Source organism: Lactuca saligna, chromosome 1, assembly GCF_052625555.1.
Source record: "Lactuca saligna cultivar CGN05327 chromosome 1, ASM5262555v1, whole genome shotgun sequence".
NCBI lineage: Eukaryota > Viridiplantae > Streptophyta > Magnoliopsida > Asterales > Asteraceae > Lactuca > Lactuca saligna.
The window spans coordinates 46,766,500-46,838,588 of record NC_136417.1 but is presented as its reverse complement, the minus strand read 5'-3'; the positions used below and the strand labels follow the sequence as shown (position 1 = coordinate 46,838,588).

Below are 72,089 nucleotides of genomic sequence, written 5' to 3'. Positions count from 1 at the left end.
TATAAAATCCATGCATTATCTTAATAATTTATGTTGTTTTTGTCTCATTTAATGAACAAAAGGTGCTTAATTAGTTTAGAATTTCATTTTTCAGCAATGATGACATACTCGGATGGAAAAGGAAGCGGAACTAGCGATTGGACGCTTGGATCTTGGATTTTGAAGAAAGAAGGTTGTTGCTGGACAGCTTGACCCCTCGTCAGTGTTTTGGCCATATTTCATGAACCGTAACTCCGATAGACGAGATTTAAAACGATCTGAAAACTAGACACAATTTCGGACGACTTTCGTGTTTTGAGAAAATGCTGATTCCAAATGGACTCGGCGAGTTGGCCATCAACTCGACGAGTTGGTCAGAAGTTTCGCGATTCTGGATGCGCTGACTTGCCGTACACGGGTTTTAACTGACGGACTCGCTGAGTAGGTCACTGGAATCGCCGAGTAGCCCCTGTTTTGTGAAAATCTATATAAAGGGGCTTTCAGATCGATACCCTAGCATATAGATGAACCCTTGGAGGCCAATTGTCGACTAAAGGTGATGTTGGAGCGTGGGAAGCAAGGGAATCAACCCTACATTCAATTTTAAGGAGAATCAAGTCAAAATCAAGTTTACTCTTACCTAATCTCTTGTTTGAACTATGTTTTTACCAATTGATTTCGTTTTTGAGCTTGTTTTTGCTGTAATCATGAGCTAAAACTCATATCTTCTGTTTAGGTAGATGAATTTGTGAACATGGATTGATTATTTGATTAGGATTAATTTTAATTGGTGATTATGTTTTATTAAGCTTGTTAAAGAACCTTATGTGTTAACAATAACTATTCTTCTGTTAATAAATCAGTAATTAAGTTGTATGAACATCTCTTAGTTGCTAATTTCATATGATTTACGTGACCACATAGTTGTATGTCTAGGAATAACGAATGTGAAACTAGAATTAACTTGAAGATAGGTAAGTTAATGTGTGAGCTTGTGTGATACACCATCAAAAAGAGGTTGATTAAATCACCAATTTGATTAGCTAATTACAAGTATTTCTACACCCGAATCAACAAACTAGGAAATTCATTAATTTAGACAACTGGCCATTGCTTGAATTAATCTGTTTTCTAAGGATTAGCTATAGCGAATGTGAATCTAATCACTTTAGTCGGTAACCAATGAAGTATTAATCCGATATATTTACCATAAAATCATCCATGGGAACAAATGATTCGAACCTAAACAGAAGGCCTTTTTAATCATTGAATTTAGTTGATCTTTGTTTTCTTAGTTGTTAGTTGCTTAGTTTCCGTGTTAGTAAAATATTTAAGTTTCTAGTCTTGTAAAACTAGAGAAAACCCTTTTTTTTACTTGTTTTATTTAGATAATATTAGCATCTATTTTAATTGTTTACCGTTCCCTGTGTTCGATACCCTACTTACCTGAACTAAACCGCTAATCGATAGGTACACTGCCTTTCGTGTGTTTGTCTTTGTGTTTAAGTTAGTAGGATTAAAACTAGTTCGTTTCAGACACATCAAGTTTTTGGCGCCGTTGCCGGGGAACGGTTCTAAATAGTTAATTTTATTTGCTAATTGTTATTTTTTTTATTTGTTGATTAATTTTTTTTTATTTAGTTTATTTTTATTTTTATTTATTATGTATTTTCCAAAATCTCGATGCTTTTGATGCTTTTCTTGAGGAAGCAGTACGGGAAATTGAGCAAGAAGATGAGGAGTGTGGATGGGATGAAGATTTGAAGAAATTTGATAGATGGTTAGATAACATCTTGCCCAACACACAAGAACAATCTGAGTCACAAGAGCTAGAGTTAAAAGATGGAGAATTTAATCCAAAAAGAGATTCGGAGGAACTAGAAAGATTGCTAGCAGAGGGGTCAGATGAAGAACAAGAAAAACCTGAGTTGCAGGAACCAAGTTGTGGTTTGATCATTACCACGACGTGGTCCCCTGTTCTTCCGGTTTGTGTTTCGAAGCATGGGGTGACGATTCCAACTTTGGAGAAAGTTCTAAATCACGATCCATTATGATTAGTATCCAACCGGTTCCAACCCTTGTCAATATTCTTGGGTTTTATGAATTCAAGCTTGTTTGGCCAATTTTTGAAGCAAAGAGTCGAATTTTACAAATTGGTCCAAAGAAAATATTTAATGCAATGGATGGATGGGCATCGAATTTATTAGACGTTTATTAAGTTGGGAGTCCAGCTCAAGACTCGCACAAAAAGAAGCGCTTGCGGGAGGCACCCCGTCATTAGAGTTTGCTTTTCTTTTTCTTTTAAACTTCTAGTATTTAGGGATAATATAGGAATTTTTATTTTGATGTTTGTTTTCCCTTTTATTACGTGGTTTTGTATTTGATCTTTTTAGAAGCTAGGGTGATATTAGAGCGAATTCTTAATGCGTGAGGGTCTAGAGTCAAGGCAAACGAAGCGAGAAATCGAGTCTAGGCGAGAGAGGAAACGAAGTTTTGAGTCAAGCTATGAGTCCAATTTATAGAAGGGTTATAGAGTGTTTATTACCTAAAGAAAAATGAGGGAAATTATTAGTTTATATAACCCCCATACATCAGAAACGGACTTGGGCAGAATAAAATTTTTGTCACACAGCGGTCTACTCGCCGAGTGCATCTTATGGACTCGGCGAGTCCATGTGAAAATTCACGATTCTTCTGTCATTTACGCTTCAACTCCGCGAGTCTACATACTTACTCGACAAGTCGCTCATTCTTCTTACTTTTGAGCTGAAGATTTGATGACATTTGATGTGGGCATTGGTTCTATTCTTTGAAGATCATTTTCCGAGAATTTCCAAGAATTTTTCCCTTATGTTTGGAGCTTTTATAAAGACTGTACCACACGAGATTTTGACACCCAAGACATGGATGAGCTGTTCCCATGTCTAAAGTCAATTCAAGATGGAACTCAAGAGAATATATATCAACCTCGTCACTACTATCCCAGGGGAGTTTGTTTCAATTCTCTCCTTATTTTTATTGTTCTTTATCATGCATGATATGCAATGGGGACATTGCATAAATTAAATGTGGGGTAGGGGTTGGTTGGTTACACTAGTTAATTTTTAAAGTTTAGCATAAAATTTGCTAGGATTAATTTAGAAAATTTTGGTAAAGCAATTAGGGATCATGCTAGTATTATATTTGATGATTGCATGAAAACCCAAATGTTTAGTCGAGCCTATATACGTTCTAGTGCATTTGTGGCTTCCTTATTTCAGTGAAATCATGGGACAAAAACACGACCTCGCTTAGTTTGAAGGATGCAATATGTTTAGCATCGTGTACCAGAAATGTATCTAGGAAAATTATTATCGCTAACCAATAAAGGTTGAAGTTGAGTGCCCCTGCTTAAGCATGTAGAGTTTTGAGTGGAAAAAGTGAGTTACATGTTAAAAAAAGGAGAGAGAATGACAAGAAAAATTTTGAAGAATTTTTGGAGCATCAAAGTTAAAGTATGAAGTTCAAAGATCAAAGTTCTGGAAAAAAAAAGTTGAAGATACCAAAAATCAAACAACAAAGGTGGTGAATTCAAAGAAATCAAAGATCAAATGTCAAAGAAGTGAAGAATTCCAAAAGATCTCCATAGTGGTATCATAAATTGTAATTTTCTAGATTATGTATGCTTGGGTTGCTCAACCAAAAATACCTTGAGGTTAAGAGGTTTTCTGAGGATGGATTCGGAGGGATGCATAAAATGAGCGTTGTTCGGAAAAAGTGGGCGAATGTTTATGAGGATTGTGAGTATTTGGAATATGGGGGGTTATTAGGAAAATTTTAGACACAAATGCATGCATTGAGGTCTTGGCATAATGGTTGGGTTCAATTGGAGTTGTCTTATGTGATTCTAATGTGTTAAAATTCAGTTTTGCTTGGGGGCAAGCAAAAGTCAAGTGTAGGGTATTTTGATATGGGCATATTTAGCTATAAAATCCATGCATTATCTTAATAATTTATGTTGTTTTTGTCTCATTTAATGAATAAAAGATGATTAATTAGTTTAGAATTTCATTTTTCAGCAATGATGACATGCTCGGATGGAAAAGGAAGCGGAACTAGCGATTGGACGCTTGGATCTTGGATTTTGAAGAAAGAAGGTTGTTGCTGGACAGCTTGACCCCTCGTCAGTGTTTTGGCCATATTTCATGAACCGTAACTCCGATAGACGAGATTTAAAACGATCTGAAAACTAGACACAATTTCGGACGACTTTCGTGTTTTGAGAAAATGCTGATTCCAAATGGACTCGGCGAGTTGGCCATCAACTCGACGAGTTGGTCAGAAGTTTCGCGATTCTGGATGCGCTGACTTGCCGTACACGGGTTTTAACTGACGGACTCGCTGAGTAGGTCACTGGAATCGCCGAGTAGCCCCTGTTTTGTGAAAATCTATATAAAGGGGCTTTCAGATCGATACCCTAGCATATAGATGAACCCTTGGAGGCCAATTGTCGACTAAAGGTGATGTTGGAGCGTGGGAAGCAAGGGAATCAACCCTACATTCAATTTTAAGGAGAATCAAGTCAAAATCAAGTTTACTCTTACCTAATCTCTTGTTTGAACTATGTTTTTACCAATTGATTTCGTTTTTGAGCTTGTTTTTGCTGTAATCATGAGCTAAAACTCATATCTTCTGTTTAGGTAGATGAATTTGTGAACATGGATTGATTATTTGATTAGGATTAATTTTAATTGGTGATTATGTTTTATTAAGCTTGTTAAAGAACCTTATGTGTTAACAATAACTATTCTTCTGTTAATAAATCAGTAATTAAGTTGTATGAACATCTCTTAGTTGCTAATTTCATATGATTTACGTGACCACATAGTTGTATGTCTAGGAATAACGAATGTGAAACTAGAATTAACTTGAAGATAGGTAAGTTAATGTGTGAGCTTGTGTGATACACCATCAAAAAGAGGTTGATTAAATCACCAATTTGATTAGCTAATTACAAGTATTTCTACACCCGAATCAACAAACTAGGAAATTCATTAATTTAGACAACTGGCCATTGCTTGAATTAATCTGTTTTCTAAGGATTAGCTATAGCGAATGTGAATCTAATCACTTTAGTCGGTAACCAATGAAGTATTAATCCGATATATTTACCATAAAATCATCCATGGGAACAAATGATTCGAACCTAAACAGAAGGCCTTTTTAATCATTGAATTTAGTTGATCTTTGTTTTCTTAGTTGTTAGTTGCTTAGTTTCCGTGTTAGTAAAATATTTAAGTTTCTAGTCTTGTAAAACTAGAGAAAACCCTTTTTTTTACTTGTTTTATTTAGATAATATTAGCATCTATTTTAATTGTTTACCGTTCCCTGTGTTCGATACCCTACTTACCTGAACTAAACCGCTAATCGATAGGTACACTGCCTTTCGTGTGTTTGTCTTTGTGTTTAAGTTAGTAGGATTAAAACTAGTTCGTTTCAGACACATCAAGTTTTTGGCGCCGTTGCCGGGGAACGGTTCTAAATAGTTAATTTTATTTGCTAATTGTTATTTTTTTTATTTGTTGATTAATTTTTTTTTATTTAGTTTATTTTTATTTTTATTTATTATGTATTTTCCAAATCTCGATGCTTTTGATGCTTTTCTTGAGGAAGCAGTACGGGAAATTGAGCAAGAAGATGAGGAGTGTGGATGGGATGAAGATTTGAAGAAATTTGATAGATGGTTAGATAACATCTTGCCCAACACACAAGAACAATCTGAGTCACAAGAGCTAGAGTTAAAAGATGGAGAATTTAATCCAAAAAGAGATTCGGAGGAACTAGAAAGATTGCTAGCAGAGGGGTCAGATGAAGAACAAGAAAAACCTGAGTTGCAGGAACCAAGTTGTGGTTTGATCATTACCACGACGTGGTCCCCTGTTCTTCCGGTTTGTGTTTCGAAGCATGGGGTGACGATTCCAACTTTGGAGAAAGTTCTAAATCACGATCCATTATGATTAGTATCCAACCGGTTCCAACCCTTGTCAATATTCTTGGGTTTTATGAATTCAAGCTTGTTTGGCCAATTTTTGAAGCAAAGAGTCGAATTTTACAAATTGGTCCAAAGAAAATATTTAATGCAATGGATGGATGGGCATCGAATTTATTAGACGTTTATTAAGTTGGGAGTCCAGCTCAAGACTCGCACAAAAAGAAGCGCTTGCGGGAGGCACCCCGTCATTAGAGTTTGCTTTTCTTTTTCTTTTAAACTTCTAGTATTTAGGGATAATATAGGAATTTTTATTTTGATGTTTGTTTTCCCTTTTATTACATGGTTTTGTATTTGATCTTTTTAGAAGCTAGGGTGATATTAGAGCGAATTCTTAATGCGTGAGGGTCTAGAGTCAAGGCAAACGAAGCGAGAAATCGAGTCTAGGCGAGAGAGGAAACGAAGTTTTGAGTCAAGCTATGAGTCCAATTTATAGAAGGGTTATAGAGTGTTTATTACCTAAAGAAAAATGAGGGAAATTATTAGTTTATATAACCCCCATACATCAGAAACGGACTTGGGCAGAATAAAATTTTTGTCACACAGCGGTCTACTCGCCGAGTGCATCTTATGGACTCGGCGAGTCCATGTGAAAATTCACGATTCTTCTGTCATTTACGCTTCAACTCCGCGAGTCTACATACTTACTCGACAAGTCGCTCATTCTTCTTACTTTTGAGCTGAAGATTTGATGACATTTGATGTGGGCATTGGTTCTATTCTTTGAAGATCATTTTCCGAGAATTTCCAAGAATTTTTCCCTTATGTTTGGAGCTTTTATAAAGACTGTACCACACGAGATTTTGACACCCAAGACATGGATGAGCTGTTCCCATGTCTAAAGTCAATTCAAGATGGAACTCAAGAGAATATATATCAACCTCGTCACTACTATCCCAGGGGAGTTTGTTTCAATTCTCTCCTTATTTTTATTGTTCTTTATCATGCATGATATGCAATGGGGACATTGCATAAATTAAATGTGGGGTAGGGGTTGGTTGGTTACACTAGTTAATTTTTAAAGTTTAGCATAAAATTTGCTAGGATTAATTTAGAAAATTTTGGTAAAGCAATTAGGGATCATGCTAGTATTATATTTGATGATTGCATGAAAACCCAAATGTTTAGTCGAGCCTATATACGTTCTAGTGCATTTGTGGCTTCCTTATTTCAGTGAAATCATGGGACAAAAACACGACCTCGCTTAGTTTGAAGGATGCAATATGTTTAGCATCGTGTACCAGAAATGTATCTAGGAAAATTATTATCGCTAACCAATAAAGGTTGAAGTTGAGTGCCCCTGCTTAAGCATGTAGAGTTTTGAGTGGAAAAAGTGAGTTACATGTTAAAAAAAGGAGAGAGAATGACAAGAAAAATTTTGAAGAATTTTTGGAGCATCAAAGTTAAAGTATGAAGTTCAAAGATCAAAGTTCTGGAAAAAAAAAGTTGAAGATACCAAAAATCAAACAACAAAGGTGGTGAATTCAAAGAAATCAAAGATCAAATGTCAAAGAAGTGAAGAATTCCAAAAGATCTCCATAGTGGTATCATAAATTGTAATTTTCTAGATTATGTATGCTTGGGTTGCTCAACCAAAAATACCTTGAGGTTAAGAGGTTTTCTGAGGATGGATTCGGAGGGATGCATAAAATGAGCGTTGTTCGGAAAAAGTGGGCGAATGTTTATGAGGATTGTGAGTATTTGGAATATGGGGGGTTATTAGGAAAATTTTAGACACAAATGCATGCATTGAGGTCTTGGCATAATGGTTGGGTTCAATTGGAGTTGTCTTATGTGATTCTAATGTGTTAAAATTCAGTTTTGCTTGGGGGCAAGCAAAAGTCAAGTGTAGGGTATTTTGATATGGGCATATTTAGCTATAAAATCCATGCATTATCTTAATAATTTATGTTGTTTTTGTCTCATTTAATGAATAAAAGATGATTAATTAGTTTAGAATTTCATTTTTCAGCAATGATGACATGCTCGGATGGAAAAGGAAGCGGAACTAGCGATTGGACGCTTGGATCTTGGATTTTGAAGAAAGAAGGATGTTGCTGGACAGCTTGACCCCTCGTCAGTGTTTTGGCCATATCTCATGAACCGTAACTCCGATTGATGAAATTTAAAACGTTCTGAAAACTAGACACAATTTCGGACGACTTTCGTGTTTTGAGAAAATGCTGATTCCAAATGGACTCGGCGCGTTGGCCATCAACTCGACGAGTTGGTCAGAAGTTTCGCGATTCTGGATGCGCTGACTTGCCGTACACGGGTTTTAAGTGACGGACTCGCCGAGTAGGTCACCGGACTCGGCGAGTAGCCCCTGTTTTGTGAAAATCTATATAAAGGGACTTTCAGATCGATACCCTAGCATATAGATGAACCCTTGGAGGCTAATTGCCGACTAAAGGTGATGTTGGAGCGTGGGAAACAAGGGAATCAACCCTACATTCAATTTTAAGGAGAATCAAGTCAAAATCAAGTTTACTCTTACCTAATCTCTTGTTTGAACTATGTTTTTACCAATTGATTTCGTTTTTGAGCTTGTTTTTGCTGTAATCATGAGCTAAAACTCATATCTTCTGTTTAGGTAGATGAATTTGTGAACATGGATTGATTATTTGATTAGGATTAATTTTAACTGGTGATTATGTTTTATTAAGCTTGTTAAAGAACCTTATGTGTTAACAATAACTATTCTTCTGTTAATAAATAAGTAATTAAGTTGTATGAACATCTCTTAGTTGCTAATTTCATATGATTTACGTGACCACATAGTTGTATGTCTAGGAATAACGAATGTGAAACTAGAATTAACTTGAAGATAGGTAAGTTAATGTGTGAGCTTGTGTGATACACCATCAAAAAGAGGTTGATTAAATCACCAATTTGATTAGCTAATTACAAGTCTTTCTACACCCGAATCAACAAACTAGGAAATTCATTAATTTAGACAACTGGCCATTGCTTGAATTAATCTGTTTTCTAAGGATTAGCTATAGCGAATGTGAATCTAATCACTTTAGTCGGTAACCAATGAAGAATTAATCCGATATATTTACCATAAAATCATCCATGGGAACAAATGATTCGAACCTAAACAGAAGGCCTTTTTAATCATTGAATTTAGTTGATCTTTGTTTTCTTAGCTGTTAGTTGCTTAGTTTGCGTGTTAGTAAAATATTTAAGTTTCTAGTCTTGTAAAACTAGAGAAAACCCTTTTTTTACTTGTTTTATTTAGATAATATTAGCATCTATTTTAATTATTTACCGTTCCCTGTGTTCGATACCCTACTTACCTGAACTAAACTGCTAATCGATAGGTACACTGCCTTTCGTGTGTTTGTCTTTGTGTTTAAGTTAGTAGGATTAAAACTAGTTCGTTTCAAACACATCATATATACATATGCAAGCACGATATAAAGGATCAACAAATGCCTCTACATCTCTATTTACATAACTAATGACTGTCACTGAGTGTACACAACCATATCCGTTCATTTGCTAAATCCTACAAGTATATGTTTTCTTTTCAAAATCAACACCATAAGACTCTCCTAAGTTTCTTGTTTCAAATATATTCAGGTCACTAGGAAGCACGTGTCAGTACCTACAAATAATAACAGTTAGCAGGGATAAGAGAGTACCTTTGTTTGATATTCAATTAAGTTATGGTGAATAATAAAGTACCTTTGTTGGACCTTTAATTCATTTATGGCAAGCCGTATGTTTGGGCATACATCAAAATGTTCCCATTCACTTCCTTTTTGCCTCAAACTACACATCCTCTGCATCACATACAATCTAATATCCTTTAACATTTTAATAATTGGATTCTTCGTAGCATCCAATATAAGATTCTTAAAGCTTTCAGACAACCCATTCTCAACTGCATAACACCCCCTCATATTTGAAAAAATGCTCTTGACCATGAGTTTGGATTCCTTCCCATAAGATGCACATAAGCAGCAGGGCTAATCATTTGAATCTCTTTCATTGCAGAATTGAAAAGAGGCTCAGTTGATGCCATACAAACCTTCCAAAATAATTTATCATATTGAGCCCTAGGGAATTTCTTCTTGAAATTGGAAAGAACATGTCTGGCACATTGCGTGTGTTCTATCTCTGGAAATAAATCTTTCACTGCTTCAATTATCCCCTGCATTTACATCATCATAATATTCAAAAGTATATCACACTTGAAACATACCTTATGTTGATCTGACATCAACATCTTACCAAACCCACCTTCAAGATGCAGATCTTCTTGCAAGTTTTCTAAGAATCATTTCCAGTTGTCTTTATTTTCAACACAAACTACAACCCAAGCTATTAGGTATATATGATTGTTACCATCCCTAGCAACAACACATAATAACTAACCAATACACATTCCTTTTAGAAAACACCCATCTAAGTTTATTATCCCTCTACAGCCACTTTTCCAACCCTCCTTTAGTGCATGAAAACATATATATATATATATATATATATATATATATATATATATATCATGCTAAAGTAAGTTTTCCCATCTGGCATAGAGTTCACAGACAACTTGACTGTTGACCCTGGATTAGACCTTTTTATCTCTTCACCATATGACTACAACTTTGCATAATTTTCCACTATGGTACCTTCAACAAGAGACATTGCATGTTGCTTAGCTCTCTTACATTATCCCATACTAACCTCTATGCCAAATTTAGTCTTCACTTCATCCTTTAACATCCTAACATTGAATTTCTGATTCTCAAGAACTTCCTTGGTCAAATGACTACCAATCCATCTGTAGTTAACAATTGGCCCTAACTTAAAATTTCTTGCATTATTGTGGTCAATGGTAAGGGACTTGATTTAGAATGAGTGCTCCTCACTCATCCATGATGCCTACAGCCTAAATGAGCATTGGCCAGTACTACACTTAATTAATAACCTTTTATTGTTGTTTTTTTCAAAGTACAATTGATACCCATTTGCTACAACATAATTACAAATCGTAAATTTTAATTGTTTAGGGTTGGTGAACCTCATACCTAGAATTGACAACTGCTTCTTCTAAGGTATGTCTTCATTAAACATCGGTTTTCCTTTCACATCTGGGACATTATCATCTTCATCATCTTTTTGATCACCTTCTGTGACCTCTTTATTTCCATTTGCCTGACTAACTCCTTCCATGTTGCTTTGTTGTGGACTCATGAAGTTAGTTAGGTCAATACATTCTTCCCCTTTGATTGACATGTTTGACTTCACAGAACAATTATCCACATTTTCATTTTCATTTGCCTTAGCTACGTGCACAGTAGTACCAAAATGGTCCATGTAAACATGAACTTGTACTCCACATTGATAAGAAATGTCTATAAATTCTTGATATTGAAGTTCATTCGAAATCAAGGTTAAACCTTCTGGGATTTGTAAATCGGGTTGACAATAATAAAGTTTCTCACACTTCTCTTGTATGAATCGTTCAAGAAAATCCACAAACTCATAATATGACATACCAGCAAAATCGATGTTCTCGAACACATGATGAACACCATCAGAATAGCAAAAAGGTTTGTTGATGAACACACCTTGGAAATGAACTTTGATGGAGAGGAATAAAGCCATCGATCTTTAGTAATTATAGTGGGACGAGGGTTTTCTTCAATGAGGAAGGGTTACTTCAATGAGGGGGAGGGGATTGTATAACGCAAACGGTTTAATTTATAACAAATTAATATTAAAGTTCCACACGTGGCCGTTTCATTAAATGAAGTGTCACAGATATTTTCCCTCGTGGCATGTATATTATCTTTCAACCCAGTTAAAAGTAACATAATGGTATTTTAAAACAGAGATATGAAAGTATATTCCTTTAATATGCAAAAAAAATAGTTTGGTGACCTTTTAAAACAATCACGAAAAATTTGATCGGCTAATATTACAAACCGGTGAACTCACCAACTTTAATGTGGACACTCTTTCAAAACACATATTCTCAGGGAACTAAGCATATGGAAGACATATTTTCAGAACAGTCATGGGATTACAATTTCTATTTCTTGTTTCAATACTTTCTAAGTAGCCTACTGTTAGGGCTTACTTCGTACTTTCTAGCTTCTATACCCTAGACTAGGGGATATTGTAATATACTATTTTCAATAAATAAAATTATCTATTTCATATCATAGTGTTGTATTGTTAAATTTATGCTTAATACTGTGATCCATGACGTCGTCTCACCATCCAACGTTTCCGCCGCCTGGCTTGGGGGTGTAACATCAACTTTTCTATTTTGCGATAATGAGTCAGCCATAAAGCTAGCCAATAATCCAACATTTCATGAAATGACTAAACATATATATGTAACGACCCAATTTTCACGACTAAAAATTTCTTTTAAAACATTACTAAAACCACATTTATAAAAAACCGTATCATAAGTCATAACATAATTTCATAGTATTAATTTAAAACATAACTTATTATCAGAGTAAAACATCCCAGGCTAATTGGCTATGGTGTGTGCACTGCAACCTCTTCGAGCTCTTTTTTTGAAAACTGAGTACCTGAATCCAAAAACTGAAACCGTAAGCACGAAGCTTAGTGAGCTCCCCCAAACTACCACATACCATACAAACATATAAGCACATACTGGGCCTTGCCCACTGCATCGAACCGAGGTCCAGACTAACTGGGGCCTTGCCCCCTGCATCGGACCGATGTCCGGAAACTGACTGGGACCTTTTCCCCTGCATCGGACCGAAGTCCGGACTAACTGGGGCCTTACCCCCTGCATCAGGTCGAAGTCCGGAACTGACTGCATCGGACTGAAATCCGGATCTAACTGAACATAGCATAGCATAACATGTCAACTAGCATGAACACACATATACTGCATACTGCATCGGGTCGTAGCCCGGAACACATAACACATAAATCCTGTCTGAGCCACGAAGGCATAAACATACTAACTACTGCATCGGACCGAAGTCCGGAAACCACTGCTAACTAAACGGGCCGACATTGTGGCCTTAGACCCGTTCCTACTAGAAGGAAACTCACCTGAACTGCTGGAGTTCTTGCTGATATACTGCTGACTGCTATCTGACAACTCCCGCACTGCTACTCCAATGACTCCCCAATCTACTAATACCAAATATAATACTTAGTCCCAAACTGCCCTTCAACAGTCAAACTAAGTCAACTCTGGTCAAGGTCAAAGTCCTGGTCAAAGTCAACCTTCCAGGTTGACCCTACTCGCCGAGTCAGCCTACTAACTCACCGAGTTCATAAGCTCAGAAACCCCTTTCAATCGCGACTCGACTCGCCGAGTCAGACCATGACTCACCGAGTCTACTGATTTCCGAGTTCTGTCCTACTCCACTCACTGAGTCACCTCCAAACTCACTGATTCGAGGCTTAACCAAAAAAGGTTTGAGGTTCTGCGACCAGACTCGCCGAGTCCAAGAACAAACTCGTTGAGTCCAAGACAATCTTCAACAGACTCGCCGAGTTGTTCTTCCAACTCACCGAGTTCATGCTCATGATCATACAACTCGCCGAGTACACCCATGTGACTCGTCGAGTCTATTCAGTTTTTAATCCATACAGTGGCTTTTCGAGCCATGCAGGGGCTCAAATCCATAGATCCATTCCTCTAGAGCCTAACCCCCACGTAAAGTGGCAAACTTTACGTGTAACCAAGGAGTTATAAGCTTAGAACACTCTAGGGCTAGGGTTTGTAACAAAGGGGCTTCACCAACAACTTATTGGCCTAAACTTTATGACTTTCTGGGTTATTACCAACCTAGATCTGAGGTAGCAACCTCAGATCTACTCCAAACTCAAAATAGATCTCATCCATACTCAAAATGCCCAAAACTTAAACATAAGATAGATCTAGATGCACATAAGCCCAAACAACAGACTATTACCTCAAATGAAAGCTCCAATTGAAGTAAATCCTGGATCTACACCACTCCTTTGCAGCAAAGCCCTGGACTCAACGAGTTGACTCTTGATTTAGAGCTTAAACTTTCTTTTCTTGGTCTTCCTGATTTTGGGTGTTACAATATAGTTGGACCATCATTCATTCGAAATAAAGTTGTTAATAATACAGTCAAGCTCATGCCCCTAAGAAGTCAATATCAACTTGCTGATATGTTTACTAAGCCATTACCCAAAGTAAAGATGTTGCCTTTATTGTCCAAGATGGCTCTTCAAAACGCTTTTTAGAGTCCATCTTGAGGAGGGATGTTGGAACTATCAATCACATGTTTTGGTTACACTTAGTTAGGCTTAAATTAGTGGTTCATTAAAGCATTCCTCGTACAATATATATATATTGCTTCCAAATCATTATTATGGATGAGAGAGAATAATACAATTTTCAATTTTCTCATTTCAAATTCTTGTTATAGTCTCTTAACATGAATTATTACCAAAAATATATGGATGATACTATATGTATCCCTCATTCACACATTCACATATAAAATAAAACACACAATCACTCATTCATTTACACATGAGAGGTACAAGTAGTAATTGGGGTACAAATAAATACATTTACCCATATATATAATACATATATATTATTTATCGTGTTGCTTTCAAATAGTTATGGATCACACATCATTTTTTTATCCACAGAAAAAAGAGAATGGAATTTCGAATTTTGTGTCAATATTGTTCCTTTGAGATCATTGGGTTCTCTCTATTGAGCCATCTCACTAAATCAATACAATTGGTCGTCAAGGAAGAAATCTCATAAACATCGATGAATAGATTTGGTGGTTAATCATCCTGTAACTTGATCACAAACCCTGGACCATAACACATACCTGTGACAATTAATTGAGCAAAATCCAAATGTGAAGATGGACCATATATATTATCGATTCAAGCAATACGTCAAATAAGCAAAATACTGCAGTTGCAGCCCTTACGTTTCACAAGTTATAGTTTGCCATTCAAAAGTTGCTATTGAATTTACCCTTTCATGTCTTAAATTGACGATTCTAGAATTAAACAATTTTGGGCTGGCGTTTTTGTGAATCGTATAGAGGGTTGATGTGTATTTGAGATTCACCTCTCACATAATACGAGAAAAATAGGAAAATAAATTGATTTTGCATCAATTATTTCATTCAAAATTTATTTTCCAAAAATATATTTAGGAGGGAAATTAAGGCAAAGTAAAAGAAGATTTTATTGTTCATTTTTCTATTTTTTTTTCCTTTTAGTTTGATAAGAAAGTGAATGAAATGAGGAGAAAAGTTGCATAAAATTTTATAATAACAAAAAGACCATTCTATTTTATGTTAATTTATACGTTTCTTAATTGTTATCATTACAAAATATTAGAATGTATATTATACATTTATCAGTTTTCTTTCCCTTTTCCTCCAACTCAAAAACACGAATAATATAATCATTTCTTTTTGCTGATCAATAAGAAAACCTGAGTTTTTTTTATCTAAATCTATAAATTTTCTAACAAATGACATTGCTACATACTTCTCATAATAAAACAATGGAAACTGATACATACTTGTCTTCCTCTTCTCCTTTCCTTTTCTTCAACATTGTAGACAAGAAAATGAGTGTCGATATATTCCTTCATCTTTGAATATATTTCTTACAAGTTAACTGGAGGACTTCCCTGATTTTCCACAAGAAAAAAAAAAGTTTAATGCACGTAAGTGGCTAAATGCCCAAAAAAGCAACCTACATTCATTTATTCTTTAAAATACAATATACAAAGATGTAATCATAAAGATTTGAAATTAGGATTTTATAACAAAACAAATAAATGAAAACACGTTGCTATTTTTTACCTTAAAAAGAAGATCATAAGCAATATGTTCCCAAGGTAGTGAAATGGACATGAGGCAACACTTAAGTGGTAGCTTCCTTCTATCTGAATTTCTTGTTGAAGACATAACTGAAAACACGTTCTTTGCTGCCACCTCAGCAACAGATGCAGCTTGTCGAAACATTGCACCAATCTTAAATCCTCTTGATATATGTAAAGGTGAGTGAAGACCAGTTTCATCTAGACTTTGATCTAGAAAGTAGAAGCACCACATTTTTATGTCACAAAACAATAAAGAGTCGAATAAATTCTTCTTTTTTTTAAATATCATTTATACCTAAAACACCAGAAACTGCCACCTCAACTTCCCCACGACCTCCAGGACCTTTCATGTATATCCTGTCTGTTTTTTTGCTATGAGAAAGACCAAAAGGTAAAAAGCTTCCAAATCCAGATTTCCCAACTGTAAAAATTTACAAATGAGGAAAATGAAATTGTTGCATATGGTTGATATTTGTGCAATCTTTACTATTTTTATAAAGAAAATAACAAAGAGTACACCGAGTGAGAGAATTGAGTTAATAAAGGTATTTTATATTTACCATCATAAGCTTCACGAACCATTTGATAGCTTACAAATCCTGAGAATAGAGTAAGCTGTGATTACAAATTACAACCTTATTAGATTTTACAAGAAATCCCCTCACTAGAACAAAGGAAAAAAAGAGCATATACAACTAAAATTTTAAAAGAATAACACCAAACCTTTTTTGGAGCAGAATTTTCCCTCGAACTACTATCTTCTAGAAGCTTTTCACTAGGAAATGCGGCCCCACCAACTGCATTCAGAACCACACAGTAGCAATGGTCTGAATCGGTCAACACCTGAAAAAAAAAAAAAAAAAACATGCAATGACATTTTTTAGTTTTTACAAATGGTCATATATGAAATAAAATCATAATATTAAAAAATTAAACTTTTTATATAGCCTATACCATGGCTTCGAAAGTAGAATCAAAGTCATCAACTGCAAAACATATATCCGGATATGCTGGTGTTGTCTCTACTTCCTGTACACATAAATAAAAAACGTTCCATTTAAAAAATGATGAAATATGATCAAATTTGAAAATAATATAAGCGATAAAGTATAAACAACATGAAAGTTGATAATATAATTTACCTTTCGGGAGTCCAAATGAAAATGGACACGGCTTGGAGATGCATAGACTTTTTTCACAATCTGAAAACACATCCAAAAAACATGTCTTACAACAATTTCTAAATTCAAAAATGTAAAAGGACTTAAAAAAATGATTTAAATAAAGGATCTATGTTACCTTGTATATAGGAGATGGTTGTATTTGTTGATTACTTTGATGATTCTGAATAGACTGATGACTGAAAGAACACATATTATTTAGAACGAAAAAACTAGTGAAATATAATAAATAAAATTTAAGGTTGTTATTCAATTCTAGGCGAAATTGCAAAAGTAAAATTTACATAAAATGGTAATAAAAGTAAGCTTAGATTTACCTACAAATTGCCACTGTTATACTATATGAAGTGTGGGCAATTACATTCAGGTATAATGAGCGATTCCAATCTATGTTCGATGTGATCCCTCCAACTAAATCATCCAACTGTCAACGAATTTATATATTGGGTTAAACATATAGAAATAGTGATATACTTTGATTGATTTATTTATTATAGCATCCCACTTTCATTTTTTCTTATTAAAGAATTACCTTAAAAGTTAAAAATATCCACCCATTTATAGCATTTTCACTGTTATAAATGCATAGATGTTTCAAAAGATAATGTCCTTATACGAAAAAACTTGTAGGTATAATGATATAATAAGGAAAAAAAAGAGAAAGTAATAATGTAATAGAAAGAAAAGAAAGTAGGATGATATGATACATGCTATTTGTTGCATTTAGCTTAACTAGTTTTGTTGCTTTATTTACCTTAGTATCCCACCTGCGTACAAAATAAGGAGACTTTCTTCCAAAATTATCATTGGAGCCATTCTCATGACCATGAAAGCTCTGAAATTAAAAGGTGTAGAATCATGGACAAAGTGTTGAATTTGTATTTTCTTTTTGCTGCATGAAGTTAAGGCAAAATTAATACCATTTCTCTAACAAAGAATAAAAGATCATCATCTTGTTGTTCCTTTGACTCCCTCCCACCAATGAAATATGAATCCATAACATCATGCCAAAACTTTTGATCCACTTCAACATCAAATGTATCTTGTGAAATATCTACTACGGTTTTTCCTAATAAATTTGAATGTTCCTTCACTATACTCAACAATTCACACCTAAAAGATAAACATTACTTAGATGCGACTTAAATTAAAACACGAAAAAGCAACTATTAGGATTAATGAATTTGAAGACCTGGGTTGAAGGAAAGAGAATGAAGAAGGAACGAATGAATGAATTAACTGTTTGCTTACCTTGATTGAGGTTTCCCTCCAACACCTAGCATTTTCTGTTTGTCGATTGAACTGTTTTTGAAGTTCAGAGGTGTAATAATAAATTCAATCTCGGATGGATGAGGAAAAGCATATCGTGATGTGAATCATTGGAAGACAGAAAGAATCTGAATTAGGTACGAATTAAATCAATAAACTTTATTCAAACCCCAGATCAAAATTAATAAGGTCTACTAAATGCATAACGGAAAAGGTTCGATCAAAAGTGAAATGTATATAAATAACTTGATATATATAACCAACCTGAGGAACAATTGTTCTCGACGATTACTTTACATACGTACGTAAAAGAAGATATATGCAAACCAATTCAATTCCCAACGACGCATAGAACAAATGCACCAAGATATGCCCACCAAGGTTTTTCTTTAATCATATATCCATGTGGGTGGGTGTTTGGACACCAAAGTGAAAAATCACGTGAAAGTCGATTATGGGGTGTTGTATGATGTGATAATTAGATGTTGAATAACCAATAATATAAAGGTACATAAGAAGCTATAATGGAAGCCATATATTTACTTTTTCGCCATTGCTTCCGGTATGGTGTATCGATTGTTTATTTGGGTTCAAAATTCAAATAACATGCTTTCCGTTTGCTTCAAGTCTATTCTGATAATTTATTTGTCACTTTAAGATCATTTTAGATGAAAGTTAAAATAGTAAACTACATTAATTAATTAATTAATTAATAACAAATATTATGATAATTAAATATAAAATATATTAATTTTATAAAGAATATTACAATAATGAAATATAAAATGCATTATAATGTTCTTCATAATAAATGTATTTCGAATTTAATCACAGTAATATTTTTTATAATTAATACTTTTTATATGTGTACACATATTAGAAATGGATTTTCTAATATGTATTTAGGGATACATAAAAACTATTAATTATTGAAAAATTTTATCATAAAAATTATTAATTATGGAAATATTACCATAATTAAATATAAAATTCATTAAATATAAAAAATTAATACATTTTATATTTAATTATACTATATTCCATATAATTAATAGTTTAATTAATACTTCTTATTTATATTCTAAAGATACATGTTAGAAAATCCTTATATAGAAAATCTCTTGTTTTATATGTATTTAAAGTAATATTATGAAGTTTGTTAGGGGTGTCGGAGCTTTATTTATGAGGTGCAAGTCTTTATCATAGACACTTCAATCAGATAAAACATTAAGAAAAATTGACATGATTGTTCATAAGTTTTGGACATATAGATCATCCGTTATACCATCACTAATTCTATATCAATCTCTTTCATATTATATTCCTCTTATTTTTTTATTTTACTAAAATAATATATATATATATATATATATATATATATATATATATATATATATATATATATTAAGACATATAGAAAGATATAGGAAAAGGTAGAGAGAGATAGAGAGAAATAGAGAGAAAAACAAGTTGATTGAGTGTGGTGGTCCGTGCTCCTCACCATAAATGATCACGACCACTAGCTACTACAAACACCTCAGATAGTGTTCACATTCGTGATTAGTGGCCACGTAGACCACAAAGAGGTTCGTCATTAGTATACTAGATGGTCTTACAAATCAAAACAACTTATGGCATTAGTGGCACAAGCATGATTAGTTTTGTAATATTTGTAGAAGGTGTTATTTCAATCTTTCGCTTATTTTATTTATTCAACCACTTAAAAAAGAGTGTGACTTTTACATCCTTCATCATAATTTTTTCTTTTCAATTAAAAACGATATGAAAATCAAATCAAATTATATTTAAATGCATGAATAAAAAACACTAAATGAAAATATCATCTTCCATTTGTAAAATCTAGTCGTGAGACGGAGTAGTACGGCTAGTCTCATTCGTTACGTGAACTATGTTTAGTCACCATTAAATACATGTATTTGGGAAGGAAAATAAAAGGTGACACCCACATACTACTTCTCTCTCCTCCTTTACCGTATTCAACGACTCTATTTTTTTGAATTTTTTTTTTTTTTTTTTTTCATTTTCAACTATAAATATTAACCAATCTAGTTGATTTTACACCAACAACACTTATTCTATATCAATCTCTTTCATATTTAAAAAAAAATATAATCATCATCTTCGTCCAAAAATGAATGTCTGATTAAGATGGAGATGACTGCTACGAGAGTGATGAGTGGGAAAATTACGATCTTTACAACGATTTGGGAAACATATTTACAAGATTAATCATATCAATCTAAATGAGGATCCAGATGATGATTTTGTCGACAAATTTTCGTATTTGAAGACTTTATTTTGTTTCCATTGTAATTTTTTAGTTTTCCAGTCTTATTATTTTGTTTTAATTTTTTAATTTTTATTATGTGCTTTAATTTTAAAAATTTAGATTACATTAAATAAAAAATTATAGTGTGGCAAACCACGACACTACTTCATGGATGACATATGAAAAAGAGTTATACTATAAATATGGCTTTAAGTACATTTATCCCCTTAAAGTTATTCAAATCAAAACTTTTATATTTGATCTGACATTATTTTTTTTCTCATATTTTGTTTTTTTGTTATTTTTACTTCTTTTTAATTTATATTATTATTATTATTATTATTATCATTATTATTATTATTATTATTATTATAAATTTCGCATAAAATTTAAACATTCGGACGACATTATAAATTCAAACGGCTTTATAAAATCGGTTTTAAATATTTTTTTACATTTTAACATTAATATTATTATTTTTATTATTATTATAAATTTTGAACAACATTTTATCAATCGGAAATTCTAAATTCGAACGGCTATATAAATTGAAACATTGTATAGTGCGCGACTAAATATTTTCAATACGCATAAGCACTACTCAATTATAATACCGTACCAATTAATATCCATAATTAATAGAGTAAATTTTACTTTTGTTCTGATTTTATATAGTCGTTCGAATTTATAATGTCCGATTTATAAAAAGTTGTTCGAAATTTATAATAATAATAACAATAATATTATTAATATTAAAATATAAAAAAAAATATTTAAAAACTGATTTTATATAACCGTTCGAATTGATAATATCGTCTTAATGTTAAAATTTTGTGTGAAATTTACAACAACAACAACAACAACAATAATAATAATAATAATAATATGGTAGTAGTAGTAACAATAATAATAATAATAATAATAATAATAATAATAATAATAATAATAATAATAATAATAATAAAAGAGTTAAAAACAACAAAAAACAAAATAGAAAAAGAAAACATAAAAAAAGACAAAATCAAATCAGGGGATGTGAGTGAAAAAAAAAAAAAAAAAAAAAGTACTTATAGAAAACCCTTATGAAAAAATATAGTAAATTACAAAAACAAGTGGGGATGAGCATAGGTGGGCACCCACCTCATTTGGTGAGAAATGGAAGAACCAGAATCGGAACCAGGACCGGGACCTGCGGTTCCTAGAAAGTTAGAACCGGAACCGGAACCGCTCTAGACGGTACTTAAATTTTTGGAACCAATCCCGGAACTGACGGTTCCGGTTCCGGGAGCGGGTAACCCGGTTACATTACTTTTTTAACTTTTTGTAGATAAAACTACAACTTAGTTCGATCCAAATCGAATTAATTCGGACCAAAGAAGGACATAATCAGACCAATATATTCTAAACCGGTCTATGTAACACACACATATTTATATGAAATACTATATATATATATATATATATATATATATATATATATATATATATATATATAAACCGATTTCGACGGGTACCCAGAGGGTAGCAGTTCCGAAAAAATGAGAATTGAAACTGTAACCGCTTTGGAACCGCTTAAGGCGGTTCCATAACTTTAGGAACCGGAACCGGAACCGCTTAAGGCAGTTTCAATTCCAAAACCGGCAGTTTGAAAGCGGTTCCAGTTCCAGAAACAAATACTCGGTTCCGATGCTCGTCCCTAAAAACAAGTGACTGTAGTATGACCTGCAAAAAAATGAAAACAAATGTTACAACTCCTTACAGAATAAGGTTCAAGGCCTACCACTTCAATTGACATGTTCACACCACTTGGAGGCATGACATGGTTTTATTTTTGTTAATATTTTAATATTTTTATAAATTAGGCATTCTTTTCTTAATAAATAAAAAAATTAACGGCTAAAAGTTAGTATCATCAAGTTGATAAAATTCATCAAAATCCATATTTGAACCTAAAACTCGAAACCACCAATCTAAGAGAAAAACATCTAATAAGTAGGGTAGTCATATATTGACAAATAAAAAAACAAACAAATTACACTGAAGTTTGTATTGTTTTTTCTTTTTAAATAAAGACTAATATTGGTATATATTTTTATTTTTTATAATGATAAAAAAAATAGCAAAAAGAAAGGGAGTGTAAGAAAATATTCATTATTCTGTGTTTCCGAGTTCGAAGGATATTAAATGAAAATTTTTAACTTCTGAGTTAAGAAGAAAAAGAAAATAAAACTTAAAAGTTTCATTTCCCTCACTTTCTTCCTAAATCCGTCTAATTTGAGAAGAAATTTTGGAAGGAAAATATGGCTCTAAAATTCTTTTCTTCCCTTCACATTCCTTCCATTAATAAAACTTAGGAACACGATTTTCCTTCGATATCTCTCACTTTCCCTCTATATTCATTCATATCCAATGACCGGAAGCAAGAAGAAAATAAAATAAATTGATATTCCCGACTTTCATTAAAAGAAGGAAATGGAAGGAAATAGAAGGAAATAGAATGATCATTTCTCTTCCTAATTTTCCTTTCGATTTGGAAGGATTTGAGGGAAATAACAAAATGTTCAATTTTGTTTTCATTTCTCTTCAACTCGGGAACACAAAATACAAATTTTCTTTCCTTTTTTTTTCTTACTTTCTTTTATTTTCCCTTCTTTTCTTTTCTATAACCCGGGAACTAATATTGATATATTTTCTTATTATTTTATAACCATAAAAAAATTAATTTGGATTAAATTGTTAATGAGGTTGATAAAAGTTGATTTGGTTGGTTGTATATATAAAAGAAAAGGAAATTATTTATATAATAATTGATTAGGATGGTCGCCAACAAGAGTAGTCTACCATTGGGGTGAGCATTTTTGTTGGGTTAATCTTGATGGTTTGCATGGAATACAGGTCAAGTCGGGTGCGGGTCAATTGCACGGGTCATCAATATTCTGCATGTTAATGACTTGGTCTAGAGTTGACCGAATTTGTTGGACTTCAAAGTGAACGGTGGAGTTTGTTGCTACTTAGAAGGAAAAAGTGGGGCGTTTATGAGAATGTGTTTTTTTTTTGTTTTGTTTGTTATAACTAGGTAGCACTAGGGGTGTGCAAAAAACCGTATAAACCGCACAAACCCCACTGCATTGTTGGAATCCTAAGTCGAGTAGGACTTGGAGACCAAGTAATAGCAACCTAGTTTTTAGAAAATCGTAAACAAGTAGGTTTCTAGTTTCCTAATTGTAATCTAATTACAAGTCGGTAGTTAGGAGTATATATACATTGTTTTAGGTCGAGTTATGATCATCGGAAAGCATTGTAAACACCGTGAGTTTTGAGTGATATTCTCACAATAATCAAAGAGTTATTTTGATTAACATAACTGTGTTTACATATTCTGATCTTTAATTCGTATCAGAGCGAGGTGAAGACGGTGCCGGTTTGAGAGTCGATTTCAAGAATACCGTAGCCTTTCGCTGTGGGGCAGACGCAGCGGGAACCGGGTTCGTTTTAAGGGGGTGTGGATTGTTTTTGATCACGAGTTGAAGCATCTCAACAGCAGCCTCGATTTTTCTTGATCGGGTTGGTTCTAAGTTAGAGAGAGACCAACGGGATGCACAAAATAAACAGACGAGAAGACGTCAAAACGGGTGATTTTGATTCGGTTCGTTTTGCGAGTGACGGAAGACGGTAAATGTGGTCGTGATCTAGTCTTGTTGTTAGGTGGAAAGTTGCTCTCAGAACAAGCTTGATAAAGAGGTTGGGGTGGTGAAAAGAGATAATATGATATTGATCGGGTTGAAGAATTCTCTAGAAGGACTTAGAGATTCGGGGGTGATTGTTGGAATCCTAAGTCGAGTAGGACTTGGAGACCAAGTAATAGCAACCTAGTTTTTAGGAAATCATAAACAAGTAGGTTTCTAGTTTCCTAATTGTAATCTAATTACAAGTCGGTAGTTAGGAGTATATATACATTGTTTTAGGTCGAGTTATGATCATCGGAAAGCATTGTAAACACCGTGAGTTTTGAGTGATATTCTCACAATAATCAAAGAGTTATTTTGATTAACATAACTGTGTTTACATATTCTGATCTTTATGCATAAAGCGGTTTAGAATTTTGCGGTGTGGTTTGTAGTTCGTAGTTTTGTCAAATCGCACTATACGGTGCGGTTTGCGGTTTATAATTATCAAACCACAGTTCAAACCGCACCGTGTCGTATTAACTTTATTCTATATATATATATATATATATATATATATATATATATATATATATATATATATATATATATATATATATATATATATATCACAGTTTCTAATTACCAAATACTTCATACTATCCAATAACTTTATTCTATATCATGATGGTTAAATATGATAATTAAAGACTTAAAAGACTATGATATCAAATTTCATAAGACATGACAACTTAGGGGCTGTTTGATTTAAGCTGACCGGGTCCGGTCAATGCTGACTGCTGACTCGGCAGTAGATGTTTGGTAAATACAAATTAAAGCTGACTCGGTCAGCTAATTACTCTTACCCGATAAGCCAAAAAAACTCTCCTGGAAATTAGATACGCGTTTTCTTTTTTGCCCTTTGCCCTCACTCGCCTCCTTTGCCATCACTATTACCCTAGACAAAAGTTGCTACTATCTTCTCCTTCTCCATCGCCAAGACCTGCTGATCGCCTCCTTCCCCCATCTTCTCTGGTGATGACGTAGCCCCTCTTCTCCGGCGACAACGTTGCGGCGACTTCTCCGGCGACGACGCAACCACTCTTCATCAACGATGCGCACACACATGTAACTGCATGATTTTTTTTTATCTGAAATCACAACACCCTTCCTGTCTTTGTGATTTCAACAAGTAGTCCCCTTATGTGTATATATGTCTGCTAAGATCAAAATGCTCAAGACAACAACCCCTTATGTTTTTAAGAAATTTATATTGCTGGCAAAGGCGAGGCTACATTAAGGTTAAGGGTGTCCATGGACACCCCTAATTTTATAATTTTTTATGCAGATTATATAATAAAATTAAGATGGACACTTGTAGAAAAATAAAACGGACACCTGTGTTGCAAAAAAATAGAAATCTTTTTAAGAAAATACAAGATTGTTTGTTGCCGTTGTATCTTACTTCTTTGCGTTCTTTGGTGTTAAGTCGATTCTTTGTTGTCTTCGGTATGTTTTCACTTACTTCGCTGCCCTCTCCTCCGATTTTTTTTATTCTTGTCATTTGTTGCCGTTGTATCTTAGTTCTCTGCGTTCTTTGGTTTTATCTTTTAAGTAACACCGTCACAATTTCTCTCTCTATCTCACTTATTAAATTAGAATTTACAATGCATAGGATTATAGGAAGTAGGTCAAAATCTATGTCTGTTATCTAGAAATTACTATGACACTAGTTTGTAAATGAAAGCAATAGGTAATGGGTTAAAGTAAACATACAAAACGGAAATCATAAGTTCCTCTCATGTTTCTTTTCTTTTTTGCTTTAAACTTTTTCTTTATATTATTTTGATTTGATAATTTATTAGGTTATATGTTATCTTGTACGATTATTCGCTTATAATTTGGTTAATATTTAGTATAGATTGGTGATTTTAAGATTGTGATGATTACTTTTATTTTTATGTTTAGTGTTAGGGATTTTTAAAGTATGTTTGATTTTTGTTGTTAAATTTAATAAAATATTTTTCTCAAATGGTACTGCCGAAAAACCGACCTGATAACTAATTTTATCGATATATTTTATCGACCTATCTAAGTCGGACACCATTAGGTTTAAATCCTAGATTCGCCACTCATTGCTGGTTAGAAGTGTGAAATCACAACCCCTTATATGGTTGTTAAATCGAACAAATTGTGTACTGTGTGTATATGATATTTTTATGTGTATATGTGTGTAAGATCAAAATGCTCAAGACAATGATCAGAATTTGTTACATAGGTATATGTGTATTACCAAACTGATATATGAGATGTTTATGTGTATTATCTGTATTTGATACACTAAAACACATGAAAACAGATAAGAAAAAATATATATATGTTTTATCTTATTGATATGTTAGCAAACTGATATATGATATGTTTATGTGTATTAGCAAACTGATACTATATAATTGTAGTAATATCAAAGTTGAATCTTCTTGTCTTCAAGTTGTTTTATCTTTAGGTTAAACAAAAAAATATACGTTTTATCTTATTGACATTAAGCACATAGTGTTAGCTATTTGTAAATGTGTGTTATGTGGATGATTAGCTTTTTTTTCCTTCATACAATAGACATGACAGATAAAAGAATTAGGGTTAGTTGGAAGTCGGAATTGGTGGACAAAACTTTTTTGGAAGCATGTATTCAAGAATTAACAAGCAATAGCCGGGAGGTTAGTGGCCTAAAAGCAAGTTCGTGGGCTGTGGTCGCGGAGAAATTGAAAACAGATCATAATTTTATTGTCGAGAAAAAACAAATGAAAAACCGATACGACTATTTAAAAGCAAAGTATGCAGTGTGGTTAAAACTTAAAAACAAAACAGGAAATATTTATAATCCCGTAACGAATTCTTTTAACATGACTAATGAAGAATGGGAAGCGGAAGCGAAGGTACATATATATACATATTTTTTAAAGTAGATTATTTTTTACTACTTTAATAATATTTATTAAATTTGTCAAACAGTTGAACAAGTATGTATATAAACTGAGAAATGCACCCCTCCCTTGCCCTGAACTTTGTACCCAACTATTTGATAGGGCGACCTCGACCGGTGTTCACAGTCCTCATCCCAATGAAACCTTCAGTATACATGATTTTGAGGATACAGAGATGGATGAACCAACACCTCATGCAGATACCCCAAGCTCAACAGTACCTCAACCTACTAGTGAGGAATCATCTGGGCGGACAAAAAACAAGGGGGCAAACGAAATGGTCCTAAAGAAACCATACTTGATGATGAGTTGAAAGAAGTTGGAAAAGAAATTATCAAGGTTGCACAAGCATTCACCGAAGCAAATAATCTTGACAAGGAGATGGATGCTTGTATGGCGAAGTTGACAAGCTTGGAGTGGGGAGAATATGATTCGAAATACACCACTGCTCTTATGTTATTTGCTGAAAGTGCTGGTAGTAGGAAAATTTGGTTGCGCCTTAACTTGTCAACTTGTGAGTCGTGGGTAACAAATGCGGGAAGAAAGTTTGGATTAGTTGGTTGCCTTTAGTATTTACATGTTACATTTGACTTTAGTATGTTATGGTTCATTGTTTGACTTTAGTATGTTATGGTTCATTGTTAGACATTAGTACTCTATGGTTTAGTTATGTTATGGATTGTTTTTCTTAGGTGTGGTTATGTTATATGAATATATATGTTATGGAATGTTATGTTTTTCGTATTTACATGTTACACTTTGTTATGTTATGGATTGTTATGTTATTGATTAAAATGTAATTTGTATTTGACATCTAACAGGACACATGAATAAAGAATGTGACTTTTTATATTTTCTTATATTCTCGTGGTATTGGTTGATGTTGGTCCGACAAAGGCAAAGAATAATTAAAAGAATAAGAGCTAGCGAACGGGTAGCAAATGGGTATGTGTATACACAAGATTTGATATACGGATGTCCTATACAATGTTACGATATGATACGTCTTTCACAAGATGCATTTCTACTATTATGCAATCACTTTACACAAAGAAATTGGTTGCAATCTAGTAGGACAATAAGCATTGAAGAGAAGATGGCTATGTTTTTACATGTTATAGGACATAATGAACGTTTTCGAGCTGTTAAAGAAAGATTTCATCACTCCACACAAACGATTCATCAATGTTTTCATGAGGTCTTGCGTGCAATGATGTGTTTTGCACGAGAAATTATAGTACCAACCTCGTCTAATTCAACAAGAAATACCTCAGAACAACATAGACGGATAATGTAGATATTTCCCGGAGCAATAGGTGCACTAGATGGAACACTTGTACATGCAGTTATGCTTGTTGATCAACAAACTCGTTATAGGGGAAGAGGAAAAGGTGAATGTTATCAAAATGTAATTGGAATGTGTAATTTTGATATGATATTCACCTTTGTATGGGCTGGATGGGAGGCATAGCACATGATTCTAAACTTTTGAAAGAAGTTGCATTTAACCCGACTTCCGGATTTCCATTCCCTCCAACAGGTTTGTAACTTTACTATACGTTTTATTATCTATATTATTTATACGTTAAATTTGTCATACATCTACAGATATATATATTACCTTTGTGATGCCACATACACCAACACTCATGGATTTATGGCTCCTTACCGCAATACTAGGTATTGGTTAACTGATTTTCGAAGAAATAGAGCTTTGACTAAGGAAGAAATTTTCAATAATGCTCATGCACAACTTAGAAATTACATTGAACGTGCTTATGATGTATTGAAGGCGAGATTTCCAATCTTAAAACAAATTGCTCCTTATCCTTTACCAGTGCAAAGAGACATAGTCATTGCTTGTGTTGCGGTCCATAATTTTATAAGGAAATACGATATTTAAGATGAATTATTTACGAACTTTGAACAAAACACTATGGTTACTCATAATGTGGGTGGTGGAGGAAATGAGAGTCAAAACATAGAAGGCATAGAATAGGGTTCAGAAGCCGTTAACTATATGACTACTTTGCGTGACCAGATTGCTAATCAGTTACTTTCAAATGGTTCACGTTAAATAGTGTACTTTTTTATTATGTATGACAATTTGTATTTGGATTTTAATTGATGTATGTTTAATTTGGATTTTATATGATAATTTGTGTTTTTATAATTTTTTTATCGAGCAAAAGAGACAATACAGGGGTAATATGATCATTTTTTTCATTCAGCACAACCATTCAGATAAATAATCAAACAGCATAAACTCAGTCAGATATGGATTCAGACAGCATTTCTAACCCAGACAACTTATAACCCAGTCATATCTAACCCAGTCAGCAACTATCAAACGATCCCTTAGCAAAACATTATGTGGTTTTTTTGTTTGCATTATCTATGCCTTTTAAAGTGTATGCAATATAATTAATAAAATTTGAAAGTGTTTAAATGGAATGAATAACAACCAAAGTTATAAATTGAAACAACTTATCAAACCACATAAACCGTACATACATTGCACAAACCGCACCGCATAATGCAGTTTAGAGCTTTTGTGGTGCGGTTTGCGGTTTCGAAAAAGCTCAAACCGCATGTGCGGTGCGATTTGCGGTTTCAACTCTAAACCGCACTAAACCACACCGCGCACACCCTAGGTAGCACTAGTAAATGTATTTAGAAGAAGGTAATCAGATTTTGTGAAAGTAATATAGATACAAACTTCTTGTTTTTGATCGGTGTTTAAAAGAGTGAGTGAGGGCCCGATTTCCGACACATTTTTGGTCGGATCGGACTGTAACTGGTTTTAGAGAAATCCTGATATCGTGGACCGGACCTTAGTGATACATATTAGTTTCGGTGTCGTGCCAGTTTTTCGGTGATCAGATTAACGTGGTACTTCATTTGTTGCTTCGTTAAAGAAGTTACAAAAAACTCTCAGCTTTAATATGCTGACTTCGGAGGTCCGAATTGTAGCTCAATTAATATGGAACAAGGAATGTATCGGCATTCGGCAGAATGGCTAATCAATCACTCACATGCATACGAACACATGCTACCGGTCAAAACCATTAACTGCATCATACGTTAGAGAACTGAGATTGACAAAAATCGTAACTGCAGTTTGAGCATTAGGGTTGGGAATTAAGCAACGATTTTGAGGTAAATTTGTACTTTCTACTTAAGTTATGGAAGTAATGTTAGCTTATATGTGGTCTTGAGTCGATTCGTTGAGAGATTTTGGATTAGTGTAGCTCAATCGCCGGTAATTTTGACCACTCCCTTAGTTGGATGTTGAGCCTAAACTGGAAGAATTGAGGTTGTTGCATAGGTATTTGAGTACCCAAGGGAAGATTAAGGTAAATTTAAACCCTGCGTATACAATTTGTTTCATCAAGCGTATATGGAATTTGTAAATTCCGGTTTAGATCTTCATTATCCATATCAATATATCTATTTTCTGCAAGAAAAATGTGAAGCAAAATAAATTCAATTTATTCCCATTGAGCGTTAAAAGTGAATCCATAGGTGTGTCATGCGATTCATATGTCTAATTCTTTTTAAAATTCAGATTTATGATCGGTTCCTTCAAATAGCAATAATCAAAGCAAGTAAAGATCAATTCTTTCTTCAAGCCCTATTTGTCTTCTACAACACAAATCTTGCATTCTCTTACTATGTCAAGAAACAATTTTTTAATTCAAACTTTATTGATGATGTGATGTTTATTTCAAGAAAACACTGTGAATGTTGAAAATGCCAAACATGGCTACAACAATGAGAATCTTCAAACATATGCATCGGGGTTTTTAAGGAGGTAGCCTTCCACAACCTTGTAAAGCCCTAAAACCTTTTCTTTTCCTGCATTTAGTTCTTCTTCCTTGAGCTCAAAATCACCATGGGTGTAAATAGTTGTGATCATTTTCGCAATGGTGCCATTATCAGGTGAAGCTTCAAACTTAATATCATACGACACCTTTTCAATCTTGTCTGATATACCCATACCTTCAATCAAACTATACTTGTATGTGAATGTCTTCTCATTCACTTCATCTATTTCGTGCTTCACAAAACCTACATACAAGAATTTAATTAGACACAAATATTTTCCCCTATTAATAGATATTGGATCAGATATAAGTTTACCTCCTGCAAAGTTAATCTGTTTAATGCTTCCGGCCCCACCATCACCTTTGATAAATTCAACGCTTTTGATTGCATCTGGCAAGAGTTTTGGCATCAAATTGTGGGAGTCGATAATTGAGGCCTTGAAAATTCTTGATGGAGGGATGGTGGAAATGTGTTCATCGGTATATGTCAACACACCCATGGTTTTTGAAGGCTAAAAGATTGTTAATTGCTGATTTTGAGAATGTTGTGATTATGGAGATTAAATGATGATGTGGGTATTTATAGGTTGAAGCTAGAGAAACTGTTTTGAGTACATTTGAAATTGGTAGAGCTTTGAGGGGTTGTATTTTGTGCAAGTGTAATGGTTCCTTGCATTGGGAAAGTCATCTGTTTGCCAAAATTCTATTTCTTGTCCACGTTTCAAATATTCTCAGGTAATAAACCTTGTTAATCAAACAAAATCAAGAATAATCTCACAAAAAACAAAGACTGAATACATTGATTATGTTTTTTTTTTTGAATTTGAAATGGCATATCCTTTCATGGGTATAAGATATATCATTGTATGATCACATGCTGCAAATGGAGCATGATTCACGAAAGCGGACATGAGATATAGAGTTCCTTACAGATTTCAATTCACCATGTGAGTTTGTTATATTTTTCTACATATTTGTCTAATTAATTCATTTCATAATCTTTATGGGATTAAGGTAGTTATGTAATCTTTAAGGTAGAACACAAATCTTATGTTAACAAGAAGAAACTAATATTGGGAAATTTAGCACTTCTTTTAGAGTGTTTCTCAAATCAGGAGATACAAATTCAAATACACGTTTCAAAGGAACGGAAATACAATATATTTAGTAGAACAATAATTCTATACACCCAAATTTCAATTTTACAAATTACACACAAATCTAATAAATATTACAATATGATCTTGGTGAGGTATCAAGAATCATACAAATCAACCATATTAATTTTCAATACTAACACAAGAATGAACACTTTACGAATTTACCCCTGCCAATAATAATAAAATTACTCAATCACCCGAGTAAAAAAAAACACATTTTAACTAACCCTAGCTAACGGTGAACCACTGTATCCAAAACTACCACGAACAACTTTTGTTCGTGTAGTCCTCTTCTTCATTGTCTCCTTATCCAATCTCCCGCCAATTTTATTCCCAAAAGCCGGTAAACTTTGACTGACCTTTTTGACTTCATCCCTATTAGCACCTCCATTAATAAGTATTCTTATAACTCCAGCGTAATTCAAGGAATCCGCAATTTGCATAGCTGTCACACCCTTATTGGTTCTCGCCTTAACATCTGCCCCTTTCTTCATCAACAATTCAAGAACATCAACATTCCCAGATTCAACTGCACAATGCATAGCAGTGTACCCATCTTCATCTCTCGCATCAATATTAACACCCTTTTCAATCAACACTCGTACAACATCCGTATGCCCTTTAAATGAGGCCCGATGCAACCCCGTCCACCCGTGCTGATCCACCCCATTAATGGCGGCACCACCTTCAAGTAACCGATTAATTGCTCTCACCTCCCCTTTCCTCGCCGCCACACTCAGCCTATCACCCAACCGGAGCACATCAAACAACCGCGTGTGCCCATGCTCCGCCGCCACGTCGTACGCCGTTTTACCTAATTTGTTCTTAATGTCCTTATTACACCCCTTTTGTAACAGAAGCTTCACCATGTTATCGTCTCCGAGGGCGGCGGAGATGTGTAACGGGGTTTCGTTATCGGAATTTCCGATATCGACCTTTGCTCCGGCAGCCAAAAGGACTCGAGCACAGTCTCGCCGCCGCTCCTCCACCGCCAGGTGTAACGCGGTGTTCCCGTCTTTCGTAAGGGAGTTCACGTTCGCACCTAGGAGCAAAAGAAGCTTCAAAACATCCACATGACCACCACCCGCGGCTAAATGAACCGCACCCCATGTGGATGACTCGAACCGCTCAATGCTAGCTCGGTGAGCCAGTAACAGCTCCACAATCAAGGTCTCACCCGAGCTAGCCGCGGACTCGAGTGGGCTCGACCCGGACCAATTTCGACACTCGACGTCCGGATCGAACTCGAGTAACACCTGGACTAAATCGGGTCGACTTTTGGAAACCGCTAAATGGAGTAACGATTGACCTTCCGAGTCAACCGAGTCGACCGCGTTCCAACTCGGGTCACTCTTTTCTAAAACCTCGCGAATTTCATCTATCGACCCTTTCTTCACAAGTCGGGTCATTACCATCGACCCAACGAACATGACCCGTATCGCGCTATCCACAAAAACTTGTTTTTTACGCGTTGTGAACCAATCGCTCGGGACCGAATCATGGGTCGAGGTCGGGTTTTTAGCAGAAGCACCAGGGACCACGACACTGTGTAGCAAGAAGGAGTCATCAGAGTAAGGAAATGAGCCACCCCTCGGGAGAGATGAATCTTGAAAATCGTATGTGATTTCGATTGTAACGGTTGTTAATGGGGAAATGATCCCGGATTGTGGACGGATAGTGTAACGAGATTTGTTCATTGGTTGTAAACGGAAAGCTACGGGCATTGTGTACATGACGTTTCGTAACGTGAGTTGACCATAACACCTTTGACCTTGTTCGATCCGTATTGCAACCACATTTGATGGCTCTAAGGTTATTAACCTGTCCATGGTGTTGTAAATTCTAATGGTGGTTGTGTAAGGATGGAAGAAGAAAGATTTGTGGAAAAGAGTTTGAGTGGTATGTAAATAGAAGGGCTACTTTTACTTGGAAGAGTGCCGGCTATCGTTAGGGATTCTTTTCAATTCCAAATGGTGGTGGAAATAACAATGTTGAATTGTTGTATTAGGTGTACCTTTTGTTCCCATATGTCACTTTCATCAACGTGAGACAAGGTTTTTGATTGGGGTATGTGCTTTCATTATTAAAAAAGAGGTAAATGTAAGTAAGGAATAAGGATATATATATTTGTTTGTATATGTATTATACCATTTTGTTTTTGTTTTTTCTTTCTACTGTAACGTTCTATTGCTGTATACTCTTAATATTTTATGCTAGGTGTCATTTTGATAGTAATAATAAATGTTTTTTATGACTTCTTTTCTATATTATTTTGCATATTTAATAAAATAAATCAATTGATAGAAATTAATAAGTTTATATGTATCTAAGATAATTATAGTCGCTTTAATAGGATAATTCGGATATCACAGTAGACGTATTGATAGTGTCATGTAGACTTATATGATTCAATATCAATTTATCGAGTTCAAATCTACATTTATAGTGTGATGAGAACAAAATAGACAAAAAATAGTAACCTACTGAATACAATTTTTTTTTAAAAATGTGTATTATTTATTTGATGACATTAACCCAATCCAGATAGACCAATAAGTAGTGGGGAAAAACGTTTGAAGAACAATAACAAAAGAAAATCACCTAATAACATTTTTTAAAGCTAATTGAAATAGTAAAAATATAAATAATACCTCCTATTACAAGTGCTCCCTATTTGTTGAGTCGAATATTTAATCTGTATCTTCTTGGGTATTATTATATGTTCGAGTTCTTGCAATGAAAGTGATGGGTGATTTTGAAGATTTCTGGAATTGAAAGCCAACCTAAGTGACAAAGGTTGGGTCAAAAAATAGGTTAAAACTTGGGGTATGATATCATAATTTTTGTTATAGAGATGTGAGACACCTGTCTGATATGTGATGTTTCGTTGTTTCGATTGTAATCCAAAATGTTAAAAAAGATAATTCCAATGAAAGGACTGAATTTGTAAACTCGTGCAAAGTAGTGGGTCCCTATCCCTGAGTTTTGTGGATTTGGAATTATAATATCCGTAATTTATATTTGGCAAAAGAGGCGAAACTAGTGGCCTATATTTGTTAGATATATGGTTATATATTTACAACTTTAGAATTTACTGTTTACAAAACATAAGAATAATAATCATTAACTAGAAAAGATTCTTTGGCGTTACCGGGATCGGAATATATTATTCTGTAAAGTAAAGTAGAATGTTGAATTGTATTGAAATAATCTAGTAAATAAAGATAAACAATTTCATCTAATTACATAAGTAAAGAAATCTAAATCATTATTTATTGCAATAAATGAAGAAAATAAAAAAATGGTCTCACAAATTGAACTTTATTGCCATGTATGACAGCGGCGGGAAAACCAATCCAGAAAATATAGATTGTTGTTTTTTGTTCGTTAATGTAAGGGTAATTTGGTCTTTTAAGGTAGTAGGGACTGAATTTGTGACGACGGGTAACCATATGGACCATTTATGTAATTTTGGCGATGGTGGTGGTAGTGGTGATGGCAGCTGGTGGGAGGCTTTATGGTATTGGGTGAGTATTTTCTAATAAATAAAACATTAATTTAAAACCAAAAGGATAAATATAAATTAATAAAAAAATCGGATTAGGAGTAAAAGAGTGATTTTGGTTTCCATCGTTGTCCTCAATGTGTTAAATCTGGTAAACCACAGGGACCAATCGTGTAATTTAGTCTAACAATAATAATAATGAGTGACCATTTGTGACAAAAGACTAAATACTAATAATATGTAATAAAAGGTGAAGGTTATGAAAAATTCAAACGAAAGTGAAAGAATTGTTTGTGAACAAAAGCATAAAGGTGAAGGGTTAATATTGTAAGTAGTTTATCAAAAGTGACCAAAAAATTTGACAAAAAAAAATGAGCAAACTTACATAACCTTAGGGATCAACATTGCTAAACACTTAGAAAATTATTATTCCTAACTTTCATCTCTTTAATATATATATATATATATATATATATATATATTGACGTTGACATACTTCCATAAAAATATACAACTTTTTAGAAAACCATAAGTAATAAAAATCAATTCATTCATAATCATAGTTCATACCTCTTACATAAATTAGTAAAAGCAAGAACGTTTAGATTTTTGTTACAGGATGTCTTAGAATGGAAAAACAAAATATCCTAAAAGCTTGGATTTTTAAAATTAATTTTATAACTAAAATATAATATTATCATATAGTCAAAGTTAACTTATGAATCGTAAAAGACATAAAAATTACAATGTTTTAATGTTGTAACTGAAACATAATACTCTTAAAACAGAAATTTGATTTAATAATTTGGTTCTCATTTCAACGTTTCATATCAATTTTGGTTCTTAATTGAGGTTTCATAGACCAAAATTGAACTCTTGAAATGAGTATGTCAATGTTTACAATTTTATTGATTCAATCACTTAGCTATTTTATGTAGTAGTTAAAGTATTATGCTTTTTTTACCGTTTAAAAATGGATAGATTACAAGAAATATCAATGTACTTTAGTGTTTTTACAGACATAGAAATTATACTTTTTATTTTCTTATCCTTATTAAGAGTGTAATTCAATGGTTTTACCCACGATGACGCTACATTGCTATTAGAGGTAAAGATTAACAAAATGTCAGTGTGTTATATAGGTAAAAGATAAAGTGCATTGCCAATATTGATTAAGTACATTGCTAATCTCTATAGTTTTTCCTTTAAAAACATTTTTCTCAGTTACCAAAAAAAAGGACTAAGACAACAATTTATCAAATTAGGTTCAGAAGCCTATCGTTGCTTGCATCCAATGCATTAAATCCTTTCTCCGTTGGCTGAAGCTTTGTCAAAACTCCACATGTCTGATCACCTATTCAAGTTAACCAAATCTTATCAACTAAGGTGATGGGAATTAAACTACCAAACTCTATATTTGTAACTGCAGACAAGACATATATCATCCGAATTCCAACATAAATTAACAATTTAGCCTACAAAAATTAGAAGCAATATTTTATCATAAGCTTATTCTTTTATCCTATCAAAGTAAAAATTTTATCAACATTCTAGACATTATATGCAAGTCAAATGAAAAGTGGTTTTAATAATTGTAATCATAGACATTATCTACGCCTATATATATATATATATATATATATATATATATATATATATATATATATATATATATATATCCCAACAATTTCATTTCCAGTGAATATATTACTTGAAGAAGGTTAACTCATCACATTCAACATTACCATCTTTTGGAAAATTCAACCCTCTTCTAACATTTGTGCATGGATCATTCTACATTTTATCATTCAAGAGATAATGTTTATGCTTTGACATCGCAAGTATATTATGTCTATCACCCGTATCTTTAAAACTGACAGATCTATGGTTGAAATTACTTGAAAACACCATCAAGAAGGAGAAATTCATATCTTGAATTTGTAACAAAGAAAAAAAACAAAATAATTTAAACCTTCTGACAAACAAAACTAAAACGAATACCACTACCAAGTCCTAAGAGAAGATGTAGAACGACAGAACCCATATGAACAACCATTTCAACCTAAATCAATAAACAGAAACCAATAACTAAAACAATAAATACTTTTTTAAAAAACAACACTAACCTTACATACATGTTTTGATGATTGCTGGCTGAAAGTGAGATGATTATGCTAATTGTTTGGTGGTGAGGATGTGAAAGGGTCAAGTTGTGATGGTGGTGGATGTTCGGTGGGTTTTTTGCTACATTTTACAACTCAGCGATGTGGTTAGTTTTTTGCTACATGTGAAAACATTTCACAGAAGATATAGACATAGTTTTCAGAAGGAGAAATAGAATAAAAATCAAATATCATATCGGGTACAGTAGAAGGCAAGCTTAATTTTTGGTTATTAGATCGTCGCAGTGGAATTCGTCGGTTCAAATGAAGAAGGCGGCTTCTAAGTCTAGGGTTTTGACGAGATTTAAGAAGATGAAGAATTGTCATATCTACCATTTTTCGAATTTCAATTTTTTAATCCGGTTTACAAATTAGGAAGCAGTATATGAGATTAGGGGAGAATAACAGGATGTCAAGATTAATCTATGCATCCAAAAGAATCAATGAGCAATTTGGTAAAAATACTTGGATATCACTAGGTGAGAAAAAAATGTAAGTATTGTTTAGAAGATGACACGTGGAAGTAAAAAAAAGTTTTTTATTATAATAGGAGATATCCATTTACATATTTGGAACAAAGTATAATATAAAAATGATTTTTTTAATATGTATCCTAAGGGTAAAGAAGTATTAATTAATCACAATTATTATCATAATTAAATGTGAAATACATTAATTATAAAGATTATTAATCAATTTTATATTTAATTATGGTAATATTTCTTATAATTAATGTGTTTAACATTTAATTATAGTAATAATTGTGATTAATTAATACTTATTATATGTGCCCTTAGAGCACATATTAGAAAATCTCATATCAAAATGGGGGAGTAACCAAAGTAACGAATGAGGCAATTTTTACACTTTTTGAGTTGAAAAAAGAAGTCCTAAATCACTCCGGTACAATTATTCACATATATTAAGTGTTGGGATTTACTATTATTTAAAATTAAAAAAAAAATCTGATTTTGTCAATTTTAATAAGTATATAAAAAAAGATAAAACTACAAATTTAGATAACCCCCTCCCCCCCCCCCCCCCCCTCTTTCTCTCTTTCTTAATCCGAGAGAGAGAGAGAGAGAGTAATTTCTTTTTCTTTTTATGTTAGTTAAACATATTGATCGTTTCAGGTGAGGTATAAACCAAAACCACGTCAATTTTGTCCTCTCTCTCATATATCCTAAAATAAACCCCAATTTCACCACCACCAAGACACTCCTCCCTCCGCCACCCTTGAATTCATGTTGTTCAGGCCATCCCACCTCTCTCTCTCTCTCTCTCTCTCTCTCTCTCCCCAAATATATGAAATTAAAACATCTGTTGTAAATGACGATTGATGCCATACATTCAAACATATACATGAGTTTGTAATCAACATATCTGACGAATTAAATAAAAATCTGGATAGTAATATACCACAAAAGTTTTCTTGCTCCCAAAAAGCTTAGCTTTCCTTAAGATCGTCAAATTAATAGCTAAACATGAATCATTTACATGTCCAAATGAAGAACTCTAACTCACAGACATGAAAACTAAGAGATTTTTGCATAGAAATGAGAATAATCATGTCTGAAATCAAACAAATTTCATAACAATCAGAGCACAAACATACCTGATGAACATAAAGCTAATTAAAAGTAACCTCACTAATTAACAATTTTTCTGTATGGAATATACAAAATCATCTTTATCAGGGTAAATTTTGAGATAAACAGTACATAATCTCGATTCTCGGATGTTTTTCTGTGTTTTTTTGGGAAGTAGAAAGCTTGAAAAGAAAATGAAAAGGAGTCAACAGAATGTTATAGATGAGTTTGTAATCAAGATAATCCATGGATCAAAAGTCAAAACTAATAATCCTCCATTTTTGCAGATCATGAGGTGAAAGAAAACCCTAAATCATGCACTCAAGACAGAATGTCACCAAACGAGATGAGAGACGCTTCCATCAACAACCTCTGTACCCTCCATGGATAGGACCTTAAGCTCTGAACCACGCAACATCTTCAATGCAATCTTATTTAGCAACGATCTCGACTTTCCGACGCCGGATGGCACTACAACATATGTTTCCAACACCTGAGTCATTTCGTTACAAAGATGACGGAGTATAGTTATGTAGATCGAGTGAATAGAAGAGTATTTGGGAGAGAAGTCGATCAGATAGAGGGGTAGGACCAAAGGGCTTGTAGCCCAGCGGTATCCGGTGTTGCCCTCCTTCCTTGAGGTTGAGGGTTCAAGTCCCGTCGTGGACATAGGTGGATTTAAGGTGTAGTTTAAGAGTAGGTTAGATTTACCGTTTCAAAAAAAAAGATAGAGGGGTAGGGGTGGCCGGTGGGATGTATATATATATATATATATATATATATATATATATATATATATATATATATATATATATATACTAGAAATTTTTTGAGGCTCGTGCTAAGCACGACCCACTAAAAGTAATTTGGGTGTTTTTTTCACCGTTATATATATATATATATATATATATATATATATATATATATATATATATATATATATATGTGTGTGTGTGTGTGTGTGTATATTAGCTAGATGGATTTTCAACGTAAAATGCTTGAATTAGAAATGAAAAGGGAAAGTATATTCGTATAATCACAAGTACATTACTATGATTGGTATACAATTGTAAGTACATTGTTATTTTTGGGTAAGGTCCTTGTTATTCCTCGTAAAAAGTAATGTACAATGCCAATAATAATATAAAGAGTGAGTGTTTTCCATTTTTAGTATATTAATGAAAAATATCACATGATTTTTTTTTTTTTTTTTTTTTTTTGCGTTCATCAACATAATTCATAATTAAGTATCTTTGTAGGCATATCAACCGTATATTCACAATTAAAAATAATAATGGAATGTAATATTATGCAATAAGAATAACTAATAGATCAAATAAAATATTAAATGACGATAAACAGTTCCAGGTGAGGCATACATTAATTTATTTTGTAATAATCAAACACATTTGTTAACGACATAATAATGATATGCATAATGTTTGCTAAACTGGTAAAGTGTCTGATTAAAATACCATGTGCTGTTGAAAGCCAAAAAAGAATAATATCATAATCAAATTTAGTAACAAACATGCATTTTCAATAGCCTACATTGGTAAGTGATTTGATATTTCAACTGGTGGGCCTAAACTTGTAGCTATTCTCCTGTTATTTTTTATCTTTTTTCGGTTATGATTTTATCTGAAATGGTTGAATTTACTCCCATGGTATCATGTAATCTTTATTTTTTGTTGTTAAATGGGACATTCGTATTGCAAATGTTGTTTATTTTCATTTTCTCCATTTTTAAATGGCTTCTTATTTGTATCATTTCTTATATCCAAAAGCATCATAAATCATATCTAACTTATATGTTATATCATCACACTTACCACTCATACTTTTCCTATTTATAATAGCTCTTTCTTCTCCTATATTGTTTCTTATCTACATTCTACAGCAATAACTAAAGTTTTTGTCATGGTGAACAACTTCTCGTATAAATAGGCAAGCCCCACCCCTTCAATGATGAAAGTAACATATAAAAAATAAAAATTAAAAAAAATTAAAAAAAAAAAAAAAAACAATAACCACAAACAAAAGTACATGTTATATCAGGACAACATAGGAAAATCAACATAAGCAACATGAAAAAAAATTTACTGTTTCTACGTCATCAGTAAATCAGTGAGAGAGATAAACTTGAGAAAACTGGTCCAAAATTATAATAAGATGTTAAGTGACCAGATCATATAACGTTTTGGCAATAATAACAAATTCAATATAAACGAATATCATGTTTCAGTTTTGTGCATATTTCAACAACTATAACTTTTGGACACTACTGTAGTAATAATCGCATTTGAGGAAACAAAATATCTAACTGGCATACATTTCATCTAGAAGGACCCTCCACATTTAAAACTAACTAAACCAATTTTTTTCCTTTGAATTTCTCGCATTACACACAAAGAAATGAAACAAAACACATCAATCTAAAATTCAAACCTTGTTGAGGACGAAAATAAGCGATATTATTGAAAACCTTATCTCGGGCCGTCGTGTCGTGTTTTTGTCTGACACGACACGACACGACAAGGTTTTTTGTAACACGAACACGACACGACACGACACGATGTCGTGTTTTTTTCACTAACACGAAAACGAACCAATTAAAAAACGACAACACGACACGACACGACAAAGATAATATTACATAACTATTATTTTATTTAATTCATATTTAATCATATATAACACGATAAAAACGACAAACACGAAAACACGACAAATACATGCTCAATCGTGTCAATTTCGTGTGGATTTGCAAACACGAACATGACACGACACGACATCGTGTTTTTTAAACTTGATACGAACATGACACGAAAACGAATTCGAATTATGATTTCGTCCCGATTTCGTTTCGTGTCGTGTATTTTTGTCGTGTCGTGTCATAAATTTACATCAATATATATATATATATATATATATATATATATATATATATATATATATATATATATATATATATATTGTAATTATTAAAATATTAAAAAAAACGGTTAAAATAATATAATAAATAAATTAAAAGAGTAAAACCGTCGTTTCTATTAAGGACCAAAAACATAGAAATTTTTTAATTTTAGGATTAAATCATGGAAAATTTTTGATTTTGGATCTTTCATATAAAAAATAAGTATTTATTTTTATGGTATGCGTTAATCTGTTTTGTACAAATTAAAACATTCGTTTTTTCTGTAAATAAACCGAACTCTAGTATAAGGCATGTATTTTCAAAACTTACATGCTTCAGTTTCAAATCTATAAACCGACTCTTTTGAATAAGTATTCCTACTAGATGTTCGTGGCAGATGTTACAAAGCTCCAGTTCTTAATGTGAGTATGGAGTTTAAAATGTTTTTTTCTCATTATCTCATAGTTTATATCTTAAAAATCATATATATCCAGCAAAGGGAGTCAAGGGACCGATAAGGGTGAAGTTTTTAAATTGTGTGATTTTAATGGCGGAAGGATGTGAAGTATAAATCATGTAAATGTTGTATATTCAATTATATTGGGAAAATATAATACTATCTGGTGTATGGTTTAGATATTTGAGTGAAATATGGTTTTTCGTGTATGGTATTTATATTCTAGAAAGTTTTCATCAGAACATCTTTAGTGATGTAAAAATAACTTGTTTTTCGGGAAAAAAATCTATGAAAATTGAAAAGTTTTCAAACGAAACAAGAATTCTGTTGTTTTCCAGAATTACAAAAACCTTAGAAAACTAATAATTATTGTTTTGCATGTTTTTTCAACTTCAAAAGTTTTCTAAATATTAACTTATACATACCCATCCCCATCCCCACCTGCAACTACATCCTACTACCCCCGCGAAAAATAGTTTTATGTAACTAAAAGAAATCTTAGGTCTTGCAAACACTTCATAATGATACATATGTTTATGGTTCATATTTTACTTGAGTTTAAAGTAGATTATTTTGCATGGTTCAAATCCTAACACTTGGGTCTTGCAAGAATCCTAACATACACCAAGTATAAAACAACGAACGAGAGAAACAATGACTTGTGTGACGTTGTTGTAAAATAATAGATTGTTTTTATATTCAAAACACAATTATACAGGACTAAATATAGATAATACCTAAACCCTAATGGCTAAACCCTAAAGCGCTTTGGCCTAAACCATAAGCACTAACATTCTCATTGTTTGATCAAGAGGAGACGAGACGATTAAAGGGAAAAACACATAAACACTAGACGAAGATAGAGGCAATTGCGGTGGTAGAGCTCTGATGATGGCAACTAACATCGACTGCTCGTCGGAGAAGAAGAGAGAAAAGGCGGCAGTCGGAGGTGGTTTTGGTGTAGAAGAAAATCATGCAACTAACGGTAGAGGAGTCCGGAGAAAGGTAGTGAGAAAGAAAAAAGGCTCGAGTTGCGGCAGAATGAGCTAGTTCCAGTGAGATCGACGACTGTAATGTTGATTGCAATGTTGATAGAGAAAGAGAGAACTACAGATGCCCTGCAGAGAAGGTGTCATCAGAGAGAGGCAGCAACAACATCAGAAAAAAGATATGAAGAAATGGCCAGCCGATGAGGAGGCAAAAAGCTCATAGGTAAAGGTCATCTGAGGAGGAGGAAGAAATAGACGAGACAATAGAAGAAGCCGATGAAAGAATTCTATTTTGGTGTCAGCGGTTGTTATATTATTTAGGCGGAAAAGAAAAGAAAGAAAAAAATAGAACATAATGAAGGCACATCCGACGACTATTAGAAAAGATCGTTAGAGGTGGAGGGCGACGACTATAGGTTGTGTTCATAAGTAGGGTTTTAACCTAGATCTCTGATATCATTTTAAATAATATTTGATTGTTTTTATACTAAAAGACAATTATAGGGGAATATATATAAAAAAAAATACCCAAACCCTAAAGAGCTTGGACCTAAACCCTGATCACTAAAACGGTTGTGAATTGATGAATGGAAATTTGTTAAGTCAATAATCTACATTGCCTTCTATTCTATTATGAGAAACATTTTTTGATTCAAATTTTAATTTTATCTATTCAGCATGTGGTATGAAAATGCACTGTTTTCTCAAGAGTGTAATATTTATTGTAAAAGAAGGAAATGGGCTTTGTTTGAATATATAAAATACTGTTTTTATATATACATATAGGTTTGGGCCTTTTCTTAATTTGGCTCAAGATTATAAGGCTCATATTAAAGGTTCTCGATCCATTGGACCTTTAGGAAAGTTCACGGCCCAATGAAAGTCCATTAGGTAGTTTTATGGCTCCTTTAGGATGATTGGAGTTGTTGCGGCCCAATAAGGCCCGTTGGGGATAAACTAAACCATTTTAGGTCCACATGGCCCAAAATATTAAGTTTTGTAAATGTGGGTCCATTTAAAGCTTATTTAAGTGGTCTAAGCCCAAAATAGTCGAATTGAATGCTTATTGGTCCGTTAGGCCCAATAAAAAAATCCTAGTTCATACAGAGCTTGAACTGAGATTTTTAGGGTTTTCAACTTATTATTAACTATTTGAAATACTTTGCATATAGTTTTGAACTTCAATTGTAGATCTTGACTAAGTTTGTTGTCATAGAATGAACATTGTGCATGATACCAAGCTAGAGTTACAAATATTATTGTTGATGATGATTACATGATCACAAAATTTCCTGACTAAAACCCAAAACCACATGGTTCCTTATTTAAATAACACCAAAACATATAAAAAAATTAAAATATATTAGTAGCAGGTCGGGTCAAAATATCAACATTTTTAGAATTGTATACAACGAGGACCAATATCTTGAAATATATTGATAATCATATCTTAATTTAAACTTTCTAACACATCCTTTTCACATGTTAAAATTTCATAGTTGTTCGTTCTGTTGAAAGAACGTGTGGTATGTATTTGTGCGTTAGATTTGATGGAGTGCAAAAGCCAAAAGTGTAGGTCACAAGATTCACTTTTAGGCTTTTGTTTATTTTTATTATTTTTGTTCAATTTTAATTTTAATGGATTGGACTATTTTTTTTTGAATAAATTTAAGTTGATTTATGAATTATTTTATTTTTGTTTTGCAAAAAAATTATTAGGTAGTTCATTCATAAATTTTAAGATAACTCTCATAAAATTTTGCAATATAATTAAACCTATAATTAAGATGATTAGATGGGTCCTAAGACCCACCTTGGTGTACCATAGCTTAAACTCAATATTATCAAACTAAATAAAAAACATATCAAACAATCTCATCTCTAAATATAAATTTTAGAAAGTACAATATATTTTTGTTTATAGTTATATATTTCAAGATTATATTGGTCTAGTTCTTTTTATATTAGAAAATTTTAGATCATAAATAATTATTTTATATTATTTAGGTTTAGATTTACCAAATAAATTATTTAGTTGAAGTTTATTATTATAAAAAAAAAAAATTCTTTATTTATTAATTTTAAAGTAGTTAAGCTTATATTTATTAATAAGAAACAAATTTGATTGATTTATTTTAACTTTTGAAACCAACCAAAACTGTTTTTATATTACCAACATATCTTTAGATTAAATTATCTTTTCTAAAAATATAAATATATTCATATAAAGTCAAAACTCCAGAGGCAATTATAGATGTATAAAGTAAACGCATAACTGTTAAAACTTCATTACACCTTTTAGTAGCAATTACACCCATAGATCATAGATGAAGCAACAATCCAAAGACTGAATTTTTTTTTTTTTTTCTAATTCTAATATTTTTATTACATTTTATTTCAACAACGAAAAAGCACACTAGAAAAAGCACTTTCTACATGACTCCATCCTCCTCTGCAAAAACACATCACACAAAAAACGATTTAATTAGTTATAATCTCCATCTCATGAATCATGTACAGATATAAAAAAATTCCAAGCATCATATTTACAGATCTGTTGCCAAATAATGAACGGATCTGAAAAAATGAGAAAATAAACCGTTGAAATATGTTAAAATGAACGATGAGGCTTAATCGACCTTCAAAAGTTTTGAAAAATTATCCAGTGATCTATGAGACTATGACAAATGTTAGTAGATCGTACTTTAATGCTTATTGCACAAATTTTGTACAGAAACAAAAGATGGATTTTGAAAATGATTTGAAATATGCAGATAGTTCGTGTAAATAAGATTATGTGTCTGAGAAGTGAATATGTGTAAGGGAAAATTAAAAGATCTGAATATATATGCATACCGATTCGAGATCGAAGAGGATGAGCGATCATAGTGATCTAATCGCTGTCGCTGCTGCTGCTGCTGCTGCCGCCGTCGTGGTGGTCGCCTTCCTTCTTCTTCTTCTTGTCCTTCTTCTTTTTCTTCTCATGACCTTCGCCGCTGTCTGCCTTGCTTCCGCCATCTCCGGTGATCTTGTCCTTGATCTTATCAACGATCCCTTCCTTTTTCTCCGGCTTGTGGTTATAGTCGCCTTCCGACTTCTTGTGGTCAGACGAATATTCACCTTCGTGCTTCTTGTTCTCGTCCTTCTTATCGCCTCCGATGTGGAGTGCTTCTCCGATCTTGTCCATGATTCCGGCCATTCTGATCGCTTTTCACTGGTGTTGATTTAACTTGATTTGTGTAAGAAGATGGTTTGAGATATTGATCCCACGGGATGGGGTTTTTATAGGGAAATACGAACACTACAAGTGTAAGGTAGAGAGGGGTGGATTTGAAAAATATCTGATTTCATTAATTTTAGCATTATCCGTTTTCAATTACTTTTTTTTTTTTTTTTAACGGCAAATTACTTGATAAACCGACAAATCCATTGGTTTTTAATTGGGTCATTTTTTATTCAAAGCAAAAAGATTATTTATGTCATTTATATGCCTTTAATCTTTTTTTTAGAAAACCGATGATTTTTAGTTGATTTTAGGTTCACTTTTATCTTTTTTTTTTTAAGTAAATTGATCCGTATACAATAATTTTTTTCTATTCATAACAAATGATGCTTTAAAATGTTATCTTATACAACTATATAATGCATGAATTATTGTGTATGGTAAAAAACTGTTGTATACGAATCACTTCCGTTTTTGTAAATAAATTATTTTCTATTCTATAAAAAATATTTTGATCATCAAAAATAATTTTATTTTAGATATAACCAAAAGTTTTTCTATAAGTACCTCTCATTCTTTTCCAATCTCACCCCTCTGGTTTGATTTTTTTGTCTTTTTATTGTTTTTTCCTTATTTTGTTTTTTAGTTGTTTTTAATTCTTTTTTAATTTATGTTGTTATTATTATTATTATTATTATTATTATAAATTTCGCATTAAATTTTAAAATTTGGACTATATATATATATATATATAATTATTTTTTAATTATTATTACTATTATTAATATTATTATTATTACTATTACTATTATTATACATTTCACATAAAATTTTAAAATTCGGACGACATTGTAAATTCAAACGGCTATATAAAATCAATTTTTAAATACTTTTTATATTTTAATATTAATATTATTAATGTTATTCTTATTATAAACTTCAAACAACATTTTATAAATCAGACATTATAAATTCGAACGACAATATAAATCATAACAAAAGCAAAAGTTTGTCCCTATTAATTACAGATATTAATTAGTACGGTATTACAATTGCGTATTGTGTGGTGCATTATACGGATTGAAAACATTTAGTCGAGCACTATACAATGTTTCCCATGCAGCCGAATGTTCTGATACATCACCCCGATCACACATCAATATAATTTTTGAAATATATCCATATCCATATCCTTTTGTCTTTGTTATTTTAATAACAACCACGTATCCAATTGACCGTTTCGTTTCTTGCACCCACTCCGTTAAGTTTTCACAACTACTAATAAAGTCCCTACATATTGGCCTCATAATCGATTTAGCCCTTATATTTTTTTTATTCAATTAAGTCCCAAATACCGATAATCGTATTCAATTTAACCATTTGACCCGGTCAATAGGTCATCCAACTTTCAAAAATCACATTTTCGGCCCAAATTTCAAAACTTATTACAAATTTGGTCCAAAATTTACACTTTTGGCCCAGATTTTATTTTTTTTTACAAATTTGATCCAAAATTTACCCCTTTTGCCCAAAATTTAGGATTTTTATTATGAATTCATCCTAACTTTAGTTTTCTTTACAACTTTTTTTTCTCAAAAGTTTTTTTTTTTCTAATATGTTTTTTTCTTTAAAACTCATATTTATACAAAAAAACATTTTTTTCACATAAAAATCTTATTTTTTCTATATAAAACTTTTTTAAAAAACTTTTTTGTATATGAAATATCTAATTATAAAAATAGGTTTTGATTATTTGTGTGATTTCTCTTAAAAAATCAATTAAGAAATTAAAAGTAATCCTAAATTATACTATTAAATTATAGTTTATCAAAAACTAGTTACACTCATTTTAATATTATTTATTTGTTTTTAATCACATTTGTAGGAGAAGTTTAAATAATAGAAGATGCTACATATTTAAAACTTCATATTTTTTGTTTCTCGCTGAATACATGTTCATACATATAGTTCATCATCACTTTGGATTTCTTTATTTAAACTTCTTTGTAAAATCGGATTCATGTGTCAATTTTTTTTGTTGTAATAACAAAAAATAACTATCTAGAACGGAGCAATTATCATTTGTCGATAAGGGGTTTTTTGACAGAAAATGATATTTAACAAATGTAAAAAGTATTACAAACGTTGATGGTTGCAACTCCTACTGAAATCAATATGGATTGTCATATATAAGATTAGAACAACTTTACATACCTTTTGTCATATATATGTGATCGAATGTATGATTTAATTTATGAAGATGCAACAGATTGAAAAATACATATAAACAACTATATTAAAATCTCATAGAAAAAAAATACACACTAAATAGAACACATATTAAAATATCTATATTAATAGTATAATTTAGGGTAACTAGTGTAACTAGTTTTTGACAAACTATAATTTAATAATATAAGTTTTTTTTTTTAATTTCTTAATTGATTTTTTAAGAGAAATCAGAAAAATAATCCAAACCTATTTTTATAATTAGATATTTCATATACAAAAAAGTTTTTAAAAATTTTTTTTATATATAAAAAATAAGATTTTTATGTGAAAATATGTTTTTTTATAAATATGAGTTTTAAAGAAAAAACATATTAGAAACAAACTTTTGAGAAAAAAAGTTGTAAAAAAGACTAAAGTTAGGATGAATTCATAGTAAAATTCTAAAATTTGGGCAAAAAGTGTAAATTTTGGACCAAATTTGTAAAAAAAATTAAATTTTATGCCAAAAATGTAAAATTTGGACCAAACTTGTAATAAATTTTGAAATCTGGGCTGAAAATATAATTTTTGAAAGTCGTATGACCTATTGACCGGGTCACAGGGTTAAATTGAATACGATTACCGGTATTTGGGACTTAATTGGATAAAAAAAATATATTATAGCTAAATTAATTATGAGACCAATATATAGAAACTTTATTGTAGTCTTACCAATATATATATATATATATATATATATATATATATATATATATATATATATATATATATATATATATATATATATATATATATATATATATATGACCAATTTAAAAGAATTCCACTAAATAAATAGCATATAACAACTTACGATTAAACTAAAATTATCTATCAAAAATACATACCATGTTTGTGTGAAAACTTGCCATTAGGACGGAAGGAATGATCGACAATTTTTTAATTGAATGAATCAAACGAATCGTTCGTTTATATAATGTAAAACTTAAAGTTATGTTAAATCAGCTTCTTTATTAGTAAAGATAATGATATATCAAATCAATAACAATAATAATAATTATAATTTGTGATTTTTACGGATTATAAATTAGTTATATTATAAAAGTAAGAATTGGTTGTATCATCTTTTCCACATTTACCTTCTAATGTAAATCAAATCAAATTATTGACATTTGATTTAACATCATGTTTTTTTATCTTTTTTTGACACACACACAAATATATATATATATATATATATATATATATATATATATATATATATATATATATATATATATGTGTGTGTATAACGATTTTAAGAAAAATAATTTATTTGACACACTTCGAACTTGAAACCTTTTTTTTTGACACACTTCCAACTAACATTAGCCACTTTTAAGCTATATTCATCTAAAAAAAATTATTTTTAAGAAAAATAAAAATTCTAAAACCTTTTTTCTTTTTTGACATACTTCCAACTTACATTAGATTTTTTTTCCTTTTCCTTATCCACTATGATATAATAATAATAATAATAATAATAATAATAATAATAATAAACGAATATTAATATTTTTATTATAAGGTGTACTATAATTACATCTTCTTTCTCAATATGGGAATCTTTTGAATTTAAAAGATGACAATCAAAAAATTTGTGGTAAATATAGTAGATAAGGAAAAGGAAAAGAAATCCAATGTAAGTTCGAAGTATATCAAAAAAGAAAAAAGGTTTTAGAATTTTTATCTTTCTTAAAAATAAAAAAGATTTTAGATGTATATAGCTTAAAAGTTACTAATGTTAGTTGGAAGTGTGTCAAAAAAATGTTTCAAGTTCGAAGTGTGTCAAAAAAAAGAAAGAAAAAAATTATTTTTCTTAAAATCATTATATATATATATATATATATATATATATATATATATATATATATATATATATATATATATATATATATATATATATATATATATGTGTGTGTGAGAGAGAGAGAATGTGTGTAAAAAAAAAAAAAAAAAAACATGACATCAAATCAAATGTCAATGATTTGATTTTATCACATTAGGAGGGTAAATGTGAAAAAATGATATTTATAGCAAAACTTAAAACCAATTTTTACTTTTATAATATAATTAATTTATAATCCGTAAAAATCACGGATTATAGAAATTAATCAAATTTTATAGTAAAATTTAAAATTATTAATCAATTATTTTAAATACTTATTAATTAAGACATATTTTTATTTTATATAAAATTATAAGCGTTGATTTAAATCAATAAGTGAAATTATATCGTTTTATAATATGTATTAACTTTATTTAATTTTTATTTTTATTTTATTAATTTAATATAAATAGATTTTAAATTTTAAAATTTGAGATGAAGAGTTAATAGATTAACAAGTTACATGTCATTAATTATAAGACTTAGAGGGTGTTTGGAGTATCTTTTCCGAGGGCAAAATGATTTTTGAAAAAGTTCCAAAAAGCTAGATTTTCCTGAATTTTTCAAAATGTCAGTTATTTTCCCTCTGAAAAGATATCTCAAACACCCTTTAATAATGTGACATGACAAAATAAGAATAAAACTATTTTTTTATTAGAATAAAAATATTTTTTAATCATTATTTTAATATAAGTTTTTTAGATTATAATTTTCTTCTTTTACAAATATTTTACTCCATAAAACAATTTAAATTGAAATTGAAATAGGAAGTTAACGAATGTCATATAGCAATTTTTTATTTATATATATATATATATATATATATATATATATATATATATATATATATATATATATATATATTGTAGTTCGACAAAAGTATAGAAATAATAATTTGCTACAACTTTTACGAAAATGACAAAATATATTTATTATGTTGCCGAAAAGAAATAAATTAGAACTTATTTGCTGTTTTCTGAAGAAAAAAATAATTGGAAAGTTAATAGATACTAGAGTGTCATTACAAATAATTAGTTCTATTTTCAACCTTGAACACAATTTTATTACCGAAAATAAAATTATTTAATTGCAACTGAATCGTTTTATATTTGTCGAACGCGCATGTGACGCGGCAACGCCCAAAAAAAATGAAATAAAATAAAGAAAATGTCGGTAGAGAGTGGGCTCCACTGACCATATGTCCTTCTTCTGACACCACCTATCACGCTGACTCAAAAAAAATTGGGGTCCACCAAACAAAAAGAACTACTTTTTTTTTTTTTTTTTTTTTTTTTTTTAATGGGTGATGGGCATCCACGACTCCTTTTTCATCAATATATTTTTATATAACTCATGCATTGAAGATCAAGTGATGTACGACCCTTTGAATTTATTTTGGTTTATTAAAAATTTAAATATATTTTTAGCTTAAGATTGTTTTTCAAAAAAGCCTTTGAGAAATAAACTCCAATGTAGACATTTATTGAATTCTGTATATACTAATATTATCATTTATTGAATTCTATATATACTAATATTATCCTTTAGAGTTGGAGGCTATATGAGGATGCGAGAGTTATGTATACTAATATTATCCTTTAGAGTTGAATTCTATATGTACTAATATTATCCTTAGACAGACGGACAAAGTGAGAAGACTATTCAAATACTGGAAGATATGTTGAGAGTCTGTGTGATCGACTTTGGAAAAGCATGGGATATTCACTTACCCCTTGTCGAATTTTCCTACAATAACAGTTATCACACGAGCATCAAAGTTGCTTCATTTGAAGCCCTTTATGGCCGGAAGCGCAGATCCCTTCTGTGTTGGGCTGAGGTGGGTGACACCCAGTTAGCTAAAGGACAAGTTCTTGACACCACTCTCACAGGTCCGGAAATCATTCGGGAAACGACGGAGAAGATCGTTAAGATTCGTGAACGATTGAAAGCCTCTGGAGACCGACAGAAAAGCTACGCAGACAGACGAAGGAAGCCTTTGGAATTCCAGGTGGGAGACCGCGTTCTTTTGAAAGTCTTGCCCTGGAAGGGCTTGATACGTTTCGGAAAACGTGGGAAGCTTAATCTAAGATACATAGGGTCTTTCGAGATTCTCGCTAGAATCGGCCCTCTAGCTTACAAACTCAACCTACCTCGCGAGCTTAGTAACGTACATTCTACATTCCACGTCTCAAACTTGAAAAAGTGTCTGTCCGACGAGACTCTTGTAATCCCACTCGACGAGATCGAAATCAAGGAGAGTCTCAACTTCGTGGAAGAACCTGTAGAGATCATGGACCGTGAGGTCAATCAGACAAAGAAAAGCCGCATCCCGATAGTGAAGATTCATTGGAACGCCAAGCGAGGACCTGAATTCACTTGCGAGCGAGAGGGTCAGATGAAACTGAAATATCCTCATCTATTTGCTTAGTTATTTGTAACTACTTATTTGCTTAAACTCTAATTTCGGGACGAAATTCCTTCTAACGGGGGGATGATGTGACAACCCGAAATTTCTTCTCTGAACAATCATTCACGTCAATAGAAAATCAGAACTGTTCCTGCTATCTGTTAAAGCATTTTGGAGTCAGTTTAAGTGTGTTAAAGCATTTTCGCAAAAACTCCAAGAGTTATGAGTTTTCGGCCCAATTAGTGTTTGGACCGAAAACCCCCAGGAGTATATATATGACACTTAGCCATATTTGTCACTTTTTCACTCTTTCAAGAACAAGAACTGAAATCCTCTCAAGTATCATCCGATTTTTCCTTCTAAATCTTTAAAAAGTAAGTGTTTCTTACCCTATCTAGTTGATTCCTCCCATATTCAAGTGTTTTTACATGATTTCATCCATGAAATCTTTCCATTTATGTGGATCTTCAAGTGTTCTTAGTTACACCAAGAACACATACTAGTGTTTTGGGCCGAAAACACCCTTCTTTGCTTCCATATTGTAAGTATCTATCTCTTATACTTGTTATCTAGTAAGGATACTTAATTTAGAGCCTTGAAATCATCATTTTTCGAAGAACAAAAGGGGTTTTCGGTTGGTACATCTATTTAAACCGAAAACCCTAAAGAAATGTGTCAAAATGACTTTAAGCCTTCATAATGCTTAGTATTAAGTCTAGAACACTATTTTCTTGTTGGAAGCCCTTGTAAAACACCTTATGCTGGTCTTCGGGTGCCAAATGTCATACCTTTGGACGACTTACCCTGTCGTGTTTTCCAGTCGATAGTATGGTACAATTAATCACATAATACCTTGATATAAATCCGATTTAAGGTAGCTAGTACAACAGTAGTTCCTATAATACAATACTACAGTACTACATTAATTTACCCTTTACATTTATTTGGTGATTACTTCACTTAAACATTAATGTACAAACTATATTTTGATAATGATAGTTACACTTGGGAAAATTACACACTTTTATAGGAAACAAACATACAAAACAGTTGTGCCTTGGTAGAAGACTACTTTTAGTAGAAAATATAGGATTTTCTAGGAGTTACAAACTTTTAAAAACACTTACAACCATTCGCATACTTTTACTACAAACTTTTGCAAACTCATACTTCAAACAATGGTTCAAACATTTGATACAAACATAGACACTAAATACTTATGAACTCACCAGCTTAATGCTGATAAACTCTTTCAAAATAACTTGTATTCTCAGGTCATCAGTAGACAGGTATCGATGCCAGCTTTTGAGAAGATGGAGCGCATTCAAGACTCATCTTATATTTTGATTCATGTTTTAGTGTCTTATATACTACAGAACACACTTGTATTAAAATTATATATTTAATACAATGGATGATTTTGTTTACTTGTTTACTATTATACTGTGTTGTGAAACTGTACATGACGTCCTCTGCCCCAGAACGTTTCCGCCGTTCTAGATTTTAGGGTGTTACACTCTTCAAATGTGAAGTAGAAAATTGTTTTTCTTACTCTTGCACGTTTGAAATTGGTAAATTGTGATGTCTTGGATAAGACAAAGACCAACTAATACCAGCTGTCTGTAGTGTTTGTCTTGATAAGAATCCACACTAACTACTGAATATTTGTTTGTCAAGAAATGTTTCTTGACAGGAGAATCTTATATGTCAAGAGGTCAGTAGGAGTCTAAATGATCTTGAAAAGTTTCAAGAACTAATCAAGAGTAAACCTATTATTAATGTAACACCGTATTTTACAAAACAATTTTTTTTTTTTAAAATATGCCATTCATAATAAAATCAAAATGTATCTCAAATCATAAACATCCATATCAGAATATAATATTCCAAAATAATCTCCCTAGAATCACATCAAAATACTCCAACAATGTGTACAATCAAGCTGGCGCCTTCCCGCGATCCTCGTTGGTACCTGAAACGCATTTCACACAACACGGTAAGCATAAATGCTTAGTGAGTTCCGCAAAATATCACATACAGCACATACGCCACTTAAGGCTACAATATAACCCTCCAGTCGATGTGTCTCAGCGGAACCCTCCAGTTCCGTATCATTGGGCCCTCTGACTCGGTCTGTCTCGTTGGACCCTCAGGCCCGGTCTATATCATTAGACCCTCCGGTCCGGTCTATATCACATAGCATACATATATCACAAACACATATACACAAATAGCACATAACATATAAGACCCTCCGGTCTACTCATAGTTACCACACTAGGTAATGTATAGTGAGAAGACTCACCTCAGATGTCTCGATAAATCCCTGACTTGGTAGCAGTATAGTCTAGCCTCTGCCTAATCATATAAAGTAAGATATGCTCATAAATATAACTCTCGAGACTAGACCCAACCCTCTCTTAGCCTCCTCAGATGGGTAAAAGACCATTTTACCCCTCTCTTGACTCAAAGACCCCATTTTGACCAATCCCTAAAAGGTAACAAAGTCAACGGTCAAACTTTGACCTGACTCGTCGAGTGCACTTGGGCGACTCGGCGAGTCTACACATGGACTCTACTCCTCTGATTCTCTTTTGACTCACTGAGTCACTCACTTAACTCGACGGGTCACTCCCTAGATTCACAGTCTCGGGACAACTCGATTCGACTCGTCGAGTCTTTTCATGGACTCGGTGAGTCCAATCCATGCACACTTCCAATGGCTTCCTGAGGTCAGATCTGATGCTCTACTCAATAGATCTATCCTTTCTAGTCCCAATGATCACGTAAAGGTCGAAGCTTGATGCCCATGCAAAGGCTCCAAGGTTCTATTTGAAGAAATGACCTCTAATATGGCATCCTAAGTTCATATTCACCATCGATCCACATAAAGCTCAAAGGAGTAAGGTCTCTGGACCTCTATGGATCCAGATCCAAGACCATAATACGAAAAGGAACCATTTACTCAATCAAAACCATCTACCAAAGGGTCTAGAAAACCCTAACTCTATAAACAATCACCAAAACAGAAGATTGATTGAGATTATACCTCAAATAAGCACTCCTGAGCTCAGAATTCCTCCAAATAGCACCTCTTTCAGCCTTCTCTTGATCTTGATCACCTTCTTCTTGCTATACCAATGGTAGAAAGATCATATATGGCCTCTCCTCCTCACAAACGATTTAGCTCACTTAGGGTTTCTCTCAAGGGACTGGTAGCCGCAATGGGAGGCTATGAGTGCCCTTAAATAGGCTCCAAAACCCAGGATTTAGGGTTTCAATTGCCAACACAGACTTGGCGAGTCATATACCCGACTCGTAGAGTCTAGTCGTGAAGATTCGCAGAAACTTCCACACCTACTTGACGAGTCGTGGCACCAACTCGTCGAGTCCCTCTTTTTCCTGAATAAATAATTAAAAATAAATCATACCCGAAACTCTGGATGTTACAATTAAACACTACCGCACGACTTGAGGTTTGTAACCTATCGTGTTGACATATCCTTGTTTATGTGCCATTCCAGTTTAGTAAACTATGCATATGAGTTCTACGAGTTCTCAATAGACTGCATAAAGGCAAGCACCTTGTTCAATGAAAGAACATTGACAAGTATAGGTGAACTACTAAATAACTTGGAAGCGATGGTGGGACCCTTGATGACAATAAATCAAGTATGAACAAGTTCTGTCCGTGTGAGTTTGGATTTGTCACGAACATTATCTTACAATGATGGTTATGATAAATTCACACGGATAGTAACACATACACCATAAAATCTAAGTGTCATAAGGTTTCTCTCCTTCATGAAAATGATTGTGAGGAAACGCTTTCACTAAGAGAGATTTTAAGGAGATAGTGATTATGTAAATTGCATTTTCAAATTTGATTATGATTACGACATCCCTCTTCATAGTTCGAATTGTGAGATTTGGCGATTAGTCTGAACGTTTGGGACTTAGTAATATATGTTTTGAATTAGTTTATACACATATGTGAGCTATCTAAGGAAAGGTGTATGAGTTTGAGAAGCTTAGATAAAGGCTTATCGAAACATATCATATTAGAAAAGATGAACTTTGGAAGTAAATAAGTATTGTTTTCTAGAAGTTTAACTAATTTCTGAATATGTGTCGACGCTAGTGGGAGCATAAATGTTATACTGGAATAGATATAATCATCATGATAGTGGAAGCATGATTATTATTTTAAGTGTTGCAGGTTGGCAATATTAATTATAGAAAACAAAAGTTTCACTTTGCAAAGTTGTAGGGGTTGAAAAGTTGTTTTGCTATAATTAAAGGGAGAGAATGTTATACTTTGTTTAAAATCTAAAAGCTTAGATCGAGAAATTTTAATCAAATTTAGTCAATGATATATTAACTGCATTCTCAAAATTCGATTATGATTATGGCATCCCTCTTCATAGTTCGAATTGTGAGAACGTGGCAAATAGAAATATTATTACAAATGAATGATAAAGTATCATGCTTTTATGTAAGACATTATGAATCGTGTGTCATACGCTTCTCGTATAGGATTGATTGCATATGTTGTAATATTTGACCGTTCTAAAATTTTCCAAATGTTTAGGGCATTAAGAGGGAAAAAGGGACTAGAACCGGATTTGACTAAAATAATTAAACAACTGTCAAGGACAATCTAAGGTTTGCCAAGGATTGGTTGCTTGTGAGCAGTTGGAAGTATACTAATGGATGCACCATATTGACATTATTATGAATAGACAAGATTCTATTTAGAATGAGTTGTCATATGGAAAATATGGAAATGTTTCCATATTAGGAGTTAAACGTTAAGAATTTATGTCTAGATTAGAAACTTTTATGCAAGAAGGATGTTCAAAGGAATGTACTTTGAATGTGAGACTTCACATCTATGGGATTGTCGTGTAACTATCTCCAATAGAGCACTTTGTAATTTCATTGGCCGAGTCTTGGTGACTTTTGTGCTGTGACATTACAGAAGGATTGTTGCATAAAATGTTAGAATCTAACATATTCTAATAGTGGCGAGAATTTTGTATTCTTACACTAATGATTAGTATTAGGAATTGTCAAATGAGCATCATTGGAAATATGTTCATTTGATCTATTTCACGAATTAAGGACCATATGTAAACATAATGTGCATGCTTGGTGTATGGGACAACTGTTGTTATAATTCAAGTAAGAATTTGATTACCCGAAACAACAAATAATGACTAATCAATATGGTGATTAAATAAAAAATGTTTTATTTATACTCAAAGGTTTGGGGCCATATAGGATTAGAATTATTCTTGTGTTTCACTTTGCATGTTTTGACTTCCCAAATAATAAAATTATTCAAATCGTCCACAGTCGCTCATACTTTGGAAGTAGGTATGAATGAAGACTGTCATGAATCTGTATGTAGATTGTCTAAAGTGTTTAGACATAGCACAAGTTTGTTGTAGAGTTCATGAGTGCTGCTATAAGATTAGAGTATTGGATTAAACCCACGCTCACTTGGATCACTTCGTGAATTTTATCACGAGTGATTGGTGAGACGATGATATCTTATATTCTAATGTCAAATTGACACATAATAGAACATGTGGCACGATAATTTGAGTCATAAACTCTACGAGGTATTATGTATGCATGTATCATAATGCATAACATGATGGTGGAAGATAAATGACATGATATTGTAAACTACATGCCCAGAGGTTCCTTTATGGGGCATGTCCCCCCTGTTTTTGCTGTTCCTCATACTTATATCATATATGTAGGAATGCTTTTAATTTTTTTATTACCTTTTTGGTGCTTCCAAGTTTATTCTAGATCTATATGTAACGAGAAAATTATCTAAATGACTAATTAATTCGAAAAACCAAGAAAATAATATTATTTAATTTGACTAATAAATTAGGCAACTAACCTTCAATCAATCAGAAAATATATGAAAAGATCAATGTTGATTTTATAAATGAACCAGAAATCTATTTTAATGTATAACTTATTTTACTCAAAGATTAAGAAAACACAAAACCCTAAACTAAATAGTCACCACCATTATCGGCAAAAAATATTCATCGGAAAAATAACAGTCGCTAGAAAAAAGTGTGTTCATCAAAAAAAGATTCGCCCGCCACTAAAAGTAACCAGTCGCCTCACCACTCTGTCTCTCGGATCTGCCTTTCGCCGAACTGTTACTCTGTCCATTTGTGATTTTAGTATACCCTAACACCCATATCCGAAATAGGATAAATACTTCCTTTCCCAAGTCCCTAACCCTTATGACAACTGATGATTGGGTCGCAGCCCCTACCAACGAAGCACTTTCAAAACCAGGTGTTACACTTCCCTTGCCATGTAGCATTAGTTTTTCTTCTGGTTGGTTGAGCCATCTTCTTCACTTGTTGCAACCGTGCATATATTTCCTCTCTTTCGTTTGTTATCAGGCTCCTCATCTTCATTACCCGAAGACCAAACCTGATGATCTTTACGAACTTGAGCTACACATGATTTTGATTTTTCCTTCTCCTTATCTTCCATCTCCCGAGTCAGTCTAAGATAAAATACTTTGTCTTTCACCACATTTTCTTTGCAATCTCTTTCAAAGTGATTTTCCTTGTGACATTTGTGGAAAACGAGAACTCCATCTTTGTTATCTTCAGTATTAGTACCGGAGTCTGGTGTTTTGTTTGTTTGTGGAATTTCTTTGTGATTAGAAATCATCAGAGGTGTGTTCTGAGGCTGAGGTTGGTGATGAGGATTTCTGGGATATTGTTGATGATTATTCTGCGAGTTGTAATTTATGTTGAAAGGTGGTTTAGTGAACTATTAATTTTTGTGAAAAGTGGGTGGTGGGAGGCGATTGAACTGTTGACTAACGAGGGCTATGGCATTTTGGAAATCTTCCTCATCATCTAGTTCTATATCTGCCTCATATGACTGTAGTGAATTGTCATATGGATGTTCATATGATGACTCTTTGGGATAGGAATATTGCGGTGCTTTGATGGCATACTAAGGAGCTTGAGCCATTAAAGCAAGTGATCACCCACATCTGCACATTCTTTCAAGACTATGGATTCTTGATCCTGAAGTTCACCATAGAGTTTGAACAGAGAAAGAGTATGGATCTTCCTATCTCCTTGAACTATCATTTTTACAGTCGTCCAATGTCTTCCTAACCTGTTGAGAAACTGAAAATTCGTTTCATGGTTGCTTCTAACGGTACCATCATTTTAGAGTTTAGTGATTATGAGGTTAAATCTCTTAAAGGAGTCATCAAGACTTTCTCCAGGTAGTTCTTTGAAGTTGGTGAACTCGTTGAGAGCAGTGGTGAGCTTCTTGTCTTGTGCTTGTTCAGAACCTTGGTAGAGATATTTGAGTACTTCCCAAATTTCTTTGGCAAATTTATAGTTGATGATGATGTCAAAGTTGTCTAGAGGAATTCCACATGAAATTTCATAGAAGGTAATTGCGTCTTTCTCCATCTTATCGAGATCATCATTTGTGGGTTGTTCATGGCCGCTAGACCACCTCCAAGTATTGGCTAAGCACCATCAAAAGTAATGAGAGTGAGAATGGGGACATGAAGTTCTTCCTCTAAAGATCTCCAAACATCTCTTCCTAGTCTCTATAAATATCTTTCCATTCTTTGGGACCAATGATGATATTCACTTGCAACTAGTATTGGAGCTCTATTAGAACCTCCAACACTGTTTGAAATGTTTAAAGAATAAGCTCGTGTCATTTTCCTTGTTTTAATGATCTTTAGTGGTATATCAGGCCTTTTGTGTCATTTTCCTTGTTTGAGAGAAGAACTTAATAACGAGTTAATATATTGCAGAAATGTAAGTTAATCTCAATGAATCTTTGTTAGCTTAACAATAAAGTTAGATTGCAGAAAAGTAAGGAATATAAATAGAAACAAGTTATATCAATAAGAATAAACAAGTAGACACTTAGTTGAATTGTAACATGGTTTGCACTGAAACACAAGTTAGTAAATGATGAACACCATAATTGAAAAGGACTTGGATAAAGTATCAATCAGATAACTCTAGATATTATTGGGATGAAGATATATTGTATTGACAAGATCTAAATTGGTGCATAAACATGAAGAGGAACACTCTATTTATAGAGGTCAAAAAGTTACAAAGAAGTAATAAACAATTACAAAGCTACTGACTTCGGTGACTCTAAAAGGTACACCACACCATATAATACAAGGTTTACACGCAGAGTCAGTTAAAGTAACTTGTTTCAATCTTCATGTTCAAAATATATCTTCGGGTATTTTCTTCTTGTCTTCGAGTTCCACTGATGGTTAACAGTATTCAACATTCTCCTATCTGGTTCATAAAAGCTTTTGATCTTCGGGTCCTTCTTAACTGTCGAGGGTATCTTTCTTGTATCAACAATATCTGTTAAGTTGTGCTATGCGGTACTTTGGGGGAACTCACTAAGCTTTAGCTTACAGTTTTAGTTTATTATTTCAGGTACTTCTAAGGACCGTGGCAAGGCGAAGGCGTGATCGTACATATCCTTCGAAGATATATTTTGGGAGATTTCATGATGTTTTGATCTTGGGGAATATTTGTATTTGACACTTTACTTGAAATGATTTTGGAATTGAAATCAATGGTTTCTTTTAATTTAAAAATAAAAATTTTACCATATTTTCAAGATGTTACAGGCTGGATGAACACCGCCCCCACTTTCTCGTTATGGCATATCTCGTTTCCATGAAAACGCAACTCAACGGGAGAAAGCAACCAATGGGTGGGATTTTGACCGTTGAACAGACAATATTTTTCAAAAAAAATTGATTAATTTTTTTACCTATAAATACATACTATTTTACCCAATTTTATTTACACCATTCTTTTCTTTTCCTTCAAATAATTTCAATAACTTTTAAAAAAATTGGATTCGTTCGACTCGTCTGATGATGACGATGATGATGATATGTCCATCACTATGATATATGCGTATTACAATAATGAGCTACTAGGAGGCGATATAGCCCATCTACTAGCAAGATGTATGATGTTAAATAGAAACCGCGATTACTTTGCGGATAATTGTGTCTACCGGTCAAAGGATTTCAAAAGAAGGTTTCGTTTGAGTATGAATGTGTTTGTATGGATAGCTAACGCTTTGGAAAACATGCATTGTTTCTTTTATTTTTATACATAATAAATACATCTTTATATAAAATAAATACATATTTTTACCTATTAAATATATGTTTAGGTATCGTTTTTTCCAATTAAGATATGATGGTAAAGGTAGGTGGGGATTCATAAGGTTATAGAAATGTGTTGCGGTAATTCGTCGATGGCTTACGGGAGTCATCCAATTCCATTGACAATTATATGAAAATCTCTGAAAGAATTGCAAATAGAAGGTTTGTATAAATTGTAAAAATGTGTTTTTTAAACATTTAGTGACATTTATTAGTGGAAACCTTCATTAGATGATATGCAAGAACTATATTGTGGCACATGAAGAAAGACAAGGTTTTCTCGCTATGCTTGAAAACATTGAATACACACATTGGAAATTGAAAAATGTCCCCAGGTGTGGAGAAGGAAATATGCAAGTAGTCATGATGGAGTGCCTTCGTAGGTATTAGAGGTTGTTGCTTTCCAAAATTTGTGGATTTGGCATGCTTTTAGGATTGCGGGTTCCAACAACGACATCAACGTTCTTGAGCAATCATCAATATTCAACAATCTTTTTCAGGAAAGTCACCGAATGTTCCTTTCATAGTAAATGGAAGCAAATATAATTTTAGGTTTTACCTTACAAATGGAATATATCATGCGTATTCCACATTCGTGAAGACATTCCGACACCCAATGGAATCAAGAGAAAGACAAAAATCAACATGTAAGGATGTGAAACTTGCTTTTGGAATTCTAATGTCAAAGTGACACATAATAGAACATGTGGCACGATAATTTGAGTCATAAACTTTACGAGGCATTATGTATGCATGGTGGAAGAAAAATGACATAACATTGTAAACTACATGCCGAGAGGTTCCTTTAAGGGGGCATGTCCCCCCTGTTTTTGTTGTTCATCATACTTATATCATATATGTAGGAATGCTTTTAATTTTTTATTACCTTTTTGGTGCTTCCAAGTTTATTCTAGATCTTATATGTAACGAGAAAATTATCTAAATGACTAATTAAGTCGAAATTTTTTTTATTTAATTTGACTAATAAATTAGGCAACTAACCTTCAATCAATCGGAAAATATATGAAAAGATCAATGTTGATTTTATAAATGAACCAGAAATCTATTTTAATGTATAACTTCTTTTACTCAAAGATTGAGAAAACACAAAACCCTAAACTAAATAGTCACCACCATTGCCGGCAAAAAATGTTCGTCGAAAAAATAACAGTCGCTAGAAAAAAGTGTGTTCATCGAAAAAAGATTCGCCCACCACTAAAAGTAACCGGTCGCCTCACCACTCTGTCTCTCGGATCTACCTTTCGCCGAACTGTTACTCTGTCTGTTGGTGATTTTAGTATCACCAGATATTTTATATAATTAGAGCTAACATGTGAGCTAAGGGGCTTATCATTTGTACTTTATATTATATGTTTGGTGAATACTGAGTGCACACATATATAAAAAACTGAATTATAAGTTGGTGCATCAAAAATGTAGTAGTCAAGGTGGGTCGCTCCCCCTTACATGGTCTTAGGGCAGTGCCCCTAGCGGGGTCCAAGGGGCAGAGCCCCTGGCAGTGCTCTCGCTGCCCTAAAAGGTCTTCGTAAATTTGAATTAGTTATATAGTGGAAAAATCGAATTCTAATGGGTGATTATAATAAAATGGATAAATCTTATCAATTTTGGTAACCATGGATTATACCATTAAATTCGTGATTCTCCTAACTAATTTAGAAGACGAAAACCTGAATCTGTCTAGTATAAAGGCGACTCTTTAACTGAGTCGTAATAGATCCTTCTCAGCTCTTCTTCTTCTACACGAACTCAGAACCTTCTGACAATTTGACTTGCGTTTCTATGCCTAGATACACAAGTGTCCTTTTCGATTATCCTAGATCGAATTTCCTATAACCCATATATAGGGTGTAAATATCAGTTCGGAAAGGAACTTATACGATCCAAGAGAAATTCATTTTTCTACCATCATCCTACTTAAATATCCTCCAACACTGTCTGGTGACCTTCGTGTCAGTGCTTCTTCTCCGAAAGACTTGTACCAAGCTCTAAGGACATTGTTACATTCTCTCCTCTCCGACCTTAGACGTTTGGTAAGCCCCTTTCTCCTTTTTTCTTGTTTGCTCTCTTTCTCTCGCTAAGATTTCAGATAAGGTGACATGATAATGACCCGTTCAGCTGAGAAGTTAACATATTCAAACTATTAAAAGCCTATTGTTTTAATTACTTTTACCGATTTATAAATTATTATTCTTATTAAAACATTTTTTCCAATTTATCAACAAAAAAAAATTGTAACGCCTTGTTTCGAATCATCTCCCTTTCGGGGGATAATGTCTAGGGTTTGGGTATTAGCAGGCTTAGGATCCTTGGGGATTGAGATTCGGACTCAGTTGGGGTTGGATAATGTAATTCAGATGTTTCGGGCATTCAGTTTGTGTTTGGAATCAAAGGACATTTCAATAATTAGTCAGCTCGGGTTTTTATGGAAAGTAGATGTTCATTCGGGATATCTTATGGCAAGTATAAGTTAATAATAGTGTAGATTGTCTTGATACATTTTCATGGATATAAGGATGGTTGAAATCAGAGTTGTATCGAGAAAGTTATGGCCTTCAGAATGAATTAGGGTTCGGAATGTGAGGCGTAACAAGGTGGTACACAGGGTGTACTAATACGACGGAGGTTACACGAGGCGTAGCTGGAGGTACATGAAGCGTAGGTGCAAAGGTGGTTCAGGGTACGAAACCTTGTACGCTGGGCGTATGAGGATGTATGTAGGGCGTACGAGGGTCAGGTTGAAAACCCTAATGTTTAGCGATGTACCCTACATAAGCATAATGTTAGCCTCTTTCCTTCATTTTTAAGTCATCCTCCACCCTCTAAAAACCCTAAATCAACCTTGTAGCCTCTTGGAGGTGTTCTTGAGCTTGTGGGAGGCCTTGATGCTCATTTTTGCCCTTAGGAAGGAAAGAAAAGAAGCTTGAAGTTGTTTGGCATGGTGGGAAAGCTTTAGATCCAGAATCAACACCTTGTGGGGAAGCTTTTTGAGGTAACAAGTTTGTATCTTGGCATGTGTATGCTTAGATCTCTTCATGGTAAGTTTATTATAATTTTGGTCTTCTTCTTGAGATTATGGACAAGATAGGTTGTTTAAGGGTTCATCCTTTCAGATCTAACCTTATTTTGGTATCCTTGAGCATAAGGGTTAAAGCTTTATATGTATTATGGAGTCATTCATGCATTAAGTCATCCATTAAGTCCTTTTCTAGTTTAAGAGCTTCTTTTAGTCATTTATGAACGTAAAGTTGGCATCTTTACATGGTACTCTAGCTCAAGGAGGTAATATCTATATTTTGGAAGCTTTGTCTTAATGGATTAAGTGAAAAACGAGTTTAGGTTGAAGATGGGTGAGTACGCTGGCCATATATGCAGGTACGCACAGCGAACAAGCCTTCAAGAGAGTACGCTGCACGTACATGCCTGTACTCCTTGCGTACTTGGTCTGATGGGCTATGTGCTTTTGGGCTTCAGTTTGGGCTAGCTTTGGGGCTTGGATTGCTTGGAGCTTTTTTGGGCCATCTGTAAACAAGTGTTTGGACTGGAAAATGTTATTGGGCTTTAGTGTAAGGCCCAATTAAAGGTTTGGGCCCAATTTGGAAAATTCGGCTTTGGATGGTTTTTGGTTTGTGGGCCTTTACGATTGGGAGTTTGGGCCTTAGTCTTAGACCAAACTAAAAGAGGAGTAAAATTGTATTTTTACCCCATATATGGATTATTTTGGATATGATTTGGAACCCAATTGTTAATTGGGTGTTATTTGTGTGATATCGCGGGGATTCTAGCGGATCGACAGTCGGGAATTTATTCGAGGGTTCAGCTATCGCGGTGAGTCTCCTCATTGTTCTATAGGTCGAAGGCACCAATGCCAGTCCATTTGGTTTATGTATTGTAGGAAGACCCGGAGGTAACCATTGACAGTTTGTATGAAAGGCCAGGAGGCGGATCCTGATAATTTGTATGAAAGACCAAGGTCTTAACTCTGACAGATAATTGATTGAGTAGTTGTAGATTGTATGTTAGTTATCTTTATGATGCTTGCATGGAAAACCAGGAGGTGGCTCCTAGTATTTGTCTGTAAGACCCAGGGTTTTGGTTCCCGGCCTGACAAGGAAGACCACGAGGCGACTCGTGGCATAATGGCAAGACTATGGTTGGCAAATAGCACTTTTATTGATTGATTGAATATGTATGATATGTATGACTCGTTTGATATACTGGTATGTGGTATTTAGGGAACTCACTAAGCTTTGTGTTTACAGTTTGTGGTTTATGGTTTCAGGTACTTCCGGTTCGAAAGGGAAGCGCCCGGCTTGATCGCAACACATGCACCCATGTTTTTCCGCAATATGTGATTTTGGGAATGAACTCTGATAATTGTCTTATTTTGAAATGTTTTGAATAAAGTTACTATAGTATTTTGATTATAATAAAAATGAAATTTTTACCCTTGATTTTCGGGATGTTACATTATTCGTATTTAAACAATAGAATATTACAGAAACTTAATTGGGTATCTAGAATGAGTTTTGTTAAAATCGCCTATGTCAATTGTTATTTTTTTTTTTAAATTTACTAATTGTTAGTTAATTTATTCAATAAATATAATTAGAACTTTGTGCAGTGGAAACAAATAGTTGTTTATGAAACTCCAACTATTAATTGTTAAGAGTAATTTACATAACTCGTCTGTGGTGCAGGTGTCAAATTGTGCGTTTAGTATCTATTTTTGAAAATTAACTCGGACCGTTCCATGTTCGTTTTAACTTGGGTTGCCCCGTCCTTTATTATTGTTTTAAATCAAATTAAATGTGTTCATATGTACCTTTAAAAGTCTTAGGTTTTGTTTGTTTTTTGTAAAAAAATTTCTTCAGAACTCTTATTGTTGTGCGGTGCAGCACACACGCAACAATTTTAATCTCGCACTTGTTTGTTTTTTAGAAGTCTTCAGAGTAAAAAACATTTGCGCGTGTTCTGTTTGGTGCAACACTTGTGTTGCCTCTTGCAGCCTCTTCTAACCTCTTCTTCTTCTTTTTTCTTGCTGAAATCTTGATTATATGTTGCTAAAATCTTATTTTATATTTTTTCGTTTTTTTGTTTATTCTTGTTGAATTTTTTTTTTTTGATTTTTTATATTGAATAATAATTATATCTTGATGAAATATCATTATTTTTTGCTAAAATATCTTTATTTTTGTTGAAATATCATTATTTTTTTTGCTGAAATATCATAAATTATTAATTTTTCGGTATTAAAAAAACTATTTTGGTTTATAAAATCATTTTATTTTAATTTTTTAATATCTGCAGCAGCATGCAGATGTTAAAAAAATAAACATGCTTCTTATTATAGTTTGCAGTCGTTTGATCCACCTCGTCTACTGCAAAGAGTTGCAGAGATGGTCCGCAGACTTCATATATTTTTTATTAAAAAAACAAACACATTAATTTCGGCCCTCTAGACTCATGTTCCACCCCTAGGGCTATACATGCCAACATAACCCAAACACATACAATTTGAACTAGGTTCAATAGAATATTTACATAAATTTGTTGATATATAATACATACAAAAACACAAACGGCTTCGAAAAGACTTGGCACAGATCATATCTACGATGATAACGATGATGATGAAATAATGTATTTAGAAAGAAAAAATAGATTATGTATTTATTTTTTGTCTTGTAACGTCTTTTTTTTTCAATTTAAATATTATGTTTTTTTTAAATAGTATATTTTGTTTAAAAAATATGTTTTATAAAATTGTATTTGTTTTTATAATTATTAACAAAGCTCAAAAAAATAATAATGACCACATAAAAGTTATTTAGTGTTATAATATGATGATCATTTCTATAAGAATAAATTACACGAATGGTTCTTATGGCTTTGGTAATTTAAATGTTTGGTTCATGTCTTATTTAAAAAGACTATTATTTAAATAAGAAAAAAATTGTGGAGTAGATAGGGTAACGTAAAAGGATGGGGTTTGAGGTGTGTTTATTTAAATAAATTAAAAAATGAAGGAAAAAATAGTATTTTTATGTAAGAAAAAGACTAAATATGTAACAAAAACATACAGTAGAAAACTTATTAGTTAAAAAAATAAATTAAAGACCACCGTTGGTGTAATTTACTCGTTCCAACGATGTTATAACATGGAACGTGGGATAATATTTTTTTGATGTTATAAGATACCCATCCACCTAATAGAAATAACATAGAGCCAAAATTAATTTAATAATCTTCAAACAAAAAATAATTGAAAAAAAAGATTGAATCCTGAGTGGGGAACTGTTTATTTTTTAATGGGTTAGATTATACATGTCGACCTATAAAGGTGGCCAGAAGATGGTTGATCAATCGCAATCGCAATCGCAATCGCAATCGTTGGTCCCATTCAACGGTCACAAATAAGTTGGGATAAAATTCTTCTATATATATATTTGTAATTTGTGTCTATTTGGCTTTGTTTTATGGCCACTTAAATACATAAATACCAAAGGACCATGCTTTTCTTCTTAAAATTAGAACATGGCCGGATAGGCGGATACAATGTATCTGAAGATAATGGTACGGTAGGATTCGTTTCATTATAACTTTATAAACAAGGGTTAAATATAGAAAAATTATTCTATTTACAAAAGCTTTTTAAAAAAGTTATTATATTCGATATGTTGGTAAAAAATGTTTATCGCATAATTTTGATCATTAGAAAAAAATAGTTATTTGTGTATAACAATTTACGTTTTAGAGGATTGTACAGTGTAGCATTTTTAAACATAAATTATTGGGTATTGAAAAAAAATTGTTTTTATGAATCAATTTCATTCAAAAATTACATCTTTTATGTTGATTTCTAGGTTTATTGCTTGGGTTAAATATATAAAACCCCATTACATTACATGAAATTATAGAAAAATAACAGTAATTTTTTTTTGGTAAATTGCACTATTAAGGCAGCTCATATTAACACGCCCAAGACTGGGATGGAAGATTAATTATAGAATACTAACAGTGTGTTTTGAATATGCTAAAGTTTGAACCATAGATCTGATGTTTAAATTTTGTACATTAACCATTAAGCTTCTTAAAATGTGTAACTAGAGAAAAACCAAGAGCTGAATTTTTTGCTAATTGAATGCAAATACAAGACTTTTTGGTTTATTTTGGTTTCAAATTAGCTAGATCAGTTTGGCTTTATGGTTTTATGGTTTTATGGTTCTAATGATGGTATCAATCTGGTTTATGCTAAAAACATCTACTCATATAGGTATTTGCACGACAATTCATATTTTTAGCCATACACACATAAGTTCTTTGTTATGTACTTGGCAATGTTTTCAATTTTGATGTACAACAAAATCATGTCTCATTGCTTGGAATGATCAGGCATTTGTATGCTTTCCTGCTACACCTTGGTGATCTTGTACAAACAATCAAGAAGATCCTAAAATTATAGTTAGAGGGAAATTGTATATGCAACTAATTATGCTTTAGATATGAGTTTGCAACCTTGATAATTTAAAGTTTAATAGCTTTTACACTACTAATTAATTGAAGCTTAAAGTGGTTTTCTTTTCTATCGTAAGTGTTGTATTTCTTTTCATTCATCTGCTGTTTCATACCTTTATTTTGAAGATATTTTTTTTTGAAATGCCTCATTTTTATTTGTCTTGGGTCTTGGATATGGGTTGGACCATTCCGCTTATCTTTATTTAACCCATCGAATAAAACCTGAAAACCAATAAAGATGCCATCTTGAATGATTGTTTCGTTAAAAGTTTTATGACATGTGCAAAACCAGCATAGCTAAAAGTTATAATTTTTAATTGTATATAAGTGTTCCACAAAAGTAATTATTTAAATGTAAAAAATTATACAAAAAAGACAAAAAGCTCCTAAAAGCTACTTCATTAGAAGAGTTCTGTTTAAAATAAAAGATAAAAGTTCATATTACCAAACTATGTTTTCTTTTCCGAGCTTTTATGAAAAACTCTTTATAGAACACCCCATTAACATACTCACTATTTCAATAATCTCATGTAAATGTAACACGTATTTTCTGTAGTATTCAATATCATCTAAAACAAATAATGTTTATATGTTATTAAGGAACCGATAGTTTTACTTTTAATTAATTTATTTACGTATGTGGTTTTAAGTTGTCTAATATTTTTGTCTCATTGGAACACAATATTCGTGGCTCTCCTCCAAACGCACCGTCCACTCAGTTTAAAATCTTAACTTTCGCATCTCTCCCCATATCCCCATGCACCATCTACACGTGTTTCGAGCACAAATCCTCGGAATTTTTTTTTTTTTTTCTTTTCTACTAATGAATATCAATTTTATTGCATCTCAAAAGTCTATAATGTACATAGAAAGTGATACCAAATGTTTAAACCACAAATTACGAAAAATCCAGTGATGCATAAACCCAATAACCCATACAGTAACAAGGAATCTGGAATTAAGTACAAAAAAAACACAATTCTTATCCGAGTCTTGAATTAGTTTATTGTCATCTAATTGCTCCAAGCATATTCGCACCATCCAGCTTTGCGCCTTCTAAATGCTGCAAATATATATTACTTAAAAATCAACAAAACATATTCTTAATTTATAACTAATATTTTTGTATTTTTAGCCAAAATGTTAAAAGTCAAAAAAAACTTTTTTTTAAACGAAAAGTGACTAGATAGATAAGAAAAAAAAATCAGATACTTATGAAGAAAAGAACAAAGCAAAAAAGTATGTTGCTATTTATGACATATTGATGGTACTTACTGTGCCTCGAAGATTGACCTGGCGCAGATACGCACGTTGAAGGTTTGCCCCCTTTAAATTCGCATTCGTCAATTTCGCACCCTAACATGAAAGACGAGGGCAAATCCGTCATTTTACATGAATTTACCAGTCCCACCGTTAAGTTAATCGGCCCAAGGACCAAAAGAGTGAGAAAGAAAGATTTCAGGGATGTAAAATGTAAATTACCAAATGTTCAATATCTAATTATCTATAGTCTATACCTTTAGATTGGCTCCTTCCAGATTTGCTCCCTCCAAATTTGCATTTGTAAGATCAGCAGTTTGAAGATGGGCAGAGCGCAGGTCTGCACCACAGAAGCTACAATCTACTAAGCAAGCATCTGCAAATAAAATTAAAATAAATTATATA

At 32.7% G+C, this 72,089-nt stretch overlaps 4 protein-coding genes, 1 long non-coding RNA gene and 1 pseudogene across 8 annotated transcripts in view; 1 reads left to right on the top strand and 5 right to left on the bottom strand.

Annotated features, from left to right (window-relative positions):
- Positions 1-14,583: 14,583 nt before the first annotated feature.
- LOC144997848 (uncharacterized) lies at positions 14,584-18,757 on the bottom strand. Of its 2 annotated transcripts, XR_013659962.1 has the most exons (14): positions 18,575-18,757; positions 18,293-18,438; positions 17,962-18,154; positions 17,796-17,876; positions 17,359-17,465; positions 17,160-17,220; positions 17,003-17,062; positions 16,815-16,889; positions 16,584-16,703; positions 16,421-16,475; positions 16,156-16,281; positions 15,841-16,070; positions 15,555-15,665; positions 14,584-14,844 (listed from the first exon to the last, which is right to left on the bottom strand). XR_013659962.1 is itself a non-coding variant. In XM_078957713.1 (13 exons), the coding sequence occupies exons 2-13, from the start codon at positions 18,322-18,324 to the stop codon at positions 15,642-15,644; spliced, it is 1,164 nt and encodes a 387-aa protein (XP_078813839.1). In that variant the 5' UTR covers positions 18,325-18,438; positions 18,575-18,757; the 3' UTR covers positions 15,427-15,641. The 2 variants fall into 2 exon arrangements, 1 of the variants encoding a protein (XP_078813839.1); XM_078957713.1 differs by lacking the exon at positions 14,584-14,844 and having other exon boundaries at positions 15,427-15,665.
- A 12,140-nt stretch (positions 18,758-30,897) lies between these two features.
- Positions 30,898-31,647, bottom strand: LOC144997836 (major allergen Pru ar 1-like). Its single transcript, XM_078957703.1, has 2 exons — positions 31,393-31,647; positions 30,898-31,320 (listed from the first exon to the last, which is right to left on the bottom strand). The coding sequence occupies exons 1-2, from the start codon at positions 31,574-31,576 to the stop codon at positions 31,034-31,036; spliced, it is 471 nt and encodes a 156-aa protein (XP_078813829.1). The 5' UTR covers positions 31,577-31,647; the 3' UTR covers positions 30,898-31,033.
- Positions 31,648-32,236: 589 nt separating this feature from the next.
- LOC145035350 (protein VAPYRIN pseudogene) lies at positions 32,237-34,195 on the bottom strand (annotated as a pseudogene).
- An 11,917-nt stretch (positions 34,196-46,112) lies between these two features.
- On the bottom strand, positions 46,113-47,129 carry LOC145035340 (dehydrin family protein). Its single transcript, XM_078983897.1, has 2 exons — positions 46,712-47,129; positions 46,113-46,307 (listed from the first exon to the last, which is right to left on the bottom strand). Exon 1 carries the CDS (start codon positions 47,052-47,054, stop codon positions 46,749-46,751), a length of 306 nt encoding a protein of 101 aa, XP_078840023.1. The 5' UTR covers positions 47,055-47,129; the 3' UTR covers positions 46,113-46,307; positions 46,712-46,748.
- Positions 47,130-52,805: 5,676 nt separating this feature from the next.
- On the top strand, positions 52,806-55,071 carry LOC144997828 (uncharacterized). Its single transcript, XR_013659957.1, has 2 exons — positions 52,806-53,627; positions 54,919-55,071. It is a non-coding gene; the product is annotated as an uncharacterized LOC144997828 (long non-coding RNA).
- Positions 55,072-71,322: 16,251 nt separating this feature from the next.
- FIP2 (potassium channel tetramerization domain-containing protein / pentapeptide repeat-containing protein) overlaps positions 71,323-72,089 on the bottom strand; it is a 3,542-nt gene continuing 2,775 nt past the window's right edge. For 2 of the 3 annotated variants that reach the window (XM_078983890.1, XM_078983887.1), the window contains 3 exons: positions 71,942-72,060; positions 71,700-71,780; positions 71,323-71,487 (listed from right to left, as the gene is read on the bottom strand). In XM_078983890.1, coding sequence (XP_078840016.1) covers positions 71,434-71,487; positions 71,700-71,780; positions 71,942-72,060 — 254 coding nt within the window. In that variant the 3' untranslated portion in view covers positions 71,323-71,433. Of the gene's footprint in view, positions 71,488-71,699; positions 71,781-71,941; positions 72,061-72,089 lie in introns of those variants that run through there. The other variant, XR_013678337.1, reaches the window with a different exon arrangement.

Coding starts and splice junctions, on each gene's coding strand:
- LOC144997848 (XM_078957713.1), bottom strand. CDS start 18,324: ATGCTAGGTGTTGGAGGGAAACCTCAATCAAG. Junction 17,063..17,159: donor AACCATCTCCTATATACAAG/GTAACATAGATC, acceptor ATGTGTTTTCAG/ATTGTGAAAAAAGTCTATGC. Junction 16,704..16,814: donor ATTCTACTTTCGAAGCCATG/GTATAGGCTATA, acceptor TTTTTTTTTCAG/GTGTTGACCGATTCAGACCA.
- LOC144997836 (XM_078957703.1), bottom strand. CDS start 31,576: ATGGGTGTGTTGACATATACCGATGAACACATTTCCACCATCCCTCCA. Junction 31,321..31,392: donor ACAGATTAACTTTGCAGGAG/GTAAACTTATAT, acceptor TCTTGTATGTAG/GTTTTGTGAAGCACGAAATA.
- LOC145035340 (XM_078983897.1), bottom strand. CDS start 47,054: ATGGCCGGAATCATGGACAAGATCGGAGAAGCACTCCACATCGGAGGC.